The following is a 72,089-nucleotide window of genomic DNA, read 5'->3' on the forward strand; positions in this document are numbered from 1 at the left end:
GCATCATCTTCCTCCCTCCTTGGTGTCTCCACCTTAGCTCTCTTTGTGGGGTTGGGGTTGGTGTTGGTTCAAGAAAACCTTGGAGAGAAAGAGGGAGAGAGAGAGAGAGATTTTTCTCCTTCCACAGTATCTCCAGGGGCTACGCATCTCACCCTAGCCTCTCCTGGGAAAGTCTAAGGTGAGTCAAGAAAGTTTTCCTTATAGTGTGAAGGGCATACTTTGTGAGATTCTGAGTTTAATGCACATGTTTAGGTCAGCACGTTACTCCTACAATTTCTGGGCAGAGGACTAAAATCCTGCTGAGGAAGGACTATGAGTTAACATTAAAGCAATTTTAGGAAGTACCTATCAGGACCAACGTTACATTGAAAAACAAAACAACCTCCCCCCAAAACCTGACACCCATCCGCAGATCATCTTTCTCTCAAGGTAGTTCTGAAGTGACTTTTCCCAACGACTCTGGAGGCAACGGAGACTCCATTTTGGAAACATTGGCCGGGTGAGCCGGTGACTCACACCTCAGATGAATTAATAAAAGTTAAGAAAACAAAAACCAGATGTTTCCTTCACTTTACTATCGGCCTCTATGCTTTCTTTTGTCAGTTACACTGTCCGTTGCTGATTTCCTTCTATTGAGGCAAAAATCAATCTTTAAAAAAGTTTGAGTCCCTGCGTATGTGATGACCTCGGTCCTGACGGTTGCTGTTTGGCTCAAACTTCCACGAAGACTGCAGCTCCAGCGCCGACCAGTTCAGCAAGCGAACAGCCCAGAGCCTTGCGAGCAGCAGACCCGGGAGCTTGGGATTTGCTAGAGAATGCTTGCGACAGCCCTTGGGGAAAAGCAGGGTCAACCAGACTCCGTGCTCGCACGTCAACCTCCACGGAACCAGCAAGGGTCTGGCCAGCTAGCCGCGGCTTCCTCTCCAGATCCAGCATTCATTCCTTGGCCCTTGACCCTCCTGGAAAATGCTAAGAACTGCATTTTAGAAAGCCCGCAACATATATTTTCCTCTTCTGGCCAGAACTTTTTAATTTCCTAATCACACCACCCATCGTTCCCTGAGAACTTCGGAAGCTTTCCGCTTTTTGTAAGGAGGGAAAATAATTTATTTTTTCCTCCATCTATTGTACTTGGGTTAGAGCAATTATTTTCCCCAGACACCACCCATCACAGAAAGCTCCAGATGTTCTTGGGTTATAATGGGAGAATGGATTACAAGTCCTGGCGTTTTTCAAACTTGGCATCCTCCCTTGACTTTCTCGCTGGGGGCCCTCAGTCCCCTTCTCCCACCCCCTTCCCAACGGGGCTCTGTCTTTTCTTACCTCAGGGATCCAGGGGCAAACTTAGATTTGTACCTTGATGGCTCCATCTCTTAACATCTTTGTCATGAAAGTATTTTCTAGAACTGCAGTTACTGCCATTCACCTCGCTCATTGGCCCAACCCCAGATTGTGGGGTGTCAGGGTAACCGCCCCCCCCCACTCTAGTCATTCGCTACAGTTAGTCACTGAGCCCTGTCGAGTCTACACACTAAAGGACCCTTGTCTTGTCCGGGCCAGCTCTCTCACCTGGCCAAGTGCTCTAACCATTACCCCCGTGGCCACTTTTGCCCCTGTCTGGATAATCCATCCTTCCTACTGCAGCCGCAAGGAGAGCAGCCTTTCTAGAACCCAAATCTTTTTTTTTGTAATATTTTTTTATTATGTTAGTCACCATACAGTATATCTTTAGTTTTTGATGTAGTGTTCCATGATTGTTTGCATATAACACCCAGTGCTCCATGCAGTATGTGCCCTCCTTACTACCCATCACCAGGCTAGTCCATCCTCCCACCCCCATCCCCTCTAAAACCCTCAGATTGTTTCCCGGAGTCCATAGTCTCTCATGGTTCATTTCCCCCTCTGTTTACCCCCCCCTTCATTCTTTTCTTCCTTCTCCTACCGATCTCCCTGCTATTTCTTATGTTCCACGAATGAGTGAAACCATATGATAATTGCCTTTTGTGCTTGACTTATTTCACTTAGCATAATCTCCTCCAGTCCTGTCCATGTCGCTGCAAATGTTGGGTAATCGTTCTTTCTGATGGCTGAGTAATATTCCATTGTATATATGGACCACATCTTCTTTATCCATTCGTCTGTTGAAGGGCATCTAGGCTCCTTCCACAATTTAGCTATTGTGGACATTGCTGCTATGAACATTGGGGTGCATATGGCCCTTCTAGAACCCAAATCTGATCATGTCTTCCATCTCCCCAGGAATGTAGTGGGCACAGTGGCCCGGGGAAATTCCTTACGCCAGTGAGTAATGAGTGAGTGCTCAAGTCATAGAAATGGCAGGGCCTTCCCAGGCTCCCGATCCTGCCCCTGGCTGCGCAGTTATCATCTGGACCCCCCTCCATCACGGTGCTGTGTCGCCAGCCTTCCCAGCCGAGCCATGGGCCGCAGATCCGTTTCAGTGTGTGTCTGCAGCCCCGCGAACAGTGTCTGGCACAGAGCAGACATTCAGAACTAAATGGTCCCAGAGACGATACTGTCTCCCTCGAAGGCAGCATGTTAACGACTACTGCCGCCCTAACACATCACCACAGACTTCGGGCCTTAGAACAACGCCCGCTTGTCCTCTTGCAGTTCTGGGGCTCAGAAGTCTGCCCTGGTTGCCCTGGGCTGAAGTCAAGGGGTCCACAGGTTGCATTCCCTCTGGAGGCTGTACGGGAGAACCCGTTTCCTTGCCTTTTCCAGCTTCCAGAGATGGCCTTCCTCTCTCTGCCAATCCAGCAACAGAGCCTCTCTCTGAGCCTGCTTCTGCTGTCCCAGATCTTTCTCTGAACACAGCCCGGAAAGGGTCTCTCGTTTTGGGAGCCTGTGCGATGAGACTGGGCCCACGATCATCTCCCTGTCTCAAGATCAGCTGGTTAGCCACCCTGGTTCCACCTACAGCCTTAATTCTCTTTGCCATGTAACCTAACATAGTCCCAGGTTCCCAGGATGTCCCGAGGACATCTTGAGGGGCCATCAGTCTGCCCACCGGAGGCAACACGGACTGAGGGGATTCCAGTGAAGTCCCCTTGTTAATGCTTTTCACACAACTGCAATGCTTTTACCTAATGGGCCACAGTCGCCTGGAGATCGAAACTGTGATTGACTCCCCTCTGTGTCCCCAGCGCCTGGCCTAGGGCTCAGCCCACTTGACGTGTTCAGTGTTTGCCAATTGGAAGTTAGGGAGTGAAGTATCGGTTGGCTGGAACGTTTAAATATCAACCTCTTGGCTCCCCTTAGAAAATGGAGCTTTGATGGTCCAGGTTTCAAGAAAGTGTTAAAAAAAAAAAACAACTTTGTAGCACAATCAGGGGCCCAATTGCCATTGTCTGGCTTTCTCACACTAAACCAGCTCTACAGTTAAACAAAACAAAACAAAACAAAAAACAGTCATCTTCCATTATTTGACAGAAGTCTTCCACGTTTTTTCAGATGAAAAAAAACAGCTCACGTGCTTTTTGCCTGGTCTACACGGGAACACAGCTGTATAGGAAATTCAAATGAACAAAAGAAAAAAAGCATGCAATAAAGCCTCGTGCCTCCCAGAGCAACCAAGAATTGAATATTTTTCAAGCAATTTTTGTCAGATTAGTATTTAAACACACAGCGAGCCACTTCAGTTCCAACAAATCTGGAGAAATTAAACCTTATTTCCAAGAGGGCTCACTGAGTCTTCAATGCATTTTTTCATCATTGCAAAAGAAATAACTTGTACAACCATGCTGTGTCTCTTTAGTGGGACCCCCGTGCCCACCAGCCAGCACCAAGTGGAAAATGAGTAGATCTGGGGTCCAGGCGGACGCCAAGGGCAGGACTCCCCGGCTACGATTGCAGTATGGTGCATGGAAAAGGAGAGAAGCTCTTTCACTAGGCAGACAGAATTGTCCAGAAACTGTCGGGTCTCATGGCGTTTCGGCTCCAGCCATGACAGCCCCAGCTAAGCCAGTTCTCAGAGTTCAGTCTTCACCGTGGCAACGGCTTGGGACACCTCCAACTTGCTGAACTGGAGATTTCAAAGGAAGGCAGCCCAGAGTCGAATCATGGTCTGTAAAGTGTTTCATCAGCAAAACCTTACAGGGTACTCAATCTCCGTTCAAGAGCCTGTTGAATCGCGGTCAAAGTGTTTCGCTGTACATCACTTCATCTGCTCCCCTGAACAGGGCTGGCGGCTACACGGGCTGGGATCAGAATCCAGTAGCTACCACAGTGCTGGCACCTGACAGTAAATGTTCACTGCATCAGTCAGCGGGCGTCACTTCATAAGGCATGAAACGGGCTCAGAGAGGTTTAAGTGACTTCCCAAGAGCGCCCAGTGGCAGGCAGGGCGGGGGCCTCTGGCCTATCGCTTCTCCTGTTCCACCGGGAAGGCTTTCCAGATCCAACTCGGTAAGGGACAGGAGGACATTTTGCTCCTTTTCAACACACACTCATTGAGCATCGGCCCTAACCCAGACCTTTCTGCCCCTCTTCCTGTTTGTTGTCTGCCTGGCTGGTTCCTTCAAGCCCTGGTTTTAACGTTACCCCCTGAGCCCTCCCACACTCCCCCGCCTGGCTGCCTCCTCAGGCCCATCACCCTCTCCCACGTTCCCTACCTGTCCCTTACCCCAACCTCTAATTACTTTGTGTGCATATTTATTTATGGTTGGCCTGCTCCGACGGGAATATAAGCTCTGTGAGGGCAGGGGACCCGCCCAGACTTTCTGGGGACAGTCAGCCCACTGAGGGAGATGTGGCCACTGAAACAAAAAGCTAACATGGTCTTAGGCGCATTCATAGAGAAGTCTAGAACAACAGACTCCTGGTGCATGGCCAGAAGATAGGAAGAGAATGGGGCTGTTAGCTTGGGGGCAGAAAGACCCAGCAGACATACCGGCTCCTCTTTTCAAATGTCTAAAGGCTGCAAGCGATCAGAGGGCACGGACTTGCCTTGCAGGTGCAGCAGGAAAGGCCTGAAGGGGAGGAAGTCGCCGGGCCAGGTGTGGCTTCGAGGTGCCCCTCGTTACAATCGTTGGGCACTGTCTTCCACATGGATACATAAGTGCTAGGAGGGTAGCGTGCATCGATTTTATTCCTTACTCCATGCATATAGCATAGCACAAGGTCTGTCTGTCACTCAGCTAACTATTTCATCGGATGAAGGTTGTGTGGAAGATCAGTTATAGGTGGCGAGTTGTCACTGTTCACTCTGCCCAGAACGTTCTTCGTCCTCACCCCCCATCTGGGTGACCCCCTGCTTAGCTTCGAGGTCTCAGCTTAAATACCACTTCATGAGGAAGATCTGCCCTATTCCCCTACCACCAGGCAACAGTCCCCTCTCCCAGCCACCCATACTCTGCCATCATATGGCTATTGTATTTTATGTTATTTGCCGATTATTTAAGACAGATATTCCCCTACCAGAAGGCAATCGGTCTTTCTGTAAAATATGCTCTGTGAGAGCAGGGATCATTGTGGAATCGTCCGCTACTCTAGCCACTGCATATGGCACAAAGTAAACACTCAAATATTTCTTGAATGAATTCACTTTATAGCTGAGGGAGCAGAAAGGCTCAGCAAAGTCAAGTAACTAGCTGACATTGGGTAATAGCTGAACTTGGATTTGAAACCAGATCTATGTAACTCCAAAGCCTGGGATTTTTCTACTACACCAAACTATGTGGGCACAGAGCCACTGTTCAGGACCACACGCTCTGCCACAAAGGATGGACCCCCTTGGTGAAAATGGTGGAAGGCACAGTGGGAAGGCATGGTGCTAGCCAGGTTGCCTTGCTTATGGACTCAAAGAGACACAGGAGGGCACTTCACTAAGAATTCGAGAAAATTCCCAATCGGCCAAACTCGTGTCTGGCAGCCAACAGTGCAGCAAATGGAGGGACGGAGCCGAGACTTCATTGCCTTTCCCTGGCCTGATGTCAAGCAGGCAGTGGGCAGCAGGACAGAAGTGTGCCATTCTCTGCACCCTCCTTGTAGTTCTCAAGATGGGTTAGCCCGCAGCCCACCACTGGAGCCACTGGAGGAGGGGTTAACAATCTAGACTTTGGACCAAGACTGGGTTTGAGTCCTGGCTCTGTCACTGGCTAGCAGTGTGACGACCTCCCTGCACCTCAGCTTTCCCGTCTGTGAAATGAGAAGAACAGAACGTACTATCACAGCAGGATTCAGATTAAATTAAAATGTAGATTTTCAAGAGGCCTGTGTAGGCCTGTAGCTAAGAAGGGCTCAAAAAACGGGAATTCATATTGTCATTTTCAATTTATTCTGAGCCTCATACCTTACACTGTGTCACCCGCGTGGGGTGCTTCCTATCGAGCACACCTGATGAAGTTAGAACATCTATACTTTCATCCCTTTTTGTTAATTAAACTTAAGTTTAAGTAAACTTAAGTAACTTCAGTAAACTTCAGAAAACCACCCCGCCCGACGTGGGGCTCAAACTCCCGATCCTGAGATCAAGGGTCGCACACTCCACCGACCGAGCCAGCCAGGTGTCCCCACCCTTCCCCTCTTTACACTCCTGCGCTGAGTCAGGTTAACAAACGTACTTGCTCAAATTGAACGTCGGGCTGTATTTGTGAATTATAAAACATGGTTTGTTCCCGAAAAGAGATGTGTGTAGGCCCACCACCTGTGTCTCTCACTAGACCATGAACAAGAAATCTGGTGACAAAACAGAGTATTAGTGTGGTTGGTGCCTTTACTAGACAAAGTTGCTGTGAGCAAACCCTAACCTATAAAACTGTTCATGTAGAGAAAGAAAGACCTATCTTTAACTTGGAAAAAGGGCTATTTGCGTGAGCATGCTTTCAACTGAACTTGGCACGGCCTTTCTACCTATCCAGACACAGAATCTACTCTCACCATATAAAGGGACTGACATTTTCATGACACTATTCATTACTGAGCTAACAGGCTACAAGTCAATGTGACAGAATTTGACTGCCTTGAGTCTTATTTCTTAACTGGTCCAATTGTGACCACAGGTAAATATGTCTAGCCTCACACGTAAGCCCCCAAATGGGCAACCCCATACGTTACGTTCTGGGAGGTTTCTGTCTGTCCTTTTTTTAAACATCAGTCTTCCCCGCTTTCCCAGTAGGTGTATAGGTAGAAAAATAAATGAAGTCACCACTCTTTACTTCTCACTAGAATAAACTGTGACTCAAATACGGTGAGTGGTTATTTGCAAGGCTATAATTTTTTTAATGACAGATTTTCCTAAAAGAAACCACTATAACATCTGTCCAAGTACTCCAAGGGAAAACAAAAAATACGTACAGATTAAGTCTAGTTCTTTAACAGCACATTGCCAAAAACGGACGACAAGGATAAAATGCCAAGGAACCTTACAAAATAACTTTAAAAGATGCAATGTTTGAGTCATTCAAACGCGTAGGGTTCACAAAGAACAGAACGGTTAAGTCCGAGAGCAGCTCTACTTTGTGCGTGATGGTAACTCAGACTGTCCTTCATTCGAGTTCACTCAGGTGTCGAAGACCAACGGGTATATGAGCACAGTTGTTTCTTCTTTGCTTGGAGGTCTGTGCACAGATGAGAGGAGAGGAGAAGCTTCCAGATGCTGCCATAAGCACAGCAGCCTCGGTTCCCCTTTGACAGAGTACGAAGGCAGATTTAGTGGACTCAAGCTGTATCGGTTTCCCTAAGAAAAAGTCTTCTGCATGCTGAAAGAGACGAGTACTGCAGGTGTCATGCTAAGTATTTACAGCCATTTTCATAAAGTGAGCTCAGTAACCTGACAGAATAAAAAAGGTAGTTGTTAATTTCTTGTACAACCTTTTACAAGTCGAATAACTACGTGGGTGAATGACGCTGAAGTTCAAAGCCCCTCAAACACACACTAACAAGAGATGAGAGACTGCACGAAGAGGCACACGTCATACCAAGTGCACACGTCACAGGGTTCCTGCATAGCAGGAAAGTCGCTACCACTACGTAACAGATGGCTCTGCCAACAGCGAGAGCTGCCACTCAAGGGTACAACAGTAGAATTCCCTTAAAACCTCAAGGAGTGTTTGCAACAGTACAGACACCTCGGGGAGAATAAGTACATATTTTATTTGGAAAGACATCTTTTGCTGGGCAATTCGAACATCACGTAAACACATCCGTTTGTGAATGGGGTAAGATTTAAGGCAATGCTACTCAGACCCGAGGGGGGAAAAGACCCACAGAAGTTCCTTGTTGTCTTCCGAAACATTAACAGGTCAGGCTCAACATCAGAACGTATCTCCCTTCTAAGCATTCAATGCACCGGTACGTTTTTTCAGCATTACAAAATAGAATCTACTTTCATTCTCTGAATAGGAAATGGGAAGTCGCTATGGACTCTAACTTGAAAACTGTAAAAAAAAAAAAAAACAAACAAACCCACACCCACACCCACACACACCCACACGGCAGCTTAGGTATTTCATATGAAAAACTAACATGGAGACGAAGACAAGTCTAGCCGGTGCGCGTAAAGGAAGCACGGCCCTTACGATAAGCTCCAGGGCGGCGCGGTGCTTTCCGACTGACCTTAATGTAGTGTGAACAATCATGGGGTCATAAATTAACTTTAAACATCAACTACACACTAACGAATGACAATGAGACACAGTAAAGTTCCAAAATTTTACATTTTGCTCCTGTTTGGCTGCTAAAGAGCAGCGATTTAAATCGATATAAAAACATCTGACCACAAAGCTGGCTATACAGATAAAGTACATAATCAAAAAGTAAGCAGCAACTGAGTTTCTTATTTAAACTTATCTGGTATGGAATATTTACATGTTCGGGAAGAGAGATCTCCGAAGCACCCCCACCTTCTCTTTACTCCGCTCCTGCGCTCTGCCCCGGCCCCCCGCCAATGCAAACCACGCACCCTGCACCATATACACCTGTACTTCGGCTAACCTGGCAGGATCACGCGACTGCTTCCTACAGTCTCGCTTGGGGAGAAAAGCAACACAGTTTTGGATGTCTTCTGTAGCCCTTCTTTTCTGAACACCAGTGTGCTATACTCAATGAATCTGTTCCTTCACAGCAAGGTGGGGAAGAGGGACCCCCCCCCCCCCACTTCATTCCCAACTCCAACGGGACAAGATCTGAACACCATCAGCCTCTAATGCCACAACAGGCCACCGGAGAAAAAAGGAAAGACAACGGTCATGACCAAGGCAGTAGCAATGAACACAAGCTTCCCAAAAAAGGAACCTCTTCCCTCCCTGGGCTTCCCCAGAGATAACAGTCCCTCTTTCCTCTCCCTCCCCTCCCACGAAACAAAATTAATTCACGGCACAAGAACTTGGTACTCTGGTTAAGTATCAGGTAAGTGTAAGAAAGAGTAAATCTGTCACTTGGTATACTTTAACTGAGACGTAAAGCTAACAGAACACACATCACTGTGAAAATAACTTTTTTCTAAAACAGATCCAATCTACATAGTGCAGCCAATGAAACGTAAAAGAATAGTTTGTTCACGATCTGCCTCATACAGGATATTTATATTCTCTCAATGCCATATAAAGAGTATTTATATAGCTTAAACATTCAGAGACATGCACTGGGACTTTTTAGGTAGTACAAATTTCTTCACAATCACATGTGCAAATTTTACAAATCACTAAGTGAGTATTAGTAAGCTTAGGCTGGACTGTGTCTCGTATTATCTAACAAATTTAATGGGGGTTCGGAATCATCCATAGGAAGAACCAGGCGTGTTCCCCGAATGACCAGTTCGTGGTCCCCAAATGCAAGCTCCCGATCCAAGGCATCTTCAGAACTGTTTCCCATAAACCTCCTAGGGGCGCCGGCTGCTCCTGATTCGGTGTTCACAGTAGAATCCCCATACGTCAAACTAATATCGCCATCGTTGAGAATAAGATCGGAGTCATCGTCTTTCAATTGCTCCTGGTTCTAAATGCAAATAAAACAAGTCTTAAGAATTGCCATGTGACTCAAGAAACATTTCCAATAGAAGACTTTTCAAGGATTCCCCATTTAAAACCCTTCAGGGCTAGCCTGCTGCCCTCGGGATAAAGCCCACAGTCCTCACCGTGGCTTAAAGACACGGTGCAACTCGGGCCCTTCCTGCCCCACCCTGCCCCGCCTGGCATCTGCTTCACCCACTCTGGCCACCCTATCGTGTGCCTGCCATCTGAACTGCTGACAGGTGCCCCCATCACTCCTGCTATCTCTTACCTCCTGTCTCCCCCACGCTCCCTCCTGTGACTAGAGCCTGCTGATCAGTGAGGTCTTGGCTTAAAAGAAAGCCCCTTCCTGCTAAAAGTCTTCCTTGATCTTGCAAAGCTGGCCGAGGCATGCCTCCTGTGCTCTCTCCCAGGGTCCTGTACATAGCCCCAGCCCTACACTGCCCTTCACCCTTGCGCCGCAGCTGCACGCACGCTGGTCTGCTCTCACAGCCCACACTAGCCTCCGAGCCCCTTCTACGCTCTAGTCCGACTACCGGACAGCTCGGGGCACACAGAAAGTATTCTCCAAATGTAAGTTCAGTGGATCACTGAGTGGATTTATAAGTGAAGCTTTTACTTCAGTATGAACAATGCCTAGAGATATAATATCCCCCAAATATGCTGAACCCTCACCATATACTTGTCTCCCAGCTCAATAAGCTTTTGGTTCTCATGGAGACTTTGTGGCCAAAAAAGTAGAATTAAATAAAGTTCTACAAAAGGGGGGAAAACAATCAAGCATATATATAAGGCCACTTTGGTAAATAAAATAATGTTATATATGCATAGAAAAGTCTGGAAGGGTAGTCAACAAAATAATGATCGTTAGCTCTGCATGGTAAAATTGCTAGTGATTTTTATTTTCTTATGTTTCTGTACTAAAATTTTATTATATTGAGTACATATTACTTTTAAAAATCAGAAAGTCATCTTTTTCTTTTTTTCTTTTTTTAAAGATTTTATTTATTTGACACAGAGACAGCCAGCGAGAGAGGGAACACAAGCAGGGGGAGTGGAAGAGGAAGAAGCAGGCTCCCAGCGTAGGAGCCTGATGTGGGGCTCGATCCCAGAACGCTGGGATCACGCCCTGAGCCGAAGGCAGACGCTTAATGGTTGAGCCACCCAGGCGCCCCAGAAAGTCATCTTTTTCTAATATGAAGCATAAGAATCATTCTAAACCACTCCTATGGATCTGGCAAAAAAGTCTGTGACTAATACTCCTTGAGGGAAGTAAAGCTGATACAAACAGCATACATCCAGCTCTCCTAAGCTATGTGTGTTTGAGAAATCTTAAATTTGGCTAAGATAGACTGAGGAGACTGTTAGACGCAAATTTAAAACAGTTTCAATTTGCTGTTGCTAGAAATTTGCCTCGATACTCAAAGCCATGTGAATTAAAAACCAAATAAACCCATTCCACCAACCAACCATAATGCCCCCCTGCCCTGTACAGTACAACATGGAAGGCCCACCAGGGTCTGTCCCCTCACTTAGCAATACTCACAACAAAGTTCGGGGATGCCTTCGCACACCAGCAGGGGTTCTTCAGCAAAGATTCTAAGATCTTTATTAAGTTTGGGGTTTGGGGCAATATCTATCAAATTTTAAAATGCATATATGCCTTTTGACTCCACAATTTAACCCTTAAAATCTATTTTATATACCTTTATATACTTGGATAAATTCATAGGTACAAGAATATTTACTATAAGCATGGTTTGTAATCACAAGAAAGGAAAGGAAACTTAAAGGTCTATCCATAGGAGACTGATTAAATCAGTGCTGGTCCAGCCACACTACACTGCCATGAATAAAGAGAAGATAACGGATCTCGTGTACTCATAGAAAGGTAGCCATGATATACCATTAAGTGAAAAATGCAAGTAGCAGGACAATGCAATTGTGATCTCATTCGTATAAAACAGTAACAAAGCTATACATGTAAGTTGTGTAAATTTGTGCAAAGCTATATATACGCATGTAAGTAACATGTACTTCCTGTGTATCAGGAAGTATACACAATAAATCCTTCATAAACACTGTCTCTGGGGGGATGTAGGTAGGAGAAGGAGCAAACTGATTTTTCACTTTGTACATTCCATACTGTTTGAATATCTGGCCACAAGTATGGTAACTTATAACTAAAGGTAATCAACAAACAAAAAATAACATTAAAAATTAAGTTTTATGGTTGTTACGGTTACAGGGTACCCCCCCCAAAAGATGCTGAAATCCCAATTGCCAGTACCTGTGAATGTGACCTTATATGGAAATACGGTCTTTGCACATGATCGAGTTAAGATGAGGTCATTAGTGTGGGCCCTGATCCAGTACGACTGGTGCGTGTCCTTGAAAAAGGGGAAATTTGGTGACACACACACACGGTGTCATGTGAAGATGAACACAGAGATGTGTGTAATGCATCTACAAGCCACGCGACACCGAAGACTGGCGGCAGACCGCCAGGAACTGCAGAGAGGCCAGCAGCACGTTCTCCCTCACGGCCCTCCGAAGGAACCAACCCTGCCCACACTTTGACCTCAGACTTTGAGCCTCCGGAACCACGAGGCAACACATTTCTGGTGAGCCGTTCGGTCTGTGGTACTTTGAGACGGCAGCCCTAGGGAATGAATACAACAGTGTTGTATTTTGCTATATTCCTCGGGACGCGCCATTGTTGCGGAACTCTCAGCTTTTGGTGACGGTGAGGGGGTCTCTGGAATCCAAGGGCCGAGCCTCGCTGACTGAACTGACAGAGCTGGCCGCCCCTCTGCACAGAGCCTCGTGGGCTGACAGGGCACAGAGGAAATGGAGGCTGCTCGAGAGGGGAGCCCGGGCAATGTGGGAGGGAGAGATACGACTCCACGGGTGCTCCCCCTGCCCCTGCGCACAATCTGTCAGAGGAGACGGACTCAACGGCCCACAAAGCTGGAGGGCACCCCGCCCTGTAGGCGCCATCTCTACTAAGACTCCTCTTCCCGTCCGTTCTCTGGGGGCTCTGCTCTAACGTACCACAAAGGAGGGCGCAGGGAACTGCACGGCGCCTGTCTACACTGCTTCGCCACTGCCCTGTCGCTCTACTCAAGCTGTTGCGTCAGACCAGCCCAGGGGGTGAGCTTCGTTAATGTGGGCGCTATCCGATGCCACGGGTTATTTTTGAAGGGCTGGGTTGGAAGCAAAGGTTTTTTAAAAAAGAACTTGAAAAATAAGATGTTCATATTTTAATTTTTTTTCAATTGCTGGAGAGGATGTGGAGAAAGGGGATCCCTCCTACATTGTTGGTGGGAATGCAAGTTGGTACAGCCACTCTGGAAAACAGTGTGGCGGTCCCTTAAAAAGTTAAAAATTGGGCTACCCTATGACCCAGCCATTGCACTACTGGGTGTTTACCCCAAAGATACAGACGTAGTGAAGAGAAGGGCCATATGCACCCCAATGTTCATAGCGGCATTGTCCACAATAGCTAAATCGTGGAAGGAACCGAGATGCCCTTCAACAGATGACTGGATTAAGAAGATGTGGTCCATATATACAATGGAATATTACTCAGCCATCAGAAAGAACGAGTTCTCAACATTTGCTGCAACATGGATGGGACTGGAGGAGATAATGCTTAGTGAAATAAGTCAAGCAGAGAAAGACAACTATCATATGATTTCTCTCATCTATGGAACATAAGAACTAGGAAGATTGGTAGGGGAATAAAGGGATAAAGAAAGGGGGGGTAATCAGAAGGGGGAATGAAGCATGAGAGACTATGGACTATGAGAAACAAACTGAGGGCTTCAGAGGGGAGGGGGGTGGGGGAATGGGATAGACTGGTGACAGGTAGTAAGGAGGGCACGTATTGCATGGTGCACTGGGTGTTATACGCAACTAATGAATCATCAAACTTTACATCGGAAACCAGGGATGTACTGTATGGTGACTAACATAACATAATAAAAAAACATTAAAATAAAAAAAATATGTGGTAAATAAATCTTTACAAATAAGTTAAAAAAAAAGATGTTCATATTTTAAAATAAAGGCTGGTTGGCATTTGTCATTTCTTTCTGTGTTGCGACGCTTGGTGAGTCACCAATCTCACGTTGGTAGCTAAGGAAAAAAATATGGACTCCAGGTTCCACGTAGATAGGCTCGTGCCGCCTAGCAGTGCGGAACACCGGTAGATAAACTCTTCCTGATGTCCAAAAGTTGGCAGGTTTGAAGTAAAAGACCATCTGTTGCACTTTAGGGGTATCAAAAATTGTTTTATTAATCCTCTCAACATGCCTGTGACCACTCTAATTCACAGATGAAAACATAACTCATTCAGTACCGGGCGCGGGCCACATACCGTAAATAAATGAAAGCCAGTGTGGAAATAGAATTATTTACTAAAATCACTGACAGTAAGATGAGGTAATTCACTAGATCTCTTTTCAAATGCTGTTTCAAAGACCGTGAAATTGTATCTCTAGATTTCTATATGTATCTATATGTATTTTCTGGCTGGGCAAAAATAGGCTCATATTCCCTCTCATGGATTTTATACCTTAAACACAAGCGAAGCAAAACCACACCCGTGACGCATCCACAGAGCAGAAAAATTTAACCTCATGGAGAACTTAGGTTTGGGATAAAAGCAACTTACTTCATAAGCCTGGGGGCTGGTCAGGCACCTGGCGATGGGCCCGCAGCAGGCAGGGAGCGTTGTAGTGAGAGGAGGTCCACTGTGCGTCAGCAGGGGCTTCAGATAGCTAAGCCACAGGTTAAGGAAGAGCCACGGCCCTTTCTTTGCAAATGCAAAAGAACCAGTCATGTGATCACCACCACCCTCGTGGTGTGCCCCCCCACTTCAGAGAACGGCAGAGGGTTTTCACAGATGTTGCCTCATTTCATGGCCAAGTTATGCCAGTGAGACCACAAAGGGAGGTTCTGTTATGATCTCTGTTTCACAGAAATAGAAACTGAGGCTCAGGGAAAGGAATAATCCACCTAAAAGTCACACAAGGAAGCAAGTGAAGGACCCACACGAATCCAGACTGGTTGGATTCTGAGTCCTGGGCCATGTCCACTGCTTTTCCTGTTGCCTTTCTGCTTTTACTAAAACCAAAGGGAAGACAGAATCACTCTCAGTTTAGCGCTGAAGGAGACAGGGTAGAAAGGAAAGAGTAGTAAGAGTCACAAAAAGATGAAATTTTCCAGTCACAGAATTTAGTAACAAAAATGTCATTTATTGTGAATTCAGCTGGCATCTTGAATGAGTTGAAACTTTCTATCAAAGGAAATGCAATTCTAAAAAAGTTAAAAAATTATCTATCATGAGTTCCTCTACCATAGACCCTCATCTCAGTGTTCATTTATTCTCCAAAAAAATAAAAAGACACGATAATTTATGTGATACTCAGGAGAAAACAAGAGGGAATAATAAGAAAAAGTAGAAACAATGGGAGAAAGACCCATATACATATTCCCCACTTTCTAAAGTCACAACCTAAGGTTGGTCTCAGTTAAAAATGAGGAATAGTGCTGGGGCGCCTGGGGGACTCAGTCGGTTAAGTGTCCAACTCTTGGTTTCAGCTCAAGTAGTGATCTCAGGGTCATAGGATTGAGTCCTGTTCCGGGCTCCACACTCGATGCAGAGTCTCCTTGAGATTCTCTGCCTCTCCCTCTCCCCCTTCCCCCACTTGTACTCTATGTCTCTCTCTTTCTCAAACAAACAAACAAACAAACAAAACCTTTAAAATAAGATGAGGACTAGTCCTATATTTATTAAAGAAATGAAAACCCTTCTCAGACAAAACACTCCAGGCCCAGGTGACTTCATTAGTACAGTCTTCCTAGCCCTTAAGGAAGAAAAAATACCAATCCTCGAGAAAACAGAAAAAGAGAAAAATTCTTTCCCATTCATGTCATCAAACCAGCATTATCTTGTTTATAGACGCTTGACAAGGACATTACAACAATGACAAAAAAACCCACAAGCCAATATCACTCATGAAAACAGACACAAAAATCAAACACAAAATATCAGTAAACTAAATCCAGTGACACACACACGGGATGGTGTATCATGACCAAGTGGGATTTGTTCCAGCCATGCAAGACTGGTTTATTAGTCAATCAATGAAAACAGCACAATGACAGATTAAAGGAGAATAAATTAAATACATGATCATCTCAATTGATGTAGAAAAAGCATCTGATAATATTCAATGCCTATTCATGATCAAAACTCTCAGCAGACTAGAAATAGAAGGGGATATCCCTAACTTGACAAAGGCTATCTCAAAAACCTATAGCTACCATCATACTTAATGGTGAAATATTGAAAAATTTCCTCCTGAGGTCAGGAATAAGACAAAAATGTCCACTATCATCACTTATATTCAACACTGTACTGGAGAGGTCCAGCCAGTGTAATAAGACATAAAAAAAATGTAAGGTGTTAGAAAAGAAAACAGGACATTATTTTTCACTTGATTTTATGAACAGTAAATAAAAAAGAATCTATGAACTATTTGCTAATAAGTGAACTTAACAAGACTGCTGGATACAAGGTCAATATATAAAAACCCCATTGTAGATCTATATATTAAGAGCAAACGAGTAGAAAATAAAATAAATACCTTTTGCAATAGCATCAAATACTTAGGGATAATAAATGTAATAAAAGATGTGCAAGACTGGTCACTGAAAATTATAAAACATTAATGAGAGAAGTTAAAGAGGATCTAAGGAAATAGAAGGGTATACTGTGTTCCTAGATTGGAAGACTCAATATTGTTAAGATGTCAGTTCTCTCCAAATTCACCTATTGATTTAATACAAATTACCAGCAGGTTTTTTTGGTGAGTGAGTGAGTGAGTGAGTGAGTGTGAGAGTGAGTGAGTGTGAGTGTGTGTGTGTATGGAAAGCGGCAAGCTATTTCTAAAATTTAGATGAAAATGCAATGAACCTAAAATAGCAAAGGCAATACTAAGGAATAATAAACCTGTAGAACTTCCCCTACTGGATCGCCAGATTTATTACAAAGTACAATCATTAATAGAGTGTGGTATTGATGTGAAAAAAAAAAAAAAGACAAAGAGAAAAGAAAGTCCAGAAACAGACCTCTACTCAAATGGCCAAGTAAGTGATTTATAACAAAGGCCCCACTGCAATTCAGTGGGTTAAGGATGGCATTTTCAATTAACAGTTCTGGGTTAATTGCATACTCATATGGGAAAAAAAGCAGGTCTTGACCCATACCTCACACCATACACAAAAATTAATTTGTGGTGCATAGAAAACTTAAATGTAATAGCTAAGACAACCACACTTTTAGAAGAAAACATAGGATCTTGGGATATAAGAGATTTATCAAGACACAAAAGTGTCAAAAGAGTAATAAAGTAAACCTCATTAAGATGAATTTCTGTTCATCACAAGACAGGATTAAGAAAATGAAAAGGTGAGCTACAGACTGGGGGAAGGTATTCATAGTACATATGACCAATGGAGAACCCAATTCAGAACATAGAAAGAACTACAAGTCAATAAGAAAAAGATAAGACAAATCAATTAAATAACAGGCAAAAGAACTAAATAGACACACTTCATAAAAAATGAAGCCAAATAGCCAATAAACATACGAAGGGATGCTCGACCTCACTGGCAATCAGAGAAATGCAAATTACACCACATGCGGTATCACTACGCACCCATGGAAATGGCTACAATTTAAAAGGTTGATTAAATATCATTTCGGTGGAGAGCTAGAATAAGTGGGACTCCTTTAAGCTGCTGGTGGGAATGTAAACTGGTTACGACCACTCTGGAAAACTGGTTGGTAATATCTACGAAAGCTGAACAATACGCTTGCCCTAAACTTTTCTCCTAGGTATATACCCGAGAGAAACGAGTGCTGATGGTCATCAAGAGATGCACATGTGGACGTTTAACTGTTCATAATGGCCAAAGGCTGGAAACAACCCAAATGTTTATCAATAGAGGAATGGCTGGAGAAAAACAAACGAACAAACAAACAAACAAACCTGTAGTATAGTCACACTATGGAACACCACACAGCAATGAAAAAGAATGAATTACTGGTACAGACAACAATATGGATAAATTACATGTTGCTAAGTGAAAAAAGTAAGACATAAAATAATACATAATACATGATTCCATTTACATGAACACCAAAACCAGGTAAAACTAATCGATGTTCCTAGAAATCAGAATAGTGGTTGCCCTTTGCAGAGAGGAGGGGCAGGGAAGGCACTACTGACTGTAAGGGAACACAGGGCAGCTTCGGGGATGCTGGAAATGTTCTATGTATCTTTACTCGGGTAGCAAGCACACAGGTATACACATAGGTCGCAAGCTTAAGACTTGGGTATATTCTTTCAGTTATATCTCATCTGTAACAATCTGGCTACAAAAAGGACCTGAAATCAAGAATGATGAATGATTAATTCTACTAGGGCACGAGGTATTAAAATTACTGGGTCTTGGGGTACCTGGGTGGCTCAGCTGGTTAAGCGTCCGACTCTTGGTTTCAGTTCAGGTCATGATCTCAGGGTCGTGAGATCAAGTCCTACGTCAGGCTCTGTGCTGGGCGTGGAGCCTGCTTAAAATTCTTTCTCTCTCTCTCTCTCAAAAAAAAAAAATTACTGGGTCTTAGTCTGGTAGTACTTAATAGGGTAGTACTGAATCAAATCTTGGTGTTTACTTCTGTAAAAATATACAGAAAAATAAGCTATTATTCTGCTCTTTCTCTACATCAGGATTATTTAGTTATTTTGTACATATCTTACACAGAAAATGTACAAAACATTTTATTCAGGAAACATTAAACACTTTTTGTTAAATCAGAGGGAAGAAAAGGCCCCAAGAGATATGGGAGTGGCTTATACTCAAATGCTGATAATGGAGCCAGAAGTAATGACATAATCATTAAATAATTTTAAAGAGCCAGGATCTCTCTCCCTACTGGGAGTCTTAATACCACAGATATGCTTGTATTCTTGTTTCCATACAGTAATTTAATTGGAGTACTTGCAAAAAGTGATTGTAAAAATCTAGCAAACGGAATTTAGTAAGTAGTAGCTTCTAATGATAAGTGCCAAGTGCATTTTTCTTAAATATACAAGGCTTTCATCAGAAAGTCAAAAGCAAAGGAAACATTTTTTACATGGTTGCCGCAAATTGGCTTTGCTGGAACACAAACCGGGGTTTGATTTATTTACTAATAAGCCTCAGCCTGAAAGAACTGCATGGTCCCTTTTCCCATTCAATTTTCAAACAAGAAATTAATTTTAAAAAATTATTTATTTATTCAACAGAGAGAGAGCACGAGAGAGCACTCACGCGCACAAGCGGGGGCAGAGGGAGAGGGAGAAGCAGGCTCCCCACTGGGCAGGGAGCCCAATGCGGGGCTCGATCCCAGGACCCTGAGACCATGACCTGAGTCGAAGGCAGATGCTTCACTGACTGAGCCACCCACATGCCCCCAAGAAATTGATTTTAATAAATAGTAAGGGATAAAATGTTTTCTGAAAGGCATGATTTAAACAGGTCATAGAACATAACACAACGCAAAGTAGCGCTATGAAGAAGAGTTACAACAGGAGAAGACAGAGATTTGGTAAGCAATGAACTGGCACCCTGAACAGACAGGTGAACCTTCCAGTCTCCTGATGGGTCAGGGAAAGCAGGCCCACCACTGGCTGCTGCGATATCTAACACAGCTCTGCTTGCATCTCATCCTCACACTTTTCCCTGCGGCAGCCTTTCCTCTTTTACGCTAGCAAGCGCACTGACAAGGACTGGCAAATACCTTTTGCAAGATTCGCTAAATTAAATAAAAGACAACTATTGCTCCAACAAATAGGCCAAGAGACGGAAGAAAGTCTACCATAAGGGCTCCTGAGGCCCATCACACAGCCACCTTCTGCACTAACCACTCCCTGCTGGCTTCGTGGGTTTTCAGAGGAACGCACTTGTGTGGATTGCCTTCTCCATCTACCTCACCGAAGGGGAAAGGGAAGACCAAAGGTAGGTTTTGTATTCCATTTCAGGAAGGGAATAGTCAAAACAGCCATTCCGTGACACTGTAACTGGCCTGGTCACACTACCATGTTTTCCCCTCAGTTAAGGATACTTATGGTCAAAGTTGTACCATATCCGGAAAAGCCAGGCACTCTCTGCTTTGGTGGTTCTTCTCTCGTTGTCAGGAATACCCTGCAAACAGATAATAAAGAACTCAATACATACACTGAGATCAAAAGCACATTTATTTAGAGTCATTTCTTTGTAGACTTGGAAATATAGCCTACTTCAATACAAGATACCCTCTATCATGGGTAACATTGGAAATTTAATAGCTTGTATATTGCAGCTCTGGAATACGAAATTGAAATGTTTTTCTCAACACCTCTATTACTCAGGCTGCTTGCTGATTTATGAGTCTACTGTCATTTAAAAAATCAATGTGGGATAATTCGCCCTTAAATCTGCAAGACTTACACCCACAATGTGAATTGCATCTTAAGTAGAAAACATCACATCAACATCCCTATCTTTGGGAGTTGTTATGGGTCCCAAAAGTAACTGGTTTCTGCAAAGATGCTACTATGTTCTTAGAACACTAGCAAAATGAAAGGAAGCAGAAAAATTCCATGGTAAGCCTGACTGGCTAGAAAGGAAAACTAACATAGCAAGCAGGGCCTCTTCTAAAATAGCTTCCAAAAACAAACTGGGTCCTTATTTGTAATGTGGTACAGTCAGCAGTGGGGCAGTTAGGTGATCTGGTTTATCTCAGCTCTGACATGAACTAGTGGGACAAGTCCCTTCCCCTCTCTGAGCCTGGATTTCGTCATGTACACAGTGCGAGGGGGTCAAGAATCTCCAAGGCCCTTTCTAGCATGATGTTCCACAGTTCCAGGCTTTCTGAAGAACACAGAGTTTAGATTCTGGGTTTGGGTTCTTTCCTGTCCTTCCTGATCTTCAAGATAAATAAATATCTTCCTCTCAACATGTACCAAAACATACACAATGTAAGAATGTTTGAGAACACTGCATGGGCTTACGAGAGCTGAAAAACACCTGTACTTCCGTTCACACCGGTACGCAAAGGTTTGTGTGTGTCTGTGTTTTGAAGAGTGATGGATCTACAAATCTCATGATCCCCTCACCACATTAACACCTATACACCTAACCCTCACATACTCCATACTTACTACCATGGTCCTCTCTGCTTCCCAGCGGACACTCGAAATACTGACTACACGATATAACAAAGCGAGACACCCATAGGGTTTTGAGGGCAATGGAAAAATGGTATTTTTTTTCTGCATCTCACAGCTGGTACTCACCTACCTGGCTTTCTTTCTCCATTCCCATTTCTCCTCTGAGGTGACAGAGGTGACATAGCAGGTGGAGACTTATGTGGATCATGACCAAGCATTTGTCTGGGGAACTGTATGACACGTGATTCTTGTTTGGGAACAGGGGTGGAGGCCTTGAGGAACGACTATCCCTTAGAAACTACCCCAGCAGCTCGGCATCATGCAGTTTTATCCAGCCTGGTTTGCACAAGTATTTCAAGCCCAAGCCCATGAAAGTATACTAGTCTGGTTCTGACCACTAGTCTGGTTCTGACCACAAAAGAGGCAAGTACTTACTATATTACATACACTCATCACTCAACAGCTAACAAAATTAGCATTTAGGAAATGAATCTGAGAAAAAAATTTTTTTTTGGAACCACACCCCGAAGACAAATAGACCACAGCTTGTTTCAGACAAGAAAAAGAATGTGTTTTGGAAGAGAGGCTTTCCATCTTTAAAAACATAATTTCTGTGATTTCCCATCTAATGTCTAGGATGGAGTCATGTATTCAGTGGTACTCAGAAACCTTTAAAAAGCAGATGGAAAACACCAGAAAAGGGTGGCCAGTCTGGAGAAGGCATACCAGGCTCAGGTTCAGAGGAACAAATGAGAAAAGGACACGTGGAATTAAGCAAGGAGACGTGGGTAAGGTAGAGGCACGGGGCAAGAAAGTATTCTCCTGAACAGCCAGGGGAGACGGGCTGAAGACTGCAAAGCTTCTAGGCGGTTCTCAAGGGCAGCTGCTGGTCATCCAGTTTGAAAGTTACACAGGAAGAGCAGCTGGAGTGGGGCTGACATCAGAGACAAGGCTTCATGCGCAAACCAGAGTGGAAAAAGGATCTGTGTGCCAGAGCCGTCACTTGAAAACCCAGGAGCGCTTAAGGGACTGTTCCCCTCCATGGCCAAAGCCCGGGTTGGCCCACAGATAGGAGAGCTGTCACCCCTGATAACCACATGTTGTCTAAAATTTGGTTTTGTCTCTATCAAGCAGTGAGAAAAGCCAGGAATGATGTCAGTTAAAAGCTGGTACAAACAGGACAGGATCTAAATAATAGTGGCACGAAGTCTGTGGTAGACCATTTTCTTTCCGAATGGCTGCACGTTTGACGGGAATGCTAGAGACAACACAAACGCATATTTACCAAGTGTTCTTGGTCGGAATCAACACCAACCCTAAAGGAGAAACACAAAAGGCAAATGAGATCTTGAGGCCAAAATGAGGTCTATTCCCGTCCGTGCCGTATCAGGCCACTACTTTCCCCAACACACGCAAGCTACGGAATGGTTAATCTTTCTTTGCCTCTCTCTGGTTGCTGAGGTAGATTTTTGGCTCCTGCCACTTTCCTTAGCAACAGCTTGGATCCTGAGGCAGGCAGGATCTACTAATGATTCTCCTCCTGCAATCCCACTTACCAGTTTCAGAAAAATAACACTCTCTTCACTGAATGGCAGGGCACTAGAAGCAGAGGCCGGGGAAGCGGCGAGGCCCTGGTTGCTCAATCGGAACCACCGGGTAGTTCCAGACACAAGCCTGGCACCCGGCGCAGTTCCAGGAGGGAGCTGCGTGTTTGCGGACCTCCCAGCTCTCATGGCAACGTTCTGTTATGATGACTGAAGAGAGGGCCCAGTTACAGTTTTTTTCACAGGCTACTGGACAGATATTAGCCTGGCTTCTTCATCAATACCTTTTATCTGCTTAAAATTCCTGCTTTCCGTATCCCAGAGAACAGCTTCATTATAGGAAGCTCTCTTTGACTCTTCTCTCTCAACACCGGCACCCACCAACTCTCTGCGCTCTTTCTCTAAACTGTTTCTCACATCTTCTCTCCTTTCCATTCCAACAGCTCAAGCTCAGGCCTCTCTGTGACTCATGAGGTCTGTCGCAATCGGCTGTAAAGTTGTCTAGCTGCCAGGATGTCCCCTAGAGTTAGCTAGGTCTAAAGCATGGAACTCACGGGGTCGTCCCTTGGCAAAAGACCCCGAGAGTAGCTTATAACCCAGAGGGTCAAGTCTAAAGCCCTTCGGGCGGCACTGAAGACTGTCTACGGACTGGCGACTCCTGTCACTCCAACCTACTTTGCCGCCCTCATTTCCTCTCATTCTCTTCTACACGCCCCATGTCAGCCATCCCTGCCTACTCCTCTCCCCACCCCCGTCCTCTCCCAAACCTCCACGCCTTTGCCCTCTATCTGAAATGCACTGTCCCTCATGTTTTTCCTACTCTTCCTGGCAAATTCCAAAGGATCCATTCTATGACCCTTAAAGGTAGAACCACTCTATGACCCCTGCAGGTGGAACCAGTCTTTCCTCTGTCCTTCTGTAGCACTTTCTAGATTCCTCTATCACAATACTTAGCACGGTAGAGTATAATTATTTACCTGTCAGTCTCCCCAAATAGACTGTGAGCTCCTTGAGGGTAAAGGCCATGTCTCAATTCATCTCTGTAGCCCCAGAGTCTAGCACAGTACCTGATACACAATAGGTGCTCAAATGTTTATCGATTAAGGTCACTACCACAGACAACACAGAAAAAAGAGCAGCGTGAGAAGCTGTAGCAGTAGCAGCCCAGAGTATGAATACAGCAAAGGGAGGAAAATGATGCAAGACCTCATCTGGAAGGCCAGTGACTCATGGTCAAGTACTTGAAAACAGATGGCCATGACCAGATTCATAATTCAAAGAAAGGCTCGTCCCGTCTTTGTTAAATGGCCAGAAGCTGTTTAATGCCTTCTTAGCCATATTAAACTCTAGACACATCTGTGCATCTAAAGTGACATCTAGTGGTCTTGGGGATAGCATGTTTGTAATTCTCAGATGGACTGTGACTGGAAACCAGTTGAGTGTAATAAACATTTATAGAGCATTTATTATCTGCCAGGCACTGTGCTAGGCACAGGGCATAGACATGAATGAGACATGGCGCCTGCCCTCAAGGAGCTCACAGACTAGTGGGGGGCACAGACAAAAATTGGGGTTCGTTGCAACTGGGGAGGACTGGGCTCCAGTCTGGCCTCAGCTCCTTGCTAGCTGGGTGAACTTAGGTTACGCAGCCCGACGAACCCCAATTTTACACCTGGAAAATGGGGACAATATCCACCACATAGAGTTGATGCAAGGATTAAATGAGAAAATGTACCTCAAGATTTTAAAAGTGTCTGATGCCTCATCTCACACTCACTCAACAGCAGCAGCTCTTCTGGCACTGCTATTATGACGAGGCTGGCTGAGATAAGTGCTGTAACAGGCAGGCCCATGTTAAGCAAAGGGAAGAGGGGGGTCTGACAGAACAGGGCAAAGGGAGGAGGCATGTGAGCTGTGCTATTTCCTGGGGGGTGAAGGAGAAGTCCAGGCAGAGGAAACAGCATGAGCAAAGGCTTGGAGACTGAGAAGTGCCAAGTCTGTGTGGGAAATGACAGGGAGCCAAGTGTGACTGTCACAAACTACGTGAAAGGACGCAGGAAGAGGGGGCCGGCTGGCTCTAGCTCACTGAGGATCCTTTGTCTGCACAACAGCTGGAGCGGTCCTTTCACACGGTCAAACAGATCATGTCACTCCCTTGCTTTAAAGTCCTACAAGATTTCCAACCAGATTTTAAAATCCAAACTCCTCACCCGTCCTACATGGCCAGATAGCAGGGCACCCCAAACTACGGCCCACAGGCCACATCGGGTATGGCTCCTGTTTTGCTGGAACACAGCCATGCCAACTGATTTACGCTTTGTCTATGGCTGCTTTCACGCTAAAGTTGGGTAGTTGAGACAGAGACCATATGGCCGGCAAAGCCTAGAGTATTTACTATCCGGCCCTTTAAAGGACACATTTGCCGGGGCGCCTGGGTGGCACAGCAGTTGAACGTCTGCCTTCGGCTCGGGGCGTGATCCCGGCGTTCCGGGATCGAGCCCCACATCAGGCTCCTCTGCTATGAGCCTGCTTCTTCCTCTCCCACTCCCCCTGCTTGTGTTCCCTCTCTCGCTGGCTGTCTCTATCTCTGTCGAATAAATAAATAAAATCTTTAAAAAAAAAATTTTAAAGGACACATTTGCCAACCCCTGCCCCTGTAGGATCTTGCCCACCTCAGCTCCTACCTACCCTTCAATCACTATATTCCAGCTATGTGGGATTTTTTTCTGCTCGTTAAACAGGCAAAGTTTGCTTTTGCCTCAGGGTCTTTGCACTTCTTTTCCCTACTACCTGGACAATTCTTCCTGCTCACTGTTTAACTCACAGTCTCGTCATTCAGATAGCCTGAGCTCAAATGGAACCTCAGAGAGCCCTTACCTGACCTCTGCGTATAAAATTCACTCTACCCCCAGGCACTACCACAGTACAGTTTGTCATCACAGCACTTAATATCTAAATTGCTTTCTTCATCTATTTGTTTACTAGCTTATTGTCTGTGTTTGCCCACTGAAGTGTACACTTCATGAGACCAGGGACCTTTTCTATCTTACTGTGACTGCTGTAGCCATCCAGAGCAGGGTCTTTCAACCTCTGCATTACTGATATTTTGGCCCAGAGGATTCTTTGTTGTGGGGGGGTGCTCTGGGCCCTACAGGGTGTTTAGAGGCATCCTTGGCCTCTGCCAACTAGATGCCAGGAGCAGCCTCCTCTCTTTGTGACAATCAAAAATGTCTCCAGACGTTGCCAAATTGTACCCCTCCGCTGAGAACCACTAAGTTAGAGCCTAAAACAGTGCCTGGCACATGGTTGGTGATCAATTGGTATTAATCAAATGAATGAATAAAAGGCACAATTGGAAATGCTGTGCTAAGAGCTCTACAGACATGAGCTCACTGAATCCTTACAGCAACCCTCAAGGAGGCAGGTACTATCACACACATGTTACAAATGAGGAGTTGGAGGCATAAAAAGAGTCAAGCACTTGCCCAAGACCACAGAATTGGAGAATGAAGGAGTGAGAACTCAAAGTCAAATCTCAGTCTGCCTGAATCTTAAACTTGAAGGACTTCTCAGCATTTTCAAAATTGTACTAGACAAATCTGGGGGGAGGGAAAGGAAACTTAAAATCCAGCCTCGGCTCACACATAGGCCAAAAACCCCCGCAAACCACCACAGTAAGAACTAACCAAAGACTGTAAGGCAATGCATACGATTAAGTGCCAAACTGTGCTCCGGGACAGGCAAGATGTGGCCAAAGGGCTTGCAAATCTGGTGAGGTGGATTCAACTCTAGGCGGGGTTTTTGGGGGGGGGGGCGGTAGGCATGGGTGTTTGTGTGGAGGGCCATCAGAAAAGAGAACTGAGTCCGCAGAAATGCTGAGAATCTACTGAAGAGCATTACTTTTCATAAATTATCTTATATTTAATTTTGCTCTTCTCAGTAGAATAAGGAAGACTCTTCATTTACAAGCTCTTAAGGCAAGAAAGGAATTTAATCCTGTCAAAAGTTAACACCCTCATTTCTTGAGGCAGCAGTCTATGAGAAATGAGGAGCGACTGGAGAGCCTCTGTCTGCTACTTAATTCTCTGTATGACCTTGAACAACTTAGAAACTTTTAGAGCCACTATTTCCTCACTTGTAAAATGGAGCTATTGTGATTAGATAAATACATGAAATGTACTTAGCACAATGCCCAGAACATAGTAGGTGCTCAACAAATGCCAGGTCCTCCCTGAGGTAATGATCAGGATCAGAAGAACATTATTTTCAATTATACACAATAATAGCACAGCAATGGTAAGAAAGGAGTTTGAAAAGTAAAAAGAAATAAAGACAATAATAACAACATTCAAAGTGTGATTTAGGGCCGGCTGGTCTCTAGAATGTTTAAGAGAAAGACATAATAGTTTGGAAAAAATGGGTAACAGATTTTATAATGTGAAATACTGTTTTCTCTAATGCACCCTATACATTCTAGAGGCTTGGCAGAAGGTCTATGAAGTTTCAGTCAAACACAGAACTAAAATCTACAAAAGCTTTAGCAACACAGGCTGCTGTATCCATGGAAACAATGCAGAACTCCTGAGAGACAGGGAGCTTTCCAACTGAATACATTAACTAGTATACATTTAACACCAAGATCTTGCAATCTTGGCCTTGGATTGTCAGGTTAGAAACAGTGCTGATCATAAAGTTGAGAAAGAAGGATAACGTCTAGTACTGATTAGGGTTGGGAAAAATTGGACTGTCTCATATGCTGTAGATGAGAAGAAACATTTTCGATCTGATCGGGTGATATGGATCAAAAGCCTTAAATATATGCATACCCTTTGACCGAGCAATGCCACTCCTAGGAATGGATTCTAAGGAAATAAACAAGTGCACAGTGGTGTGTGCATTTATGAATTTTCACACTGTTAATGGCAACACTTAATAGCAAAATCCTCAAATGGTAATGGTAACAGAAAAATCCTAGAAACAATGCAAAAGTCCAAAGATAGGGATTTGGTTAAATAAATTATGATGCATGCAGCCATGAAGTTCTGATATAAATATATTTCCTAACATAAATGTCCACACTATACTACATTTACAAATCGCTTTACAAGAATACCTGCAGTGTTGCCCCTTTTTGTTAAAAATACATATAACGCATAGCCAGAGATCTGGAAGGACATCCCTCAAGGTGTAAACAATGGTTTTTCACTTTCTTTTGCACACTTCCCATTTTCTCTGTACTACAGGTTACATGATTTTTAAAAGCAAAAAATAAAACATTATACATTCATCAAAGCTTCAACTTTTCTCATAATTGAAAGAAAAAAAAAAACCCTAAATTAGAATTTACTACTAAAATGAGGTCCCCAGGCACTACCTACCTTATATGCAAGCACGAGAGCATGGCAGTGGTGCCACCACCAAATACCCACACGGTAAAAAACACAATCAGAAGCGTGGTGCTGAACATCATTTGCCGCGCGTAAGTGGCAGTATCCCGAATGGCCAGGGCAAATGCCATCGCGCCACGGAGGCCTGCAAGGGAACGAAAGACGCAGTTCTTCAATAACTCACTACCGACTCAAGCTTCAGAAACTCCGAGAAATAAGGCACATTCTAAGAACTTAGAAGCATGTGAACAAATATGGAATATATATTAATGCACAGAAGTATATACAAATATGGAGAATTAGTGGGGGGATCCTGACATGCACTGACCTTTTCACAATATTTTAAAATTTTATTTTTTCAACTTACACCCAGTAACAGCCACTCTTTTTTGGTGTATAGTCCCATGAGTTTTGACACAGCATAGAGGCATGTGCCCACTAGGGCAACCAAGACACAGAACAGCGTCACCACCCCCGCCAACCCCCTCACCAAACTCCTTGGTGCTACATCTTTCTAGCCCAACCCCTCTGCCACCCTGCCAAATCCCTGAACTGGTCTCCACCACTGTGCTTTTGTCTTTTTGAGAACGTAACCCTTTAAGACTGGCTTCTTCACTCAGCGCAATGCCTCTGAGGCGCAGCCATGCTGTTGTGCGTACCCCAGTTTGGCGTTTTAGTGCTAAGTGCCCACGGCCTCATGGACATCCTAGTTTGCCTATTTGTTCACCCACTGGGCTCTTTCCAGGTTTTGGCAATTACAACTACAACTACCATCGACACTCACATACAGGTTTCTGTGCGAAAATATATGAATCTTTATCTTCTCTACTACATGTGATGTATTTCTGAACCAGGAATTTGAAACCAGAAAAAAATTCTCACAGAAGGGAACAGGACACTCTAAAAAGAATTTTCTATTGGAGGTTGCAACTTCAATGTTTAAGGGAGTCTTGTATTACTAGCACATCATTTCTGTTTAAAATCAAGCTAGTACACGTGTTGTGAGTGGTTTCCTAGAGTGGGCCAAGAGAGGAAAAGTTACAACTTACCAGCAAACATCATCATGTGCTGAAAATTTGATCCAATCTTACTTCTTCTACCCAAATTAAGTAAGAGGGACAAGGGGTAAATATTAGCAGCTCTTCCCAAGAAAATAGCAATCTAAAATTAAGAGGTTAAGGCTAATTTTGTTTTACTATTAATATTATCTAGACTACACACTCAAGATGGTAAAAGAGTATCTTCAGAAGCTCCATCTCTGGGGCACCTGGGTGGCTCAGTCCATTAAGCATCTCTTAATTTTTAGCCCAGGTCATGATTTCTGGGTCATGAGACTGAGCCCCATGCTTGTCCCTCCCCCCTAACCCCGCGCACGTGCTCTCTCAAATAAATAAATAAAATCTTAAAAAAGAAGTTCAGTCTCTAACAGTCTTTTGCTTCTGCTAACAGAGCGCTGTCTAGTGGAAGTTCCTGCAATGACAAAAACGTTCCATATCTGCACTGTCCAACATGGTAAGTGCCTGAAATGTGGCTAGTGTGATGAGGAACTAAACTTTCAATTTTATTTCATTTAAATTAACTTAAATTTAAATAATTACATATGGTTAATTGGTACCAAATTGGACAGTACAGCTCTAGCATACAGGAAATACATTAGATGAATAGAAACATTTAAAAGCCGATCTTCTTTGGTATAACCGTAAGATCATTCGTATAATAGGTTAAGTCATTTTAATTTAAGTCAGTGTTGGTGGGGGAGAGAGCAATACTGGCTAAACTTGCCCTTGCTTCCTCAGAACAAAGAGAAGGGCAGCTGTAACCCCTCCTAGCACTGAAATTCCTACTAGCCCAGCTGTGTTCCTCCAAGTCTATGCTTCCACCCTGCTTCAAATGGAAGTCTTAATGGGAATTCGGACTGGTTTTTAACTAGAAACCAATCCTCGTGTCTTTTTGCCCACTTTCCTGTGTATAGAGACTCCTGCTTCGCAATTACAATTTTTATTTCAGTTGTCATAATACAGTCTCTACCCCATTTTCTAAAAGGGGTAAAAAGTAACATTTAAGATGAAAAACAAAACAAGGTAGGGGGAGCTGGGGGAGGAGAAAAAACAAACTAGGTAAACAGTGTTGACCTGAGTAACTTTGGAAGTGGACAGAGTCGGTAAGACTAAAGGCACAAGGAACTGCACATAAGCATCATGGGCTCGTTGGTCAGGTGGTTTCCCATGGGAGTGCTGGTTAACGATTCTGATGCTCCCATGTAGGCTGGGGTGGAACAATTAAGGGAATGGGATGGTGGACGGTGGGAGCCAGGTTTCTCACTACTGGACTGGGAGTTCACAGGTCATCAGGAGGAGGAGGCCAGAATGATGCATGTGGTAATGGATTAGAGTTGGAGACATCAGTATGAACTTATGCTCGGCTTAACAGAGATACGGATGACTACATAGACATGTATAGGTGTATGTACGTACAGGAGCTAGTATATATATACATATTTCCTCCCTGTGCCAGCTGGGAGTGCCTAGAAGCCAGGACACCCCAATAACATTGAACACACTTATAGCCCAGATCTTGGTTTCTAATTCTGTTCCCCAATAAAAGGAACCTGGGATCCTCGAAAAAATGGCTGATTTGAGGTTGAAGCAGAAAATACACAAGATGAGCATGAAGCATCTTCCCTAGAAAGTAAGGAAGTGCTCAAATAAAAAATTCAAACCACACAATGATGCGGGTGTGCTAAAGGGACAAAGTACCCACCGAAAGAGCTCCTGAGGGCCAAAGCTGGAACAGTCTGGGCAATAAGATTTTAAAAAGTAGTAATGTATTATAACCCAGAGTATAAAATAAATTATCGGTGAGTCCATATTGATATAAATGACAATAAAACAATAAATGGAGGAGAATGGATAAATCCCCCATGCAAAAAATTCCAAATAATTCTGTAGATACTCTGTCCTTGAGAAGGTGGAACCTAACTCCCTGCTGCGTACGGTGACTCCCTTCCAAGTGGTACAATATGGAAAGGGGGAAAAAATGAGTGACTTTACAGTGGTGCAACCTGACAAACACTATCTCGGTCAAGTGATTAAGGCTGGTATCAATATTATTCATACGCTAATAAGCATGGCCCCTTGATTTAATGTGATGGGAACAGCCCCTTACTTTTGTGTCTTCCTCCCCAGTGCTGCACAACCCCAGTCTAATCATGGGGAACACATCAGGAATTCTAGCTGTGACACGTTCTGCAAAGTACCTGACCAGCAGCCCCTCAAAACTATCAAGGGTCATCAAAAAGAAGTCTGTGAAACTGTCACAGTCACCCAGAACCAAAGGAAGCATGACGACTAAATGCAGTGTGGCATCCTGGATGCGATTTTAGACTAGAAAAAGGCCATTAGGGAAAAACTCTGAGAATCTGCATAAAGTATGAGCTTCAGGTGATGACAGTGTGTCAATACTGGTTCATTAATCGTGGCAAGTGTACCACGCTAGTGTGAGATGTTAATGACAGGGGAACCTGGGTGTGGGGTATAGGAGAACTTTCTGTATTATTTTCATCATTTTTCTGTAAATCTAAAACTACTCTAGAATGCACAGGTTATTAAAAATAGTGATTCCCTAAAAAAGAAAGAAAATAACAACAAAACACAGGGGCCAATGTGGCAGTGACTGCTAGTTATACCTCCAATATCTATCCTTCCCTTCATCTCTAGTAGTAGACCCTCCTTGCTTTCACCTCCAGTTTTCATCTGCATACACAGGCACCTAGATAAAGAATAGAGTCCCCAGCTTCTCTTGCAGGTACGTGTAACCCAGTGGATGTAAGGTGGAAGTGATGTGTGCCTATTCTGGGTCATGTTCTTAAGGGCAATTGCCAGACACAGGGGTGAGCCACGCTGGCCCCTAAGAATAAGGGCAAGTCCTGAAGGATGGCCGCAAGAAGGCTGCTTGGGTCCCTGATGACGCTGTGGAGCAGAGCTGCCACACTAGTTCAGACTTTGACATGAGAAAGAAACTTCTGTCTTGTTTAAACCTTGGTTAACTGGGGTTATTGTTACATAACGTCACGCCCATATCCTAACTAATACAGCCAGCAAGAGGACAACTCTCTCCTGGTAAAAGTCAATTTTCATGGTAGGCTTTTGCATTGAGGAACCTGAATTCCTCACAGACTCAGAAATGTATAGAGAATATTTAGCCTCGTTTCTGGATAAGTAGGGTAGATCAAGCCAGTTGACTGCTCAAAAGTTTCTCAAAGACTAGCAGGATATGAAGGGACTGATCTCATGGGAGTCTTCCAGCTACGGTGCTTCTCTTATTAATAGGGTTTTCTCTTTTTTGCCTGAAGTTCATTCCCAGAAGACTAAAACATGACAGAATGGCATTTCAGTAATACCTCACTTTCTAATAGAGATCCTATATAGAGTTTTAACTTTAAAAATATTTCCGGTAATCTCTTTGGCAGAAACTTCATTCTGAAGTAGTTTTTTAAAAATATTTCTTTTGGAAACCACTAATTCAAATATCCCCCTCTCTAACCACACTCCCTGCTTCTGTGTTTCATGTTTATCTATCCCCCTAGGATGGCTCCCCCACTGTTACCTCCCTGGGACCTCCCATCCAAAGAGCTCTCAACTCTTCCCTCAAACAACCAGTCCTCTCCCTTCTTCACTTCCTTTCTCAGCCACATCCTAGTAACACTCTTCCCAGTACCCTCGACTCATTTGCCCCTCTCTGGGTTTTCACTGCACTCATTCGACTCAACCCCAAACCTCGAAGGACCCATCTCTCTCTCTTCTCCACGCTTCCAGTCAAGTACTCCTGGACAAAGTAGTACAACAGGGCAGACTGAGTCTATAGTTAGTGCCTATTCCTCAAACTCAAATGCGTCCTTTATACTCTTTGGCAACGCTACTGCCTTTCTTTGGTCAACTCACTTACTCACTCGCCCATAGTCTCTACATCTATTTCCAAACCTTCTCTTCAAAATCCTATCGCCTGTGGAAGCCAGCCTCCAAGACGGACCCCAGTGATCCTTGCCTTCTAGTATTCACACCTTCATGTAGTCCCTGCTCACGCTGTACCAGGGGCCATCAGTGTGACCAATACAGTGTGGTGGAAGGGATGACAGTCACTTCCGAGATCAGGTTATAAAAGGCACTTCAATTTCCATCTTCGTGCTCACTCAGCTCGCTGCCTCTGGGGGAAGTTATGCTGTGAGCTGCCCCATGGAGAGGTCCCCTGGAGAAAGGCCTCTGGCGAAGGGCAATGTGAGTGAGTCTAGGGAGGATCCTCCAAGCCTCGGTCAAGTCCTGAGAGAGTACAGCCTTAGTCCAGAGCCTGGCCACAACCTCAGGAGAGATCTTTGTGCCAGAACCCACCTAAACTGTTCCTGGACTCCTGACCCTCAGAAACTACGTTAAGTAATACCTGTTTGTTGTTTTAAGCTGCTACATTTTAGGGTACTTTGTTATACAATAGATAACTGATAGGCCACCTGCTCCTCCCTCCCTCTCAGCAGATGCTCTCACCTCCTACTTTACAGATAAAAATAGAAGCCATCAGACAGGAACTCCATCTCACAGGTGTGTACCTGCATCTTTACATTCCCTGTCCTCGCCTGGAACAATGGTGGAGCTGTGCCTCCTCCCTCTGGAGGCCAACCCCTCCCCACAGGTTAGAGTCCATTTTCTCCTGTCTTCTCCTGAGGCTGGCACTACTGAGCACTCTCTTTCATGTGCTCAGCTTCTCCATTTTGACTGGTTTTTAGAGCCAGAGACAGAGACAGAGGAAAGCAGCCTCCTTCAGCTTTTCACCATCCTGCCACGACTGCCCTGTGGTGCAAACTGCAAACTCTTAGCCAGGATCTGCTCTCTCTCTTCCCTTCAGTGACAGAGGACAAACAGTTTCATTTTGGGGGACTGCTGGAATGGTCAGAGACCTTTTTTGTCATCTCAACCTGTGTTATTTGTGCAAAAAACAAAAATGAAAAGAGAACAGAAGAAGTATAATAGGAAAAAGAGTTGCAATCCTTCTTTGTTTTACTCAGGGGAAAATTTTATATATTTAAATGTATTCTTATCAATCACCTCTCCAGAAAACACCTGCGAATCTCAACTGAAAAGAAGTTTTCAAAATAGAACACATAATAAAGGATACAAATGCGCCTACTACAAATGTTGGGTTAAAGACATGGTTCTGGAAGGTGAACAGTGTCAGTCCCATGTAGGAGAAGATGAAATTCTCTGCCAAGAAATTGAGAAGCTCAAACAACTGAAACGAAATTTTAAAAGGTTAGTCCAGTAAATACATAAGTTACATAATTTGAAAACACGAGTATCACTAAGATAACGAGGCAGACACTTCACATATGTAAAGCTCATGTTCATCCCCAAAATAGGTGCTTTAGAGGGGAGCAAATGTAGAGATGACATTTCTAGTCCCACAGATAAAGCCAGAAATGTTGCCCCCGCACATCCCCCCATCACTTCCTTTGTCAATCCCCATGTTCAGATATTGTCCTCCTCCTCCTCCTCCTCCAAACCCTGTCAAGTTTTCTTTGGGGATGTACCTTGTCCCTGCCACTGCCTGAGTCTAAAGCTTTCCTCACACCCCACCCCTACTACTGCAAAGGGTCTGTTATTAACTGTACCCCTGCTGCCCCCATCCTACACCCTCACCCAGTGAGTCTCTCTGGATATGGCAGTTTGAAGACACCTCCCTCTTCCAGGCTGGAAGATCCAGTTCAAATTCTATCCTCTTGGCATCGAATGCCTCATGACAACTTTCGTATCACCTCCTCGTCATGTGATTTCACTTTTTACGTGGGTCTTAGCCCCTGTTTAGGGAGCAGGGGCTTGCTTATGCTCCTCCCCTCCCCTGCTGCCTGCATGCCCCGCCCACTCACGCCACTGCCCATTCACACCACTGCAAGTATTACTGACACAGCAGGGACCGAGACCTGTGACTTGAGTTGCCGAATGAATGAATCTCAGGCCCTCTGTAATCCAGCATCCCTGTCTGTCATAGTTACCTACCACTGCTCTTGCACATGAGCCCTCTGCCCCACTAAATGGGTAGCGGTTAAGTAACAACATGTGCCCAGGGGTCAAAATGCCTTGGCTTGAAGCCTGTTTTTTTCACTTGCTGGCTGTGTGGCTTTGGGCAAGTTAAACTTTCTAAATCGGGCTTGCCTCATTCTTGAAAAATGGGAATTAAAAATGGAAATAAGTAAGCATATAATTTACTTTAAATGACTTAATACACTATTATTATACTTATTTGTTTAATGATAATAGCTAAACTTTATCTGGTCTTTACTATGAGCCTGATACCATGCTAAGGACTTTACAAGCATTATCTTGTTTTAATCTCACAACTTCATGAGGCAGGTACTATCATTATTCTCATTTTGAAGATGACAACACTGAAGCACAGAGAAGTTATGTAACTTGCCCCCGGTCACACAGCCAGCAAGCAGTGGAACCAGGATTTGGAACAACAGACTCTGCTTTAATCCACAACACCAAGGGTTGGCAAACTTTTCCTGTGAAGGATCAGAGAGAGAGTAAATGTTTGAGGATCTGTGGGCCACATGTTCCCTGTCACAGTCACTCAATTCTACCAACACAGCACAAAAACAGCTACAGACTACATGTTAAAAACTGGGTGTGGCAGCGTGCCAATAAAACTAATGGATGCTGAAGTCTGAATTTCATATAATTTCCACGTGTCACAAAATTTTCTTTTGTTTCCAACCATTTAGAAATGTCAACATCAACCTCCGCTCACAGACCTTACAGGAAGGTCTGGCCATCATCTGCCAACCCCTGCACCACACTTTGTGGCTTTCCATTCGCTAACACTAGGTACCTTTTTGTTCCTGCCTTTACCAGTACTGTTTCCCCTATGGCTTCTTTTCTTATCCTTTTTCTATGTTTTTCTGAATCCTTCCAATCTCTCTAGGTATACCATTTCTTCAATGATAGTTTTCCAGCCTCCTCAAGCCTCAAACCATTTCTTCCCTGCTTCTCTGACCTCTTGTATGACATATCATTTGAAACACAGTCTAGAAGTTCCATTAGTCTGTTGTTCTTTTTTTTAACGCTATACAGGCTTCACATCACCAACAAGACTGAAAACTCCTACCTTGTTGTTATTGTTAATTCCCCACTCCATTGTCTAGAAAAATACCAAACACTGCAGCTGATTTTCTTCTCCACACTTTTTGCAGTAAATTAATTTGTAAAAGGGATTTGTAGCCTCAGTATATATGCTTGGGGGAAGAAAAGTCTAATCTCGTTTGAGGAGTTCGGAAAAAGCATAGGTCATATACTACATTTGTGGCTCCAGAAGAAAGCAGAAAAGAATAACGACATTTGCTCCTGCTTTATCAGGAGTCCTTTCCAGGCTAATCTCACTGTGTTCTGGTCATTTGGCAAAACTGAAAGCATCTAATCATAATCAAGTATGCATTTGTTTCTATTTCAGACATTATATATTGTTCGTTCATTTGTCCCAAACACCTCATGAGACTAGGAAATGCTATGCCTATGTCCCTCATAATTCCCTCCAGGAATCCTGCACACCTGATCATTCGGCACCATATGAAACCCAACCACTGGTGTAGCTGGCATTCCTGGAAACTGAGCAGCTGCAAAGTGCCCGAAGGAAGTCGATCTTCTCTGTGTCACCCAGCAGTAGAGCCAGTCAGATCAGAAATTAATCTTGTGTCTATTACCCAGCGATCCTTCTATTCAGACCTGAGTGAACTTCCAAAGCACTCCTCTTAAGAGCAATTCGATCAGGAAAACAAGGAAGGGAAGCCAATTGATCACTGAAGCCCCAATAATAATGGCTCCTAGCTATTCTGCTGAACTATCTCTACCCTAAAAGCTGCCACCACCTGCCAATCCCATCTATCTCTGGAGTCAAAGGAAGAGGAGCTGAAATGAGTAGACAGCATTTGGAACCAACTAAAGACGATTTTTCAGTAAAGAAAGACTTTGGTTTTGCTGCTAAGGAGGAAACGATTATTCACAAACTTTAAAGCTTCTCTTACCTGTTTAGTTCTATGCTGAGACTCTGTGGACAGATTATTGTATGTATAATGGGCCTGTGTGATGCCGCAAAACAACACTGCAACCACACCTATAAAGACAACAAGTTCCAAGTTCACATCAAAGGAGACTTCCCAACTTTTGTACCGAGGCCTGTATTTTATAGAAGATCATATGCTTAGTGTTGAAATTTCCAGTTGTGACTTACTTTGTTAAGAGGAACCACTTTCATTAAAAATCTTTTTTATATTCTAAAGTGACAGCATGAATCCTAATGCTAACAAGTATGTTCAAATGCTAGAGGAGGATGCACCCACGTGTCGAAACAATGACTGGCAAAGTCACTCCCTGTGAAGGCTTATGATCAGAAGGAGAAAGGACCCTACCTGTGAAGCCCCATGCTTCAGCCAAGAGGAAGGTACTCCAGGACATCAGGAAGAACAAGCCTGTCTCCAACAGCTGGAACTCCCGTAATTTGGTGAACTTTGTCACGTGAGACTGTCAAGGTTGGTAACAAGATCTCGTAATACGCAAGTAAGACTACAAAAAATAACAGTCGAGGCAAGGCAACCATGAAAGGGCAAGAACGGTTCTCCAATCTAACACAAATCACAGAATAAGGAGGCGCCAAAGAGAAGGACCTCTTAAAATGAGCATTGTACCGAGGAGTCAGCAGTCTTTGCTTCCATGAGGAAGTCACACAGCTCTGTCCATCCAATTGTTTTATGGGTATCACATGCCTTGCTGGAAACCACATCATAAAGGACAGTCAGAGATGCGGGCAGCAGATCACACACAACAGGCCACCTCTGACTATTACTCTGCAACCCAAAGCAAGACAGCTTCCCTAATTATAGCAATTTATATTCACCAAGAACATGGCATTTCCATGAGATTTCGTGTTTATTTGATCCCCTCGCACCTCCGTGATGTAGAGCATTCCACCATGAAGAAACCATGGCACGTCACTCACTCACACAAATCTAGAAAGTATTTGTTAGTCGACTGGGGAAGAGCCCGTGCAGACCTGTGACAAATCTCAGGCTGGAATCCACACCTGCTTCAACAAATGCGTACCACAGCAGAAAGAGGAACAAGACAGACTGCCTCCCCTCAAGGACATTGTAATGGGGCAGCAATACGATTTGTCCTGGCTCCTCCTTCAGAACTTTTTACCGTCTCTTCGTGCCTCCGTTCACCTGTAAAAAGCCGTAAGATAAGTCTCTTCCAGCACAAGGCTGAAGGAGAGCAAACTGACAGATCCCTGAAAAAAGTATTTGTTGTTTTATTTTCTTTAAAGATCTTACTTTTAAGTAATCTCTACACCCAACATGGGGCTCGAACTCTCAACCCAAGGTCAAGAGTCACACGCTGTGCTGACTGAGCCAGGCAGGTGCCCCCAAAAGTATTTGTTTTGTATGAAAATATCTTAGAAGTTTTAGAGCTGGCAGCTCTTGAGAGATCATCTAGTCCCACTCATCTTCCCTGCTGCCCCTACCTGCCACCTTCCTACACTGAGGGCCCACAGGTGAAGTGTCAGTGCTCCTGTACCAGAAGCTCCAGGAAGGCAGAGGCCATGTCTGTCTCGTCCATCTCTGATGCCCAGAGCATAGCATCTGGCATGCAGCAGGCAATCAAGAAGCGTTTTCCAAATGAGCACAAGAACGACTTGCCCAACATTTCTAATAGCGAACTAGTGGCGGTGCCAAGGACTCTAGAACAGAAGGTTAAAACCGGTGAGAGCTAAGAGGAGCTCCCATCTGTCCAAACCCAGGAAGCCGATTTTGTTCAACTGACATCACGGTCGTACATTTCCTATTTGTCCCACCCAACAAAGAGCAAATGAACAGCAGGGCAGAATACCCAGAGGCTCACTGGAATATATTTACCTTTATATCAATTTAGTCTACAACCTTAAAATTCACTCCCAGAGGGTCACTGTGTCTAATTAGACTTTTGTAGTGAAAGTTGCAGAGCATGCAGCCTAATGCAAAACAAGGAAATTCCTTTATTTATTTATTGGTAAAGATGATTACATAATGTTTTCAAACCAAGTCCTTGGTTATAAGGTTAATAATTATAACACAATGGGGGTGCCTGGGTGGCTCACTCGGTTAAGCATCTGACGCTTGGTTTCAGCTCAGGTCATGATCTCATGGGTCCTGGGATCGAGCCCCACATTGGGCTCCACACTCAGTGGGGAGTTTGTTTGAAGACTCTCTCCCTCTGCCCTTCCCCCCACTCTCACTCTCTCTCCCTCTGAAATAAATAAATAGGGGCGCCTGGGTGGCTCAGTCAGTGAAGCGTCTGCCTTCGGCTAAGGTCATAATCTCAGGGCCCTGGGATGGAGCTCTGCGTCAGGCTCCCTGCTGAGTGGGGAGCCTGCTTCTCCCTCTCCCTCTGCCTGCCGCTCCCCTCTGCTCATGCCCTCTCTTTCATACTGTCTCTCTCTCAAAAAAATAAATAAAAATCTTTAAAAAAATAGTTCTAACACAACGGCAATTATGGAACAGGAGAGACCATGGAATACAGTATTCAACCACTTTTTAGGTTAACAAGGAAAGATTAACAAAAGGATATTAAAGCTGTCACCACACCAGTAGCGGCGCCCATTGCGAAAGATCCACTGAAGATTCCAAGGAAAATCCCAATAGACTTGAACATGGCTGTGACATCAAAGGTGTGGCTGTTGTCTCCAGCTGGCTGGTATGCCACTATTGAGCTACAAAAGAGAGATTTGTTTTTACTTCCAGAAGCAACTTTTACTTTAAAAACTACCTAAAAAATAATAAAATAAATAAATATTCTCTAGTGTAGTAGAGCTTGAAAGATGAAATCAGGGGAGGGGGAGGGGGGAGCGAGGACAAAAACTTTTGATTTGAACTGCCAAAATAAGGACAAAAGGTTACCAAAACACCCTGTGGTGGATCCAGCTAGCAAGAAAATTCAGCTTTTACTTTAAATGACAATTTTAGGAGATAGACTGTTTTAAGGTCGTCTATGTGAAGTTGTACCAAGCCTTTTTCTCCAGCGTCAAGATATTGCAGTCCTATTCTTCTATGACTCTGTTCAAGACTTCCTCGCACCGAGTGCCTACAAGCCCTAACATACTAATGTGAGCAAACTAATGAAAAATTCCACTTGTTTTCAGCAGAGGCATAAGAATATAAAGAATACTGCTCAATATTCAACCTGGTCACATTTTGTTTTTCCTATGGGAAAAAAAAGATGACTAAAGTATCCTTTCAACTTTTAGAATACCAGAATGGGCCCAATGCCTGACATCTATTCACTCACTGAAATAGACTTTTATAGGGAAAAAGGCTTGAAAGTCCATCCAAGGAATTAGAATCCACTTAGCTTACCCAGCTGGATCCCTACCTCAAACTTTTGAAAGAAAGTCACTCTGCAAGAGGCCAAGACACGCAATTACAGGAGACACTCTCCATCTTGAACTCACAAGTCCAAACCTGGTCTAAAAATGCTTCTTTTTAAAACGGTCACCCTGGGAAATAGAAATGGCTGAGAAAATCACTGTTGCCAGCAGGTGTCTGGCGAGAGTACCTACCATTAGCAACTCAGTTCTTGTCTCAGTTAATTGATGTACCAGTGTTTTTATAAAAAGTCAGGACTCAAAGACATCACACAAGTCGTGTCAAAGAGAAGGAGAAAAAACACATTCCCAGGAATATACTGAATTCTCCCTGTGGTTACTGCCATGTTTTTTAAGGTTCAAGGCTGAAAAATGGACTTGCTATACCATGTACACCAAGTTCTTTTCATACCTCCACAGTTAAGTTAAAAAAAATATTATTTTAATAAATATGAACTGGCCTCTAATGTCATGCTATCTTATCTATACCTAAAGGGTCTCACCACCATAAATGGTTTTTAAGGCTTCAAAATGGTCCAAATGGATATAACTGTTCGTTTAACCATTTCCCTACTGTTAGACATGTAAAAGTTGCTTCTAATATTTTTTGTTACTATAATAAACATGTGAAAGAGCGTATTTGCACTTTTCCCAAATTTTGGACTATTTCCCTATGCTATATTCCTGGAAGCTGGGTATTACTATACCTGTGGCTCCTTTTACATGCAAATGCATTCAAATAGACCTATTTTACATTTTTGGAGGGAAACAGGACTGTATCTCTCAATTTTTTACTGATCATAACCATTGACCTAGAAATTTGACTTCTAAAAAACATCCTACAGAAAAGCTCACAAGGATTCAGAGAGATTTACACATCAATATGTTCACTGCAGTGCCATTCACAATAAAACAATATTAGAAAACATCAATCAGTAAGGAATAGGAGAGGTAAATTTGTGGTGTACCATATAATGGGATAAGAGAAGTATTAACACAGTAAAATGTCAAAGTGAGAAAAGCTAGTTACAGAAGAGTATGTTTAGTACTATGCCTTTTTTGTTTAAAAGTTATTAATATGGGGGTGGGGGGCTGGAGTAACTGGGTGATGGACATTAAGGGGGGCACTTGATGGAATGAGCACTGGTATTATATGCAACTGATGAATCACTGAACTCTACTTCTAAAACTAATAATACATATGTTAATTAGCTGAATTTAAATAAAACTAAATTAAATTAAAAATAAAATAAAAATTATTAAAATATTTATATAAACTCAATACACGAGAAACAAATAAACAAATCAAAAAAATGGGCAGAAGATATGAACAGACACTTTTCCAATGAAGACATACAAATGGCTAACAGACACATGAAAAAATGTTCAAAATCATTAGCCATCAAGGAAATTCAAATCAAAACCACACTGAGATACCACCTTATGCCAGTTAGAATGGCAAAAATAGACAAGGCAAGAAACAACAATTGTTGGAGAGGATGTGGAGAAAGGGGATCCCTCCTACATTGTTGGTGGGAATGCAAGTTGGTACAGCCACTCTGGAAAACAGTGTGGAGGTCCCTTAAAAAGTTAAAAATTGAGCTACCCTATGATCCAGCCATTGCACTACTGGGTGTTTACCCCAAAGATACAGACGTAGTGAAGAGAAGGGCCATATGCACCCCAATGTTCATAGCAGATCTCTCCACAATAGCTAAATTGTGGAAGGAGCCGAGATGCCCTTCAACAGATGACTGGATTAAGAAGTTGTGGTCCATATATACAATGGAATATTTTATTACTCAGCTATCAGAAAGAACGAGTTCTCAACATTTGCTACAACATGGACGGCACTGGAGGAGATAATGCTAAGTGAAATAAGTCAAGCAGAGAAAGACAACTATCATATGATTTCTCTTATCTATGGAACATAAAAACTAGGAAGATCGGTAGGAGAAGAAAGGGATAAAGAAAGGGGGGGTAATCAGAAGGGGGAATGAAACATGAGAGACTATGGACTATGAGAAACAAACTGAGGGGGGCGCCTGGGTGGCACAGCAGTTAAGCGTCTGCCTTCGGCTCAGGGCGTGATCCCAGTGTTATGGGATCGAGCCCCACATCAGGCTCCTCCGCTGGGAGCCTGCTTCTTCCTCTCCCACTCCCCCTGCTTGTGTTCCCTCTCTCGCTGGCTGTCTCTATCTCTGTCAAATAAATAAATAAAATCTTAAAAAAAAAAAAAAGAAACAAACTGAGGGCCTCAGAGGGGAGGGGGGTGGGGGAATGGGATAGACCGGTGATGGGTAGTAAGGAGGGCACGTATTGCATGGTGCACTGGGTGTTATACACAACTAATGAATCATCGAGCCTTACATTGGAAACTGGGGATGTACTATATGGTGACTAACATAATATAATAAAAAATCATTAAAAAAAATATCCTAATGGGAAAGCCTAGATGAAAACCTTAATAGTGGTTATTTGAGAGTTGAAATTTCAGGAATCTTCTACTTTCTAAGTCAAATACTTTGAGATTGTTACAAACATGTATTAATTTTATTATCATAAATAACGACAAAAGGTACAATACAAAAGAGTACATGATACCAACTGCAATGTTAAGAACAATGGACAAGTGATCTTGGTTAAAACACCTGCGTGTCTCAGTCCCGGCACTACTGGTATTTGGGGTCAGATAATTATTTGGTGGGTGGTGGGTGCTGTTCTGTGCACTGATGGATCTTGAGCAGTGCCTCTGGCCTCCACCCACTGGATGTATGGAGTAAAGGCAACTGTCTACGGGGCTAGATATTTGCTTAGTAGGAGTGGGTTGGCAGGATTGAGTCCCTCAGAGGTTCAGACTCATTCTTTCACCTGCAAACACCTAATAACATGTATAGTAACTTCTGTAAGTAGATTAAAGTATTGCTCATTTCGATAATTGTCTTAACACCTCTAAAAATTAATAAACATTTCTGCAATGCTTATGTTAAATATGAGAAATACAAATTAAACTACAATGAGATATTGCTCAATCATCAAACTGGCAAAAATGTAAAAGTCCGACAAATATTCTGTTGGGGAAGCTATGAGGAAACAGGCACTCCCATAATTCAGTGGTTAAAGTGCAAAAAGGCATAATCTCTTTGACAGGCAATGTAGCAATGTCTACCAAATTACAAATGTATTTACCCTTTAACATACTAATCTCACTTCTGGAAAATTATCCTACTAATATACCTATGCATGTATAAAACAGGTGAGTTCAAGGTTAATCACTGCAGCACTGTTTGGGATAGCAAAGGACTGAAAACTCTTCTACGTTTCCAGCAATAGGAGACTGATTAAATCAACTTTAACAGTTCATAGTACAGCACATAGGATACTCCGCAGCTGCAAACAAAGAATGAGAAAACTCTCTGCTTCGATATGGAAAGATCTCCAGGATATAGTTATGTGAGAGAAAGCTAGACATGGAATGTATTTAGCATGCTACTTTTAAAATAAGAAATAAGAGGCAAATGAGAATATTTACTCATATGTGTGGTTGCATTTGGATAAAGAAATATGAGGATACACAAGAAACTAGTCAAAATGGTTACATGTAAGAGGCTGGGGGGACAGGTGGATGAGAACAGAAGTAAGAACGTGACTTTTCTATGTTACCTCTCTATACATTATTGATTTTTGAACCATGTAAATATATTATCTGTTCCAAAAATTTAATTAAAAAAGAAAATGGTCACGTTATAATGTTAAAACAGAATAAAAAAATATATACACACCACAATCACAACTGTGTAAAAACAGCATGCATAGAACACAAGAATAAAAGGCAGTGCCCTCGAATCTTTAGAGTACTGTCTTTAGGAGTGAGAAGGATATACCATTTTTTCTTCCCCGCATTTTCCATGTTGTCTGTAAGTTTGTACCTCTTTAGGAGGAAAAAAACAATGCTTCAGTCTTTCAAACAAATGCATTCGTAATGCACTTCAATCAATAAGCGACTTTCGGTTCCTAGTACCCCGACATTCAAAATACAGAAGATAACAAGAAAAAAAAAAAACCACTTACGAAGACAGCACTATGGCAACAGCATCGTTGAGGACACTCTCCCCAAAAAGAAGTGCATAGAGTTCAACATCCACTTGAAGCTCGTGGAATATGGCAAGGACAGTCACTATCAAGTAGAAAGAGTCAGAGGAGTATTTAAACATTACAAATGTAACACAGTCCCCTTCATAGATGATTATGATGGCTACTTAGAAATTCATTTCTTCCTCTTAGGATCTGATCCCAACAAACATTTCTCTTACCATATTAAAGGTTCAGTATGTTCCTGTCGATACTTCTCTTTTCCCTAATCGTGTACCTGCAATATTTCCTTTATCTTACAAACAGCTGAAATTAATGCTGGAGGACTGAGCTGACCTACACGTTTCACGCAAATGTCTTGCACATTGCTTTTCCATAAAGAATAGATACAGAACTTCTTACAGACCAGGTTATCATTAATCTGATGAAGAAGGGTATTACGAAAAGCATCTCTTGCTGCAAACTTCATTTTCTCCTTGGAGCCTTACAACTCATTTTTATTTGACTTGCAAATTTCAGGCACACTGGTTTAGTTTAGCAAAGACTGTAGGAAATGAAAGCACAAGTTTGGTTTTTGGCTGAGATAAAATTTATGACTAGAATTACAGCTACTATATTTAACTTAATAAGAAACCAACCACCAGGCTATTACAGCCTGATAAGACTTAAAACAAAACAAAACCCTTCGTCTTCTAGGCAACAATTCCATGAGAATTCTTAGAAAATCGGATGAGACTGAAGTTGTAATGTAACTTTACCTGCGGAGTCACATACAGCTCACTCACTAAATAAACCCAAGCAGACATGAAAGATTATTATAACCAGAGATGGGAAAGCCCCTTCAAATGCCAACCAACAAAACAGGAAACTTGCATTTTAAAGGATGTAGTTTCTACTGCAAAGCATTTCATCTGGAATATACTGATACACAAGCTTACAGAGAAAAGGAGGACAAAAGTGGTGCTGAAGACTTTTGCAAAGAGAACCTATGGCTCACCCTTCTAGCAAGTGAACAATTGCAAAATAACAGAATTATTATAGGGGTAAATGCCTATATAACTCAGAAGAAATGTAACTGTCCAACTTAACATGAGCAGAACAGTTTTGTGTGAGCCATTCAGGCAATACTTCTACCAACACAAAATCACAAGGTTAAAATGTACTGTATGGTGACTAACATAATATAATGAAAAAAATATCGGGGCGCCTGGGTAGCGCAGTGGTTAAGCATCTGCCTTCGGCTCAGGGCGTGATCCCAGCGTTCTGGGTTCGAGCCCCACATCAGGCTCCTCCACTGGAGCCTGCTTCTTCCTCTCCCACTCCCCCTGCTTGTGTTCCCCCTCTCTCGCTGGCTGTCTCTCTCTGTCAAATAAATAAATAAAATCTAAAAAAAATATATTAAAAAAAAATAAAGTAACGTAGCCAGTCCAATTGACTTAGATTTCTCATAGATTTTGAAAAGTGGAGGACTTTGCTTCTAAGCAAAAGGACACAGAAAACGGAGACCACTGGCTCCTTGCAAAAACCATCTTATCTTCATACAGATAATGGGAGCAGCTCTAAACAGTAAGGCGGCAGCCTTGATGGTCTTGAAGGAAGCAATTTCATTTTCAGTTTTAAAAATACTGAGCTATACAAATGCCTCTGTAAAATGTCCTCTGAGCTTTATAAAATCATCTTGTATAGAGCAGAGAACATATTTTCCTACTTCCTATATGTAATGCCCTGTGTTATCAGAGTTAACACAGGAATTCAGAGATAACCTTAGGATCCTACCTTTAATTGTGCTGCATGACAATTAAAGAAGATGATTAACTTACAAGGGCAAAAAGTAAAACAGAACAAATCTCTGCCAAGGTCCTAAAGCCCAGAGAAAGAAACCCTGCATCCTTAGTTCAAAAACTCCAGTCTCCCGTCCCATCACTAGGTCTTCAGCCTGCATCTTCTCTAAGTTCCTACCGTGAATGTAGCTGTGAGGTTCACCAATACAGTACTAGGAAAACTACCACCTAACTCCACAGAATTGTATTCATTCTCCAGCTGTGCTCATATCAGTACTATCTTAGGGGTGCCTGGGTGGCTCAGCTGGTTAAGCATCCAACTCTCAATTTTGGCTCAGGTCGTGGCCTCAGGGTTGTGAGATCAAGCCCCTCACGGGGCTCTGTGCTCAGTGCGGAGTCTGCTTGAGATTCTCTCTCACTACCCCCCCTCCCCGATTGCTCACGTGTGCAGGATCTCTCTCTAAAGCATTCATTTTTTAAAACGATTTTATTTATTTATTTGAGAGAGTGAGAGAGAGACAGAGAGAGAGCACACAAGGGCAGAGGGAGAGGGAGAAGCAGACTCCCCGGCTGAGAAGGGAGCCCGATGGGGGACTTGATTCCAGGACCCTGGAATCATGACCTGAGCTGAAGGCAGACCACTTAACCGACTGAGCCACCCAGGCGCCCCAGCTCGCTCTCTCTAAAATAAACAAATAAAACCTTAAAAAACTATTACATCACCATAAAGCCGATTTTATAAAAACAATTCTTTAATGTATAATAAGGCCCACCAATGATGCCAAATCACACTAATAGTAGCACAACTGCCTTCTAATGATCATCTAAAAACTGGTTTTCTTGTTCTTACATGTGGATAGCTGAATATAAACAGAAGATTTTTAGGAAACTGGTTTTCCAGAAGCATGAAAGGAAGTGTACCATTATTACCCATTTTAACTAATCTAGTTCATATTCTCCAAATACCCAATTACTAAAGATAGACACCAACCTGAATTTCTGAAGCAAAGGCCTTAGAGCTGTCGTCTAAACAGCATCAAGCTGAGGACCAGTAATGGGCAAATGTAATAAATAAAATAAAATAAAATAAAATAAAATAAAATAAAATAAAATAAAATAAAATGTGTGCTTAAGCCAAAAGGACCCATGAATTTTGCCTTTTCCTCTACAATTGGAAGTAATGTACTAGGAGAATTTATGAATTCTACACCTAAAGGAAAGATTGCACACATGTGCTTTTGCTAGCAAAACACGGTACCTTAAGTATTAAAGCTCCACCCTCCCGGGCACATACCTGGGTCAGTTGCAGATACAATGGCACCAAACAGCAGGCAGTCTGTAAAGTAAAAATCTCCCGCAAGCTGTCCAGTTACTTTCATCAGTGTGACACAGCCATACATTATTGACCTGGTCAATAAACACATTTCTACTTTAGAAAAAAAAACAGCAACTGTTAAAGAAGTTAGAATATAGTAAGAATAAGATGGGTCTACTGTAGTACTTTGTGACTAATTCCAGATTTAATTCATGTCATTTAAATATGGTAATACCTTGGCCTTAAGGAGAATTCAAACAACTTATCATCGATGTCAATGCGTTTTACTGAAAAAGGTCCTTAGACACACTCAGGAATATAATACTGCATAAATCAAATATGCATTATTTAAAAAGTATAATTTGAAGGATAAAAAGTGTTTTAACCTTCAAGTACTTACCCAATTACAAAACAAGAAATTGCTGTTCCAAGAAAAGCATACGCTAGGATAGACCCAAGGTTTCGAAAGAAATGTCTCTAACAAAAAAAAAAAAAGAAAGAAAGAAGTTATACTGTGTTAGAATACTTACAGATTATTTGAAAAAGAAAAGGCTTTCTATTCTGGTACAATTTGCTAATATTAAATGCATTATTCATTAAAGGAAATAAGAGAAGGAATTTTTGTACAGGCATAAATTTCAGCAAGGAGAGGAGAAGGGAGGGAAAACTGGAAAGAACTGCCTGTTTCTGAAGTGGTAGACATGACAAAGTCCACGGAGTTTAAAGTTATTCAAAGTATATGAAATACACAAGCACTTACTCTTTTCAGACTATATCCTGCATAAAATATGATAGGAGGAAGTAATATGTTGAAAAATACTTCTGGATCAAAGGTAACCTGTTAAAATAAAGAGTTCTTTTAGATGAATTCCCTTAGAAGACCTTGTATTACATTATCAAATTATGAAAAAGAAAAAAGATTGAATGTTAAACTGGTGAAAGGCAAGACTATTACTATGGTCACTGAAAAGTTTTTCATATAGGATAGCTGTTGTTCTACTTCTCAACCAAACGACAAGGAGACAGTGATGGAGCAATCAGTTAAGTCATATCTATGGAAAGGGTGGTAAAATACTATGACATTAAAAATCTTAAAAATGGGAAAAAGCATGAACATATCTTTGTTTTAAATACAAGAGACCCTCAAACTGGTAACAGAATTTGGGAGTATGCCATTATTGCCGGCAAGAAAAAACAGACTTCTTACACAGGTAACGCCTCTAAAGGTATACAGCATAATATTATGGTAAGAAATTTCTATATGACTAAGATTTCTAGTCCTGACAGCCTATTTCCTTTGATATCTATTCCCTCTAATAAAACAGATGCCCCTTTCTGTTCATAAGGCTGCAGCAGGATCTGACATGAACACAAAGTGGCTACATACATACCCATGCTAAAAATTCGTTTCCTAGAACTTTTAAGGAACTGGAATTTTCCACAGGTGGAAAGAACTCTTGCTGCAAAGTAAACTAAGCTCATATGAAATTGTAAAAAGCATTAAAGATGGCCAGAACCACAACCAAGCAGTTAGGAAAGCCAAGTCCCGCCCATGCAGAAGACAGAAGTGGAGGCACATGGCTGAGGGTGGGCGGCAAACAAGAGATGTGAGCAAAGAAGCCCTGAGAACCTTCATGGGGGACTATGGCAGGGACAGGAGAACGCAGCTCCAGGAACGTCTGCGCGCCAGTAAGACTGCGGCACAGCCTCCTACATAAAGCTTTACGCACAGCATGGTACAGTAACTGGTCCTCAGAATGAGGCCCCTGAAGTTGTGCCAGATTACGAATCAAGGAAAGATTAAATTGTCCTCCATATAGAATACAGTCAAAACAAGAAAGAAATAATAATATTCAAAAAATATTAATGGAATATTTTAGGTATTATCCAATAAACTCAATGCACTGAAGTACCATAAAGCTCTAAGGACCATCTGCAAATTGGAAGAAATGATTATAAATTCTGCTTAAGTCAATACTAGTCACCATTTATTATAATTATAAATATCACGGAATGAAACAAAAAGGATTATAGTACTTAGCCTCAATCAGAAAATGAAACATACAGATGTCTGTTTCCTTAGCATTATATTACACTTGTTAATTGAGATTTTTCTCCATTTTAAGAGACTGACTTTAAACATCATTAAAAATTCATTATTAATTATTCTCCTGAATCGCTTTGCTGCTAGTTACACACTTTTTAAAAAATCCAAATATTCCCTTTAACGAAGAACTTACCTTTCTAAGCATTTCATTATCTTGAACGTTATTGAGTTCGTGTGAACTAATCTCTCCTTTAAGTGTATATTCATAAAATTTTCCACTAACATTTACCAATAAGGTAGTTGGGCTTGACTGCACTTCACAGCTCAGGGTCACATTATTTACATCACTTGGAACATGAATGCCGTATCGAAGCACAAGGCCCACCAAAAGACCTGGAAATAATAAAAGAACCATATAAGCTCTTCTTCTGGACGAAGACTACTTCTTTTGTACCCCCCCCCACACCTTTGGATTGCTAACAGAAAAACTCTTATGAGAGTCCCCTGTGGTTCAGAACCAATTTCTAGACCGAATGCAGTTACATTTTAAAGTATTATTAAATTTGCAAATCTAAGAGTCTAATATTCATATAATCCAGTGGGACGAGAGGGAAAAACATTCCCTAAGGTACAGCATATATCACTGCATTTCTAGATCAAGATATAAGTAGGTGATTAGGAATGTAACAAAATAAAAAAATACCTTCAAATTATCTGTACACAGAATATGCTCCAAGGTGTCCCAACCTGGCCTTGTAATCATGTTAGAGATGTGTTTACCACCTCCACCTCCATCCATCAATTTATAAGACTGTTAAACACACAACGCTTCCCAAATTATTCCTACAGCACCTGGCTGGCCAAATAATATACATTTAACAAATTGGAACATCGATAGCATTTGTAGATCAACTGAGTTCTTCTACCACTAAAAGGTCAGATTTTAATTTAAAAATATGTGCTTTGGGACACCTGGGTGGCTTAGTCAGTTGGGCATCTGCCTTCGGCTCAGGTCATGATTCCCAAGTCCCCATCGGGCTCCTTGCTCAGTGGGGAGCCTGCTTCTCCCTTTCCCTGCTTGTGCTCTTTCTTTCTCTCTCTCTCTGGCAAGTAAATAAAATCTTAATATTAAAAATACATAAAAATAAATAAAAATAAAAATACGTGCTTCAAAATCAAAACATGGAATAGAAGTCCTTAGTCCAGCACTATGACATCAATATATTGCTAGAATTGTACTTGGATCATATTGATATTCAAGTGTGCACAATGTTCTAGGTACTAACACCTATATTGATCAAATTGTTTGATAATGGCTTTATTGAGATGTAATTCACATATCATAAAGTTTATCCTTTTAAACCATACAATTCAGTGGCTTTTAGTATATTCACAAAGTCATATATTGATCACCACTATCTAATTCCAAAACATTTTCATTGCTCCAAAAAGAAACCCCATACCTATTAGCAGTCACTTTCCACCACCCCCCCCCCCAGCTCCCAGCCTCTGGCAACCACTAATCCATTTTCTCTATTTATAGGTTTGCCTATTCTGGACATTTCATATAAACAGAATCCTACAATATGTGAATTTTCATGTCTGGCTTTTTTTCACTCAGAATCATGTTTTTAAGGTTCATCCTTGTTGTAGCATGTATTAGAACTTCATTCCTTTTAATTGGTCAAATAACGTTCCATGGTATAGATATATCTCAACTGCAAACTGAACTCAAACTTCTGGAGCTTCCCTTAACTCCAAGATGTACAGTGTGCCACAATCAGTTACACTTTACCTCCCTGTTTCCTTTCACACTAACCCGCCAGCCACTCTTTTAATATCTGTGACTAGAGTACTATGCTGAGTAGGCCCTCGGGGCTCAGAGATGAAAACAAGGTCCCTCCTTCAAGTAGCTCTCAGCCCAGTTAGTGAAAACAGACTGAATAAACAATTACAGTATGATATATATGGATACAAGGTGTTATAAAAACAGAAAAGAGGTACCTAACCAAGCCAGGGGAAGTGGGACAGAAGGAAAGTCTTTCCACAGGTGTCACCTAACCAAGGAAACAAAGTGAAGGAAGAGGTTTTCCAGGTAGGAGGTACAGTAGGACACATCCGGTTATGGAAGAGAGAACACAGCCCATTCAGGGAATCACATGTAGTGCAGTATGGCTGGGTTATAAAGCGACAGAATTGAGTGTGGAAGATCGGCAGGAGCTGAGTCATAAAAGACCTTGCAAGTTGGGGAAGGGAGTTTAGACTTTATCTCGAAAGCAAAAGGAAGTCATAGAAGAGTTATAAATAAACAGGGGCTTGACATCAGATTTCTATTTTAGAAAGACTGGTTGCTCTAGACCACAGTGGTTTGAAGGGGCCAGATAGAAGGCCATTACAGTCCTTCAGGCACTAAGAGCTTAGGGCTTCATCTAAGACGGCAGAACAAGGGACAGAGAGAGATTTTTAGAAGGTATTATCTTTTAGAAGGAGGAAGGGAGACTGGGAGAAAGACTAAGAAGGGCCAAAATGACTTGGCAACTATGTGGGTAAGCTGGCCTGAGCAACCAGATAGGTAGCAGGGCCATTCGGTGAGAAAGGGAACAGGTTCATGGGGGGAAACGTACAGTTCTGTTTCAGACCTGTTGAGTTTGATGTACCTGTGATAACATGCACAGTTGAGTGTGTGGGATCTGGAGCTCAAGGAAGTTGGGGGTCTCAAGTGGAGATGGCTGAAGTCAGGTGCCTTTGAGATTACCTGGGAAGCAAATAAAATGGGAAGAGGACTATGGATATACACCCAGAATTTTATCCCAATATTTAAGAGCCAATGTGAAGGAGCTGGTAGAGGAGGAGGAGCTGATGAAGTAGAAGGAGGAAAAGTAACAGGAGTAAGAAGAGAAGAGGAGGAAGTGATGAAAACTAGCCAGTGCTGCAGCCAAGTCAAGAAGACAGGTGTTAAGAAGGGTCCATCAGGCTTGGGACGAGGAGTTCAAAGGTGACCTTGGTAAGGGCAGTCCCAGTGGAGCAGTGGGGGCAGAAGCCAGGCCAGAGTGGGAAGTGATAAATGCAGGAGAGGGGACAAATGTGGGAAGTGGAAAGGGTGCAGGGATGAGGGATTCTTCCAGGCAACTTACAATCACACGTTTTTTGAAGTGAGCAGCAATGACTAACTGCTAAACAGTACGATGACCTCAACTTTTTAAAAAGTTTTTAACAAAGTTCCAGATTGAAAATAAATGAGGGGCGCCTGGGTGGCACAGCGGTTGGGCGTCTGCCTTCGGCTCAGGGCGTGATCCCGGCGTTATGGGATCGAGCCCCACATCGGGCTCCTCCGCTATGAGCCTGCTTCTTCCTCTCCCACTCCCCCTGCTTGTGTTCCCTCTCTCGCTGGCTGTCTCTATCTCTGTCAAATAAATAAATAAAATCTTTAAAAAATAAAAAAGAAATGAAATGAAAGAGAAAATATTTGCAAATCATATATCTACTATGGGACTAATATCCAAAATACATATATCTGATAAGGATACAAAATATCCAAAATACATAAGTCAATGGCAAAAAAAAAAACTGATTAAAAAATGGCCAGGAGATCTGAACAGACATTTTTCCAAAGAAGACATAGAGATGGCCAATAGGTACATGAAAAGATGCTCAACATCATTAAACATCAGGGAAATACAAATTAAAACCATGATGAGATCACCTCACACCTGTCAGAATGGCTAAGATCAAAGAGACAAGAAATAATGAGGGCTGGCAAAGCTGTGGAGAAGAGGGAACCCTCGTGCACTGTTGGTGGGAATGCAAACTGGTGCAGTCATTATGAAAAACAGTTTGGAGGTTCCTCAAAAATTAAAAAAAAAACCTACCATATAATCTAGCAATTCCATTTTTGGGTATTTCTCTGAAGTAAACAAAAAACTAACTCAAAAAGATCGACGTACCCGCATATTCATTGTAGCATCATCTACAATAGCCAAGACATGCAAACAACCTAGGTGTCCGTCAATGGATGAAGAAAGAAAATGTGGTGGATACACATAACGGAATATTATTCAGTCACAAAAAAGAATGAAATCTTGCCATTTGCAACAATATGGCGGGACCTTGAAGGCATTATGCTGAGGGAAATAAGTCAGAGAGAGAAAGACAAATACCATATGACCCGTCTTATGTGTGGAATCTAAATCAAAACAAAACACCAAGCTCATAGATACAGAGAACAAACTGGTGGTTGCCAGAGGCAGGGTGTGGGAGGTGGAAGAAATTAGTGAAGAAGTATACATTTATTTAAAAATTTTTTAAAAATGAAAGATACACTGGGAAAATATCTCTAAAAAAAACAAAATAAAAAAGGGATGGTTGGGTATCAGCTGGGTTTGATAAACATAACCTAGGTAAGAAAAGGCTATAGACCCATGGTCACCCTGCCTATATGATATAGAAAGTGCTCTTTTCCCTACTGTCCCATAAAGACCTCCTAACTGAGAGGCTCAGTAAAAGTCGTTCCCCCTTATATTTATGTGCCAAAATCATAGCTAAGCTACTACAAATCATAATACAGCAGCACAAATTCTTTCCATGTCCTTAAGGCCGACTGTGTAAGAAATGGTATCTACCAGTTCTACCGCACTCCGACTCAATGCTGAAATGTCTCTTCGGGCCCTGAGGAGGGCTCAGCACTCGGACCAATCTGAAACACACACTTGGGCAGTTAAAACTTCGGCAAGGAGAATAACTGGTTAGGTTGGAAAAAAATCGAGATCCTTTTATTATAGCATCAGACATCTGAAAAATTGGAATTTCTCTAAATAAAGTTGACAGTTCAAGTTAATTTGGGTTCTGTGAAAGGTCAAATCGTAATCATAGAGTTAAAGCAATTCTCAATGAAGTACACAAAAAGAGTGCTTTGTTAAGGGGATAAGGCGGAAACTTCCAGCCTCCTACATAGACAGAGGCACAAAAAAATATTGCTATCACGAAATTTAAATTTTTTTTTAAAGATTTTATTTATTTATTCGACAGGATAGAGACAGCCAGCGAGAGAGGGAACACAAGCAGGGGGAGTGGGAGAGGAAGAAGCAGGCTCACAGCGGAGGAGCCTGATGTGGGGCTCGATCCCATAACGCCGGGATCACACCCTGAGCCGAAGGCAGACGCTTAACCGCTGTGCCACCCAGGCGCCCCACGAAATTTAAAATTACCACTAACAGGCAACAAAGAATACAACCTCAAAGAGATATCTTTCACAAAACAGAGAGGTCCCGCCTCTCCTACACATTCCTGACCCTCTTGTGCTGGACCCCCTCCCAGGGATAAAGAACTCAGTGTATCACCCAAGGGCTCACAGTCAATGGATTGGTTTACTAAGGGATCTCAGCCCATTCTCCCAGGCTATGACACTAAAAGCCTCTGATAATCAAAAATATGGAAGGAATATTGCTGGGATATCAAATGTGGTCAAAATTGATATAATTTCTACAGATTAACAAGTGTATGTATGTACAGAGATTTATATACACATATGTATGTGTGTGTATGTATTATATAACATTTATCTACTTCTTGATGAATGTTGTTAGATTTTGTCTTAAAAGTTAATTCAACTTCAAGACAGCCAAAACAGGCAAGGCGTTTGCCGACCTCTGGTTAGTTTTACATGTGTTTATTCATCTTTTTGTCTCCTAGCACATTCTCTACAGCAGCTCCTCCAACCTTTATCCTCCTTCTCAAATCTCCAATCTCACTGCCTCCTTTTTGGAGAAGCCACAGGCCATCTGATGTAAGCTGCCTCAGTTCCAAGCCTCCCAGTGTCAGCATTAGCTCATTTCTCTTTAGGCCCCCCTCTGAGAAAGATCAACCTCTTTTCCAAGGGAATTCTTTCACTTTAACACCTGAACCAATCAATCCCCATCCTAATTCTTTCTGCATATATTATTTGATCCTCATAACCTTATGTAGTAGATACTATTATAAATCTCTCAGTCATTGTTTCTTCATCTATAAAATGGGGATAAATGACTTAGCCAACATTATTTGGCATTAAGTGATAAAACCAGCACTGAAGTCTGGTTTTCCTCCTTCCAAAGCCTCTCTTATGTTCTTTTTTTTTTTTTTTTTTTTTTTTTTTTAAGTAGGCTCAATGCTGGTGTGGAGCCCAACACGAGGCTTGAACTCATGACTCTGAGATCTAGACCTGAGCTGAGATCAGGACTCGGATGATTGACTGAGCCTCCCAAGGCGCCCCAAGCCTCTCTAATTTTTCTTTTTTTTTTAATTTTATTTATTTATTTGAGAGAGAGAGTGAGTGAGAGAGAGAGAAGGAGCAGGGGGAGGGGGAGAGGGAGAGGGAAAAGCAGACTCCCCACTGAACAGGGAGCCCGATGTGGGGCTCAATCCTGGGACTCCGGTATCCATGACCTGAGCTGAAGGCAAATGCTTAACCGACTGAGCCACCCAGGTGCCCCTCCAATTTTCTGATCATCTCCTTGCTCTCACATCACAACGAACCGCCCCAGTGGTTAAGGTCTCTACCTCCTCACAGCCTTCCCTCACAATCTACCTCCAAAATGCCTACAACCTAAGTATTAGCTCTCTACATATATGATCTTATGAAATTTAGTATAGCATGATACAGGAGAAAAAGCACAAGTTTGAAAGTCAGATAGATATATGAATTCCGGCTCCATCAAGTTCTAGTCTGTGACTGTAGGGTCGATAACCTCTCCTTGAACCTCAGTTTCCTTATATGTAGTGATGATAATACTAACTGGTTTATCTTTATAGTTAAGTTTTATCTCTTCAATATAAGGCAATAAGGTTAGGGGCTAAGCGAATGGGGCTTCTGAGTCCGACTGACTAGGTATGAATCCTGGCTCAATACTTACAAATTATGTGACTTCAGGCAGGTCATTTAACCTCTCTCTGCCCCCATTTCCTTATATGTAAAATGGGAGAGATAATAGTACCCATCTCACAGGGTTGTTAGGCGGTTTAATGAACACATTAGAATGCTCAATAAACATTACTTATTAAGGCACTAGATCGTAAGTGCTTTGTGGGCAGGGATGATGACTCATATCTGTATTTCCCATCATATCTCATACGTCAAAGACACTTAATATTTATTGATGAATCACGTCATTTAAGCGTAGGACTCTGGATGCTGTAAGTTTCAGGCAAAATGTTTCTTCCCTGTCCCTTGCTTTCTATACCATCTGTAAACACACTACAGTGACTGATCACTTTTCAGGCTTAATTAACTACCCTGACAATTTTTACTAATGGTGACTCAATTTTTAAGCTCCTTAAGCAAGCTAGCCCAGCAAACAGAATACTTTGGTGCTTTCACGTTGTGTTTGTAACTGGAGCAATTAGGTTATATTACAATCTAGAAACTGACCACGATTTAATCTTTTCTTTTTTTACTCTTGATTATCAAAAAGATAAAGGAGAGGCTTATTTTAAATAGCATTTTTCCAGGATTTAGGTAGCTAAACCAACATCACAGAAACATTTACTTAGGGGTCAGGTACTAAGCTAAAAACATTTCTTCCTCACAATAACCCTCCTAGCATTTTCCCCAATTTATAGATGACAGTGTAAGAGGGTAAGGGACTTGCCTAAGATCACACAGAACAATGAGCACAGTGGGACAGGAACCCTGTTCTGACTCTAAAGCAGGAGTTGGCAAACCATAGTGATGTTTTGTTTTTGTAAGGCCCAAGAGGTAAGAACAGTTTTTATGTTTTTTAGCTTTGTAAAAAGAAAAAAAAAAAAGAAGAAAACGCAACAGAGACCTACGTGACCCACAAAGTCAACAATATTTACTATCTGGCCCTTTACAGAAAAAATTTGCAGACCTCTGTTCTAAAGCCCTGCATCTTTAGCCACTACATCATACTCTCTCCACATGGAGGAAAGAGGCTTCTATAATCAGTTCCTTATCTTAACACCATAATATTCATTTGGCATTTAACTGAATTTAAGATGCCATTATTTTCTTTATGTGACCTGTCTACCCAAGAAAGCTAAGTGCCTTGAAGGTGGGGGTCTTCTGTTTCTTTGTTATTCTGTGCCTAATACACAGTTGGCTGACTAGTAAATGTTTGTTCGGTATAGTAAATAAAAATCATACGTTGCTAAACAGAGAAATTATATAGAGATGTGTAGCTTAAGGGGCGCTGCAAGTAAAATGTAAAAAATATGAAGTATGAAAACCACTTAATACATCTAAGAACTAAGAATCCTAGGGAGCAGAGATACTTGCACACAGGCTTAGAATCCTATTACCTTACAGATGAAAAATAAGCCTGAGTTCATGCATTTTCCTGATGCACACAACTACCTTGCTTTGCCACCCCTGAGATGCACATAGGCACATTCCAGAAGTCTGTATTTACTGGAAAGGGCTGGGGAGGGCGGTTGTGGAGAAATGCCTCTTTTGTGCCAAGGCTGCTTCTACCTATTTGCAAGTCTGAGAAACAAAGCTCAACAAGCTCATCAGTTTCAGCCTGTTCCATATGAAGATAATCTTCACTCGCGGACTGCCCAGAAAGGATTGTCTGTCCACCCTCATCTCTTCAACCATCTATACCCTCACAGTCACATAAAGAGTCAGCACTATGCATCTTTACCTCTCAGGGGGCCTCCGAGCAGGCCAAAATGTTTGATTTGCCCTTCTTGCCTTAAGACCAAAATATAAAAATACATTAATAAGAAACCTCAAAAAGGAGGCACACTAAGACACCAGAACTGAAGCCATTTACTCAATGATCCGTCAATAACCTTATGCCACCAGCAAGTCACCCATACTGCATATGCGTGGTGTTCCCAATCACTGTTTGGCTGAACTGTCCTGATCACCGTAGTACAACACACTGCTGGGACATTTTTAACTCTTTCCTGTCCTCACCTCGGTATGCCTGGATTAGGTAGACCATACGTATCCTAATCAGATATTACAAGCATAGTACAAGGAATCAGGACGTCATTAAAAATACCCTAAGCCTTCCTTGTAGCTTCTTTTGCATTCGGGTTTTCACTTGGGCTACACGGGAGGTAAGGTTTTCATTCTCAACCTCGAAGGGACAGGGCGTAGCAAGAGCTGGGTGATGGGTAAAGGTGGACTCCGGCTCCAAAAGGACGCCAGATCCTTAGCCGTAGAGATACTACTGCAGCTTCAAAGGACCTTAAAGAAACTGACACCCCAGAGAAATAAATCGCTATGCTGTCTTCCCCTCCCCCAGTCCCCAGCCCAACCCGAGACACCGCACCCACTCCCTTCCCATCCTCAGTCCCGGGTCCCGAGCTTGGTAGGCAGAGGCGGAGGTGGGGGTGATGCGCGGAAGAAAAAGGGGGTGGGGTCGGAGGGAAAAAAGGTGTGGACAGGCAAAGGAAAGGGGTTTCAAAGCAGAGAAAACGGGGGGCGAGGCTGAGGAAATGGGGTGAGGTAGAGAAATGGGAGGCATAGCAGAAAAGAGGGGGACGAGGCTGAGAAACGGGCGTGGGGGGAAAGTGAGGCAGAAAATGAAAGGAATCAGAAGGGGAGCCGAGCACAGGCGGAGCAGGGCCAGGAGAGGAGGCGAAGCAGCCGGCGGGCAGAGAAAGGGGGAGCGCCAGGGGGCGGACATGGGTTGAGGCACTTGCCGTAAATCATAGCCAGGCCGGTTTCATGCAGGAAGCGGGCCCGGCGGTGCTTGAAGAGCCAGATCGTGAGAATGGTGAGGGTGAGCAGCAGGATGAAGATGAGCAGGTTGGCGCTGTCCTGCCGGTGGCTCTCCTCGGCTTGCTTCTCGGACACGATCTCCTCGTCCATGGCTCTCGCCGCTCCGCCGGCGCCGTCCGAAGCCCCGGCCCAGCCAAAGACGCCCACTGCGAGGAGCAACCAGAGCGGCCGCATAAGCCGGCGGGCCCCGGGGCCGCCGCCGCCGCCACCGTCGCCGCGGCTGAGGGGCGCCCGCAGCCAGCCGCGCCGAGCCATGACTCCCCGCGCCCCCCGCCCCGCTCCTCACCCGCAACCGTCCGCGGTCGGACCACTCCCCGAGGGCTCACGGGAAAGGGGCGGGGCCCCAGGGAAGCCGTCGGAGAGCGCGCCACCGCGGCCGCCGCCGCCGCCGCCGCTCTTAAAGGGGACGCCACACTCCCGGCTCGCTTGGCCCCATCCCTTTGCCCTTCGGGCCTCCATCGCACCGGCTCCCCTCCAGCCCCGGACACGCACACTCAGGTGCTGCCGGGGAACGAAAGGCTGTCGCATCTAGCCCACGGCCTTCTGGAAAAGAAACCTCAGCTCGGCGTAATCAAGCAGAGGCGGATCGAGCTAGGTCTACTTTGGTCCTAGTCTTAGAGCTCTCAGGGGAATCGAGCTTTCATAACCCATCTCAATATTGTCCCCCAGTGTCTCTTAACTGGATAAGAAGTTGTCCCCTTGGGGGACGCCTAGAACTCCATCTCTGTCATTTAAATCGGATGCTCCTTGTTCTGTCCTCACTGGGAAAAAACCAACAACACTGCAGTAGTTCATGAAAGAGTTGACTCAAAGGCAGGGAATATGCGTGTGTCTCTGTATGGTTCAGTTTTCCTTACATGTAAACCACCCGAGATGCGAGCCATCTCTCACATCAGGAACCTGTACAGACACCCGTCCATCTTGCAAAGAAGATTAAATCCGTGTGTGCTCAAATTTACTCGAACTCCAAACACTCCTCTCCCTTCCCAAAGAGGAAATCTTTTGAGGTGTGGTGCATTTCTCCTTCTCCTCTTGCTCCTTTTTCCTGCTGTTCTAACGCAAATTTCCCCAGCTTGGAAGTCACGGTTGACACCATCTCTCATCTCTCCTCCTGGAGGAGTATTTTCTCTACTCTGAGTCTCTCCACCTGGCACACCAAAAGATTCACAGTTCTCACCTCTTCCAGAACACTGGCTTCCTGTTTTCCCCATACTTACCAAATCACACCTTAGTCTGGGTGGGCTTTTTGTTTTCTCTAGACTTTCATTTCTACCTCTACATGAATGCATTACAAATCCTAAGCCCTGACATGCCACTCTCCCTTCAGGCCTCTACCGGCGGGGTACTGAGCACATCCTCTTGAAGGACCTACCCAGCTCAAAAACTAGAATTGCTTTGAAATGAGCTCATTTCCCCGTTACAAACATGAATTCTTTCTCAGATTTTGCATATCATCAATGGTACTACCAATCCAATTCCTATCATTCTGCCTAGAAGTCCTGATTCTTAAATGCTGTCATCTCATGGCTATATCATCTCCTTGCTGAGACAAATAACATCCAGGCAACTCCAAGCTACCCCATTCTGGATTCACTCCTACTAACCAGCTCTTTAAGTTCTGTGAGGATAGTGAGCTTAAAAAAAAAAAAAGAAAAGACCTAGAGCAGGTCTTTTGGAGAGGTCAACTCCAAATTCTGTCCCTGGCAGGTCAGGAACTATCCCAGGGACTGTGAGCCTGTTTTCTCCTGTTAGTACCTGGGTTTGTCTGTACTGTCCCAAGAAATCTCTTGGCTGCCTGTCCCCTATACCCTGGCTCCAGCCTAACCAAACTGCCCTGTGCACACAGGGCTGGCCCTTAAGAAACCCAGATGAGGATCCTTCCCAGTCTCTCCACTGCCCCCTCCCCAGACCTAGCTTGATCACCCCAGAAGACCTAGCAAATTATGTACCTGTTTCTTCAGGCCTGACCACCTAATCCAAGGCTGTTTGCCTCAGCACAAAACCATTTTTCAGTCTCTTAGTGTTTGAAACTTGAAAACAAACCAAAACAAAACCAAAGTCAGAGATTGCTTGCCTGATCACAGTAAGCAAATGTCTTTAAGCACCAGACTCTACCTGTGTTTACAGGCCCCAGCGATTTAGTATGCCTTCTCACCCAGCCACCTCTTCACATCACAGTTCCGGGAGAGTTATTGACATGGCAATAACTCTACCAAGCGGGCCAATCCCCATGAGTTTTGGCTCCCTTGAGAATGTACCCCTTTCTCAACCCAACCCAGTTGCTGCATTGATGTCCCCTCCTTTAACAGGTACTTGAATCCAACCCAGGACATCACCTGCTCTGAGGCTGTTTCAGGTGGTGCTATTTATCTTCTCGCCACCCCGCTGTCTTACACATGAACTCATACATACATGCAACACACACCCCGTATCATGTCGCCTGAAGGAGCTGCCACTCAGCTCACTTCCCCACTGTTGTTCCAAGCTCCTCACTCCTCCAGCCTTCATTTTAAGCTCTAATGCTCTCCATTCTTTGTCACCTAATGACTTCCTGGTCACTCCTGTACATTCACAGAGGATGTGGGCATCTGGGTCACAGCACCTCCCCACGCCCCCACCCCAGCCCTGCCTTCATCCTGGCTGATTCGATGCCCATCCCGATAAATCACCTGGAATCTAAGCCATGCCTCCCTTTTCACTGCGAAAATCAAGACCTCAAAAAAATAGTCCTCACGTTCCTTACCCTGCCACCTACTTAGGTATTCTGTTAGTGCTCCTCCTTTCTTCCTCCCCTCCAGCCTCAGTGAAAGAGATGTTTCCTCCTCCCTTATGAAACATACACTGCAATCTGTACTCTGAGTTCCATCACCTCCTTCCTGCCTCTTCCAGGATCTACTCCAACCATCATCTCCCTCCACCATCTTCAATGGCTCCTTGTACACCAGCTTTCTTTTTATTGAAGTCTGGTGGACACACAGTGTTACATGATCAGTTTCAGGCATATCACATAGTGATTCCACAAGTCTGTACATTATGCTGTGCTCCCCACAAGTGTAGCTGCCCTCTGTCACCATGCAATGCTATTACAATACCACGGACTATATTCCCTATGCTGTCGCTTTCATCCCCGTGACTCATTTATTACAAAACTGGCCCACCATCTCTTCCTGTTCTCCAAAACCACTTCCAGATCTCTTCTGAGAAACAAGCCTTTGTCTACACCTCCCTCTACTAGCACATTAGTTTTCTCTCCCCATCAGAGATGAGGTTCTCCAACTCTCTACACTCTCATCTGCTAGTCCAGAGATTAGCAATTTACAGCCAATGGAATCTGGTCTGCCACCTGTTTTTGGTATGGCCTGGAACTAGGAATGCTTTATACATTTTTTTAAATGGCTGAACAAAAATCAAAAGAAGAACATTTTGTGACACATGAAAATGATGTGAAATTCACATTTCGGTGTCTATCAGTAAAGGTTTATTGGACACTGCCCTGCCCATTTGTTTACCTATGGTCTGTGGTGCCTTTTGCACTACAACAGAGTTAAGTAGCTGCCAAAGAGACTGTAGAGTCTGCAAATAGCCTAAACTATTTACTGTCTGGTCCTTTATGGGAAAGGTTTGCTGACCTCTGCCTTCATCTCCACCAACTGTCCTTCCATACTTCTACTGGAGGGATCTTTCTGAAGCACAAATCTGATTATAAATAGCACAGCCCTGCTCCAAACCCTCCAGTGATCCCACTGTTGTCAGTTCTGGCTCCTTAGCCTGGCATATGATGCTCCATAAGCCCCGACCCCCGACTGCTTCTCCACCTCTCCCCCAAATAGCTTTTGCTTCAGCCATTTTGCAGTTTCCGGAATGCATCACGTGGTTTTGTACACATACTTGCCTTTCCATGTACTCCCTCTGCTTGGATGTCCTTCAACCCTTTCCTCACCTAACCTCTGCTCCTCTGACAAAACTCAGTATAAAAAAGTCACTAAGCTTTCCAGGATGCCCTCAGGCTGAGTTTGGGGCCCCATGTACGAGCTCCCACAGCCCAGTGGGCAACTCTCTCTCTTAGCCCCCATGAAATATAGTCATGCTTGATTTACATGTTTGTTACTCCACAGCCACAGGTCACGGTTACTCTGAGGGCAGGAAACCAGGCATTACTTATTTCTTTACTGACAGCCTCTAGCATAAGGTCTAACCAAAACAGGTATTCAATAAAACACATCGGAGGGGCGCCTGGGTGGCTCAGTCGGTGAAGTGCCTGTCTTTGGCTCAGGTCCTGATCCCAGGATGCTGGGATCAAGCCCTGCCTCCAGCTCTCTGCTCAGCAGGGAGCCTGCTTCTCCCTCTGCCTACCGCTTCCCCCGCTTGTGTGCACTCTCTCTCTTTCTCTCCGTTAAATAAATAAAATCTTAAAAAAAAAACACATCTGGGCATTAATGAATGTCTTTCAAATTTAACGGAGGACCAAGGAACTCTCCATGTTTGCAGATGACATTAAATTCTCTTAGGGACATAGTCTCAGTTCAGGGATTAAAGCGAAAGAGGATTTTACAGTACTGGGTACATAGTAAGTGTTCAGTAAATACTTGATCACTGAGGAGTGTAGGTAAGTTTAGCCCAGTGGTTAGCACAGTCCTTGGCTCACTGGAGGTGCTTGATAAACACTGAATTGATTCACTCCTGTACTGGGGGAAAGGGAAAGGCCAGAAAGCAAAGTTGAGGCCGTACCTTGGAAGGTCTTTATGCCGCAGACATTTTTAACTCATTCATTACCCTGGTCAAAACTTCCTCAATGTTAATTTGGCAGCAGAAAGGGGGATGAATGAAATGCAGAGAGATGGGCTGTAGGGGAGGCCGGTTAAGAGGTTAGAAAAGTAAAAAAAAAAAAAAAAGGGGGGCGGGGTATGGTTTAGAAAAGTAGTCTTGCTGAAAAGTCAGGAGGCCTTAACTTACCAGTTGCAGTAGGAATGGAACAGGGAGAAGGGAGGCTGGGTACAGCAGCTGATGCAGAGGTAGGACTAACCCGTCATGGCAACTGATTGGGTGCGTAGATGGGGAATGCTTGAGGAAGAACGATTGGAAGACTATTCCAAGGTTTTGAACCTGCATAACTGGAAAATATAGGGCTACTAATAGCATTAAAATGGGAGTCAGGAGGTACGGCTCAGCTCTGGGCAGGTTGGATTTAAGAGACTGGGGGGATATCCAAGTGGAGGGTCTGCAATTCAGGAGTGAAGTCAGGACCGGTGAAAGATGTGGGAGCTATGTACACAATATTGAAGTTATAGGAGTTTATGTGTTCTCCAAACAACAAAGGGTAGGAAGAGATCCAATTTTAGGGCAGTGGTATAGGGAATGTCTATATTCAAGAAGTGGGAGGTGCCCCTGGTTGGCTCAGCCAGTTAAGCATTGGTTAAGCGTCAGATTCTTGATCTCAGCTCAGGTCTTGATCTCAAGGTTGTGGGTTCAGGTCCCGAGTGAGGCTCCATACTGGGTGTGGAGCCTACCAAAAAAAAAAAAAAAAAAGAAGAAGAAGAAGAAGGAGGAGGAGGAGGAGGAGGAGGAGGAGGAGGAGGAGGAGGAGGAAAAGTTGGTCACAAATATCAGTTAGGGGGTGCCTGGGTGGCTCAGTCAGTTAAACGTCCCATTCTTGATTTTGGCTCAGGTAATGGTCTCAGGGTTGTGAGAATGGTCCCTGTGTCGGGCTCTCCACTCAGCATGGAGTCTGCTTGGGATTCTCTCTTCCTCTCCTTCTGTGCCCCTCCCCCTCGCCACGTGCATGCTTGCGCACTCTTGCTCATTCTCTAAAAGAAACAAACAACAACAACAACAAAACCCCCCAAATATCAGTTAGGACCCAGTATAGTGCTAGAGTTTTACATTTATTTCCTGAACATACCAGCTCAGTGTGCTAAAAAAGCAAATAAGACTTTTGGTGTCATTTTCAGTGTCAAGGCTACTTGAAATAAATAATCATACTAACCCCAGACAAGTAACCTAGGATACTTTGTGTAGATGTGGTAATGAAACCCCAAGAGAGATATTAGTAGATCTAGAAATGGTCCAGAGAAGACCAATTAAAATAACCAAAGGGGAGAAACAACTGATGTTTTAAGAAAGACTACAAGGATAAAGAACCCCTTTAGTCTGGAAAATTAGCTACAAGAGTCTATTGCAGCAGCAGCAGCAATAATAATGGCTAACATTTATTGAGGACTCACCATGAGAAGTTATTCTTTTATTTAAGATTTTGTTATTTTTAAAGTACTTTCCACACCCAGCATGCAGCTCGAACTCACAACCCGGAGATCAAGAGTCACACACTCTACTGACTGAGCCAGCCAGGTGCCCTCCACCACCCCCCCAATGTGGGATTATTCTAAACAACTTATATGTGTTGTCTCACTCAATCCTAACAACAACCTTACCAGGTAAGTACTATTATTATCTCCACTTTACAGATGAGGAAATTGAGGCACAGTAAAGTTAAGTAACTTGCCCAGTCTCCCAGATAGTAAAGGAAAAGCCGGGATTCAAACCCAATCTGTTTCTAGAGCGTATGCTTTTAACCACAGTAGTATAAACCTTTCAGTAAACAAGTCTTAAAGATCTGAATCAAGTAACCACAGTCTTGTTTACCGAGATTCAAAACTCGAGATGCCAAGGCGCCGCTTAATGCGTTAAAAGGGATACATCGCTTCATTGTTTGAATTTCTTACGCTGAACATACACCATTTTTGTAAAGAAATAAAAAAGAGATGATGCAATTTCAATATAAATGTTGAAAATACTAGTTTACCCAGCAGGTAGTGAAATTCTAGAATTAGTTACCCAGGGAGGCTGGAATAAGTATAAATAGTTTGAAGAAAGGTTTAGTACCTACAGTAGATATATTCCTCTTATACACACCTATAATAGCAATGAATTCCTAAGGAAAGTGGATTTTTGAACTAGGTAGGAAAGAACAGAGTGTGACTGAAAGAGGGAGAATCTGCGTGGGAAATGGAGGCATATCTGAGTGGTGTATGAAGTCACTCGCCTAGTTGGGTGGCATGTGACCAAGTTAATTAACTGAAAGACAATTTGGGATTGCAGTGCTTTCTCTATTCAACAGACTATCCTGGGAAGATGTGATGAGCCTTCATAAATAACATCTCGGTAGGAAATGCTTTAGAGATCATTATCCCCACCTTTAACAAATCCACATCATGTATCCTCTGTGCATATGGAAAATAGCTTTCTTTATGAAAACTAAAGGCACTTCTGGGGTCACCTAGGAATTTAAACGCTCTTTCCCATGAAGTTTGACTTCTGTTCTAAGAGCTCATGAAAACAGTGCTGCCCCTAGCTGTGCCTTGCACATTTGGAATGAACTCCAACCTAGAAAACAACGTATGAATGGACCCAAGGTACTTATTTGAATGATACAATCCCTGGTAACTATGACTATGAATACCTTGGCTTCCCTTCATGTTAAAATCTATAGATGAGCCCATTAAAATCCCACTCCCTGAATAGGAGTTAACCATTTATTTCTAGAAAATGTGAAACTAGCCTAGTTTCTTTTGCATCCGTACATGGGTAAGATATTAAAAAAAGAGAGAGAGAACGGGGCATGCATCTTAAGAGTGTAGTGGAGAAAACAAAATTCAATGCCTGGCCACTTCCCTGAAGAGTAGGATAATGTATTGGGGGCTTATACAAATACCAGATTTCCTACTGGCTCTCTCTTTTTTTCTGTAACCTCATCTTTTCAAAGGAAAGGAACCACATCTCAGCTCCCTTAGGAAACCTAATCATTTTTCTGCTTTGGATAAATTAATATTAGCAGACATAATTTAGTAGGATGCCAGAAAAGGCTGTTTTCCATTTGACCATTATCAAAGCTAAAACCAAGGGTTAAGACTTTTTTTTTTTCTGGTCAATTATCTTTTCTATCTTGCCACCTCCCAGGGGTGAAGGAAGCACTTTCCTGTCAAGTACAGAAAGATTATTTCCTGGTTCTTCCTGATTGTGTGGTTTATAAATATGCCTACATTAGTAAGGAATACATTACATTGTACTTGACACTGATTGAGTACTGTGTCAAATCTTGGCTTAGAGGTGAAAGAATTGGAGTGGGCCCAGAGAAAAATAATGACCATAATTAAAGGTTTGGAAAATGGGATGGAGGACAAAAACCGTATAAAGTTGAGGTAATCTGCAGGCTCTTGGGTGCCTTCTTTATTTTCTAAAATTTTTTCAGTTTTGAGGAAGCTCAAGTATATCAGAAAATGTTTATCATCAATCAAAGGTTCATAAAAATTTACGAGTGTATGCAAGTCCCAGGGATTCCTGAATCCAATTTTAAAAAGTGGGAGGACTCTCTCTAGAGATCATTTCAAACAAGGATACATCACTCCCCACTTCTTTCCCATAATTCATTCAGCAAACATTCTTTGAATGCCTACCGTATGTGACAGGCAATGTTCTAGGCATTGACAGAAATCTTTGTCCTCTTGGAACTTAGGAAGAGAGACAGTGAACAATAATAACACAACAAACCTAATAAACAGGCAAATTACAGAATATTTCAGAAGGCGATATAGGAATAGAGCAGGCTAAGGGGACCAGGAATGGGAAGATTGCAAGTTTAAAAGCGGTGTCCAGGATAGGCATCTTCGAGCAAATGAGAGTTAGCAAAATTGATGCAGCTAAAAAGTAGAATCCTGACAGGGCTGAGGGCATTTACCTCGTGATATGCGGCTTACAACGCTGTGCCAGTCAGTCGGGGGCACTGGAGGAGTTGGTGCAGAGTTTGGAAAAATTGATGAATTCCGTCTTGGCCATAGTAAGTTTGAATTGCCGCAGGATAGACATAAGCAATTAGCAGGTCTGGAGCCAAAGAGAGACATTTGAGATCGAGATGTCGCTTTGGAAATTACTGTGTTATCGACGGTGGCTGAAGCGGTGGGAATGAAGAGGTGGGCCCGCCAAAGGAGAGCAGAGTGGAAAGAAGGGGAGAATCTCACTAACGAATGTGTACATTTTAGGGGATGGAGACAAAGACAAATCCAGAACTGAGAGTACACTTTTTTCTGATCAGAGATAGACGAGATGGCCTGGCGTTGTGAGCGTGCTTTTATTTCTTCCCTTTCATTTCTCCCTAACGTAAACTGGCTCTTTTCAGGACAAAACCCTCCCGCGCGGCACTACACCCCTTGGGGCGCGAGCCTTTCTTCAAGACCTTTTGAAGGTAAGGAGAAGGGAACTAACTTTTACGGAGCATCCCACGCGTGTCATGTGTTTGGGGTTTCAAATCCCGGCTTGTTCTCCTCTACACCCCACCCGCCTCTTCGCTTTCACGCCCTTGCCTCCTTCAGCAGTGCTGCCTCCTAGAGGGCTGAAACACTGGACCGGCCGGCAGAAAACAAAGGACCCAGCTGGAGGGGAAAGCAAAGCAAACAAACAAACCCCCCTGCGAGGAGTAGAGACCCAGCGCTGCGGGCCTTGAACCTCCGCCTCCAGCCCTCCGGGCTTCCAGCCCCTCAGCCCCGCCCGGGCCTCTCCGCAGGCCCCGCCCCTTGCCCCGCGGCCCGCGCTCATTCGCTGGCGCCCTTCCGCTCCGCTTCCCCATTGATCCGCTTTCTCCTCCTTCAGTATGCTCTCCGCTTAGCTCCGCCCCTCACGGAGAGACCGCGCACGCAGGCTCGGCTCGTGGTCACTCGCGGACCTTATTCCGTGTCGCTTTCCCCTTCTTCCCGGCATTCCTGCTTCCGCTTTCTCACGGCTCTTTGGTTTTTCCACCTCTGAGGCACTTCGCGCCCAGGGGTTCGGTGACGTCATCTCTCTGCGCTGCGCGGACACCCGCCAGTGGAAGAAGGAACAGCTCCGCCGCCCTTCGCCTCTTTTGTTGGGCTGCTGCTCCTCCGGAATCATGGCGCCGTCACTGTGGAAGGGGCTGGTGGGCGTCGGCCTCTTTGCCCTAGCCCACGCGGCCTTTTCCGCTGCGCAGCGTAAGTGCCGGGGTGACCGCGACCGCTCCTGTGTGGGACTCCGGGGGCGGTGTGTGGGAGCACCCTGAGGGAGTGTCGGACCGAGTGTCCCAGGAATGGTCATTTGAGCCCTTAGAGTTGGGGGGTGAATCCGAGAAGCGGCTCGGGGCTTCCCAGTGGAAGGCGCGGAGTCTGAGTTTGAGGAGACGGGCACCTGAGATTGCGGCAAGGGTGGAAGGGGAAGGGGGTGTCTAGGAGAGGGCTCCGAGCTGGCTGCAGGGTGGGCAGAGAGGGAGTCTGTCAGGCTGCAGGGTGGCCAGAGAGGGAGTCTGTCCGGGAATCCGGGACAGGTGATGTCAGATCCAGCGTGGGGCTGAACAGGCAAAGTGTCAGATTGAGGACCTCGGATGCTCATGGTCCCATGACAACTAGGTGGACAACATCTTGGGCACTCCTGGGCTGTCCAGGCAGAGATTGAGAAGTTAAGTGACCGTTTGCCTTGTGGAGGCACTATGGTACAGGAGAAAGAGCGCTGGACTGGAAGTCTGGAGGGCTGGTTCTGAAAAACTTGCTTTGCCGCTAAATCTGTGTGACCTTGGGCAAGTCATGTCCCTTCTCTGAGCCTTCATTGAGGTGGATTTTAATTCTTGCTTTTTCTATGTCACAGAGTCACTGGGAAGTTTAAAAGAAAAGAGTAGAAGTACTTTAGCATACACATACAATTGTATCATCAAGAAGAAACTTGGAGTCTAGCAGAGGAGGTAGTGCATGCAGTCTTGAGAGGGCTGATCTGTTTTGTGGTCTTCCTTCTCTACTAGACCAGGGGTCAGCAAACTGGCGTGTGGGCCAAATGCAGCCTCTCTCCTGTTTTTGTAGTGAGCTAAGTATGTTTTCACGTTTTAATTTGCTGGGGGAAAAAAGCCAAAGAATATCATTTTAAGATCCATGGCAGTTATATAAAATCCAAGTTTTCAGTGTCCATCAATGAAGTTTTCCTGGCAGACAGCTACACCCATTCGTTTAGGTATTGTCTGGCAGCTTTCTAAGTAGGGAGTTGAGTAGTTGACACAGAGACAGTATGGCCTGCAAAGCCCAAACTATTTGTTATCTGACTTTTTACAGGAAAAGTTTGCTAACCTTTGTCCTAGCCTATAGAGCCCCTAAGGGCAGCCCATTTTGTTCATTGCTGCGATCTCTGTGCCTAGCACAATGTTCCCCACAGTAGGTACTCAATAAATTTGTTGAATGAAGGAAGTGAATTCAAAGTTGAACTTTATTCATTTGCTAGATTACTTTCCATGTTCAGGAATAAAGTAGAAAATGAAATGTGAATTCCTTCAAAGCTCTATTTTTTTTCAAGATAAAACCTTTTATTACATAGAATTAAAATGACCCAGTTACTTTAACTACGTTTTACATATGTGTATTGACATTTGTCTGACTGAAACTCAGCTTTATTTTTTAAATACATTTTTATTTTGAAAATTTACAGAGAAGTGCAAAGATAGTACAGAGTTACTGTATACCCCCACCTGGTTTCCTGCATTGGTAACATCTTCTATTACCATGGTATATTGTCACAACTAAGAAACTGACATTGGTATGATACTATTGATTAAAGTCTAACTTTTATTTGGGTTTTACCAGTTTTTCCAATAAAGTCTTCTATTCCAGGAATCAATGCAGGGTATCGCATTACATTCAGTTGTCATGTTTCCCCGGTCTTCTCTATTCTGTGACATTTTCTCCAAAGTTCCAGTCTTTAATGATAACAGTAATAATAGCTAACGTTTATTAAATGCTTACTATATGCCAGGCACTGAACTGAGCGCTTTACATGTATTATCTAATTCAGTCCTACCAAAAGCCCTGTGAGGTGGCTATTATTGTTGTTACCGCTCTTGAAAGATGAAGAAGTCAAGACACGCATAGCTGGGAAACCCGCAAACTGACAGAGATGATGGTGGGGCCAGGATTCAAAGACAAGCAGTTTAACTCTAGAGCCTATGTGCTACACTGCTTTATGAAATTCAGTTTTGTGTAAGTGGTTGAAATTGCGCTGTGCTTAGGTGCCAGAGGTACAGGGATGCCTTGAAGTTCAAAGTCAAGTGGAGAACAAATGGAATCAATAAGTAATGTCAATAAAGTGATATAGATGCTATGCTAAGAGTATGTCAGGATGCATGAAGACAGGCCGGGGGTGGGAGGTGGGGGATGAGCGGGTTAAGGAAATATCTTAGAGCCTTGCTGCTCAAGGGTGGTCCACGGACCAGTCTCCAGGGAATAGCCTGGGAGCTTGTTAGAAATGCAGAAATTCAGGCCCCGCCCCAGAGTTTATTAAATCTGAATCTGCATTTTAATAAGATCCCCAGGTGATTTGCCTGAGCTTTCCTTGGAGAAGCACTACCCTAGAGATCAGGATACTGTGGAGTACTGCGTCATTTTCTACAGTTGGTTTCAGCTGTAAAATTTTTACAGTACTCGAACAAGGAGATCACTGAAGTCCAACCCCTTCGTTTTACAGATGAGGAAATGCCTGGTTAGAGGTATTGTTA

At 43.4% G+C, this 72,089-nt stretch overlaps 2 protein-coding genes across 6 annotated transcripts in view; one reads left to right on the top strand and one right to left on the bottom strand.

The window, feature by feature from the left end:
* Nucleotides 1-7,215: 7,215 nt before the first annotated feature.
* SLC9A6 (solute carrier family 9 member A6) lies at nt 7,216-59,899 on the bottom strand. 5 transcript variants are annotated; one of them, XM_026479713.4, is made up of 17 exons: nt 59,847-59,899; nt 59,482-59,706; nt 50,027-50,226; nt 48,547-48,624; nt 48,187-48,263; nt 47,766-47,878; nt 44,670-44,775; nt 39,806-39,947; nt 37,612-37,717; nt 37,228-37,316; nt 34,326-34,439; nt 29,213-29,324; nt 28,155-28,308; nt 22,518-22,548; nt 20,146-20,225; nt 14,647-14,752; nt 7,216-9,954 (listed from the first exon to the last, which is right to left on the bottom strand). In XM_026479713.4, exons 2-17 carry the CDS (start codon nt 59,648-59,650, stop codon nt 9,682-9,684), a joined length of 1,950 nt encoding a protein of 649 aa, XP_026335498.1. In that variant the 5' UTR covers nt 59,651-59,706; nt 59,847-59,899; the 3' UTR covers nt 7,216-9,681. The 5 variants fall into 5 exon arrangements, with proteins under 5 accessions (XP_026335498.1, XP_048069428.1, XP_057170892.1 ...); XM_048213471.2 differs by having other exon boundaries at nt 50,123-50,226; nt 59,847-59,895; XM_057314909.1 differs by lacking the exon at nt 59,847-59,899 and adding an exon at nt 23,754-23,843.
* Nucleotides 59,900-68,734: 8,835 nt separating this feature from the next.
* Nucleotides 68,735-72,089, top strand: part of MMGT1 (membrane magnesium transporter 1) — an 11,451-nt gene continuing 8,096 nt past the window's right edge. The window contains exons 1-2 of the mRNA XM_026479709.4: nt 68,735-68,795; nt 69,354-69,555. Coding sequence (XP_026335494.1) covers nt 69,477-69,555 — 79 coding nt within the window. The 5' untranslated portion in view covers nt 68,735-68,795; nt 69,354-69,476. The remainder of the gene's footprint in view (nt 68,796-69,353; nt 69,556-72,089) is intronic.

This window comes from Ursus arctos, chromosome X, assembly GCF_023065955.2.
Source record: "Ursus arctos isolate Adak ecotype North America chromosome X, UrsArc2.0, whole genome shotgun sequence".
Taxonomy (NCBI): domain Eukaryota; kingdom Metazoa; phylum Chordata; class Mammalia; order Carnivora; family Ursidae; genus Ursus; species Ursus arctos.

Bases quoted from the DNA above. Each gene is read 5' to 3' on its own strand.
- SLC9A6 (XM_026479710.4), bottom strand. From the start codon at position 59,815: ATGGCTCGGCGCGGCTGGCTGCGGGCGCCCCTCAGCCGCGGCGACGGT. The intron at 22,549-28,154 runs GTAGGTAGTGCC...TTTCTCCTTTAG, and splicing joins CTCTCGTGCTTGCATATAAG to GGTTGGTGTTGATTCCGACC. The intron at 9,955-14,646 runs GTAAGTTGCTTT...ATTTGCATTTAG, and splicing joins CCAGCCCCCAGGCTTATGAA to AACCAGGAGCAATTGAAAGA.